The sequence below is a fragment of the Hydra viridissima genome, unplaced genomic scaffold, assembly GCF_058129835.1.
Source record: "Hydra viridissima isolate aposymbiotic clone 2 unplaced genomic scaffold, HvirCarnegie_v1 scaffold_16, whole genome shotgun sequence".
Lineage (NCBI taxonomy): Eukaryota > Metazoa > Cnidaria > Hydrozoa > Anthoathecata > Hydridae > Hydra > Hydra viridissima.
In genome coordinates this window covers 4,575,879-4,647,967 of record NW_028324315.1, presented here as the reverse complement: position 1 = coordinate 4,647,967, position 72,089 = coordinate 4,575,879, and the positions used below count along the sequence as shown (strand labels likewise).

Below are 72,089 nucleotides of genomic sequence, written 5' to 3'. Positions count from 1 at the left end.
AGTTAATTAAACGATGTCGGAAGCCCTAAAAAGTTGTAGCTTTAACATTAAATCGACTTTGAAAACCTTTAAATGTTGTTAAGACTTAATTAAAACGATGTTGAAAGCCGTAAAAAGTTATAACTTTAAGTTTAATTGACTTTGAAAACCTTTAAAAGTTGTTAAAACTTAATTGAAACGATATTGAGAGCCGCAAGATTTTGTAAAACAAAATTTTACGGTTATAAAAGTTAAATAAATTTGTTTCCATTATATTTAACGAATTTGAAAACCTTAAAATTTTCTGTATGTTAATTAACAAGATTTAAACATTGTAAAACATCAAACAAATATGCCAAAGACCAATCGCTCGCTGGTTTGGCAGTACTTCCTGAAGGAATACAGAGGAAATAAGACCTATGGTGTGTGCAATCTCTGAAAGAAGGACCTAAAATGACTTCGGGGTCAACATCGACCCTGAGTGGTCACCTGCCATCCTACCATAAGGATGAGTACATCGAAATGTGTCAGAATCAAAAAATACAGTATGAGGCAGAAACTGCCAAAGAGGACCAAGTTGAATTGGCAGAAGATGAATTGGAAACAGTTGGTAACTTAGTTATTTAATGGATTGTACGATGCGATGTAGCGAAGTTATACAAATTCATGTCAAATTTAAATGATTTTTTATTAATGTAAACAACGAAATCAGAAGTTAATTCAATGTTAACAAATGTATACGATTTTTTTTTAGGTCACAGGACACGAAAAAGGGTTCTAAAAGCCAGATAAAATCTATGCTATCCAACACAGAGCACAACTCAACTTCGTGTTGACATGAAGATTTACCTTGCAACTGACAATCTGCTTTTCTCCATATGTGACTCTATCCAGTTCAAAAGACTGCTTGCCCACTTTGACTCGAGGCTTAAGGTTAAAAGTGGTGCCTGCATGGCTCGCTTCAAGTTACCTCTCCGCTATAGGATTCTGCAGATTGCCATGAAGAGCATGTTTGACAAGGTGCTTCCTCATTGCGACAGAGTTGCAATCAGCACTGGCATCTGGACCTCAAGCAATAACGACATATTGATGGTGGTGACTCTTCATTACATCACCAAAGAGTTTGTTCTACGAAAGGTAACTGTTGGAGTTGTTCCACTCCCAGGTAAGCACACTGATCAGAACATTGCTTCTGTTATTTAAATGGAGAAAAGCAACATTTTATATAATATTATATATAACTGTTATTTAAATGGAGAAAAGCAACATTTTAATAGATTAAAATTAAAAACGTAAAAAACTGTTCAAAAAACGAATCAAATTTACGGTAGAACGAAATATGACGTAATGAACAAAAGACGCAATTGTTCAGTATCAAAAGAGGATAGAAGGAACTTATGGACAACTTTGTTAAAAGTTTTAAGTCACTCAAAATGGTCAAAAAGCGGGTTGTTGTGTGTGATCAAGCTTCAGATAAAAAAGCTGCACTGAGGAAGTTAGAGACTATTGCTGATCTTGAAAGTGGTTCAATCACATTCATTGACCTGGAAACATGGGCCTGGAAAGGACTGTCAACAAACAGCCTGATATCAAGGCTGCTATCGATGCATGCAGGACAATATCCATCAGAGTCAATCACTCTCCTCTTGTTGAATGGGTGTTGAAAAAGAAGTGCCTCGAGATGAATGGTAATATTTTTAACTTTTTAAGTAGATGAAGCACCTAGACGATGATGCACCTAGACATCGACCATCTTCAAAGTGTGCAATGTGCTCTACGGGCTGACAAAATAGAATGGACTACACCCATTCCCACAGATGAACAGTTTGAGCTGGTTGCAACCATTCTGCCTCTCCTGACCACATGCCTAGTCATCTCTGAGTCAATGTCGAGTGGTAAGAAAATTACAATGGATAGAGCACTGACAGCCATTGTCCATCTTGTGGATAGATGTGCTTCTCTGAGGGTCAAAGAAATAGGAAAGAACAGTGCCACTGGAGTTGTTCCAAACGATTCCCAAGAGGAGGATGTTACATCATGCTTTATGCTATAGGCTGCCTGCTACACCCTTTCTTGAATGGCCAACAGCTGCACGCTTATGCTGTCAGGGATGAGAATTTTGACAAGTTGAAAGTCAGTCATCCTAAAACAGAAGACTGGATGTCAAACCAGCAAGGTGCAATCAATGTCTCAGATGAGATCACCCATGAGCTTCTTGAAGATTATTGTGAGACTGATTTCTCCACGGGAGTAATTTTGGCGGCCTGCCTTGAGTGCCTCTAGTGAGTGGGCCTTTAGTGAAGCTGGACAGGTGGTCCACGAAAAGAGATGCAGGTTGTCTCCAAAAACCTACGATAGAATCTTATTTATTTTGCGATAAACCTTTTAATTTCATATCTTTTTTTTAGAATCACTTGAAAAGCAGATAGGTATTTATTATTTCTTTTCTGATAAATAACTATCTATAGTGACACGGATTTCATAACTGCTAACAGGTCCCGGTGCATAGGGAGTGTAACACCTATCACAGAATACCAAATCACTGTATTCTGTGTCAGTCCAAGTAACAGTTATGAATTTCGTATTTAAATTACTTAAGTAAAATGACTTCAGTAAACCGAATTACTTAAGTAAAATGACTTAACTTACAGTTATGTTGCAGCATTTTTTTAAATTTTTAGTTATTTGATTGCAGTAAGCTGGAGTTATTTTTTTTTTTTTTTTTTTAGCAAAAAGAAAAGCAATACTTGGTAAATAAAATTGTTAATAAGTATATTTAAAGTTTAATATTTTTTTGATACGTAATATTTTTCAACTTTCCAGCGTTATAATGAGCAACCTTTTTATTTCTCTCTGCAAGTCTCAGATTGTCGGTACGCACTCTTGTCAAATCTTTATTCCAACGTCAGGCGTCTTTCGTGTCTGATAATCCGAAATTGTGCTTAAAAAAATGCACTTTTAGGGAGAACATGCAGCAGAGTGTGCACACATCGACTGAGGGTTTGGGTATAGTAGGTTCGCTTGTAAAACAAAAATTAGTTTTTTCACATTTTCGGACCTTAAGGACAGCATCGGAAAAAGGGACAAGAGAGCCTACCTAGATTGTTGACCAACCTAACCTAAAGTAATTCATTTAACTTACAAAATTTACTTCAAATATTTTTGGATTTAGAAGTTGCCGAGAATAACATTGTTACACGTATTTCATATTTTAAAACTAGTTTCTATTTAATTTTTTTTTCTAATTACTTCTTGACTCTATTCGTTAGTCGAGATGCAAGTGGCCCTATGTCCACATTTTGTGTTTTTCAGGTTTATTATCAATAAATGATCCACAGTTAATGGGTTGGGTGTCCACTAAATATGGTCACAAGAATAATAAAATTTTAGGAAATATTTGAATAATTAGTCGGACTTTCTCGCAGAAAGTCATTATAACTTAGAACTTTAAAAAATATACATGCGGACTCTCAGATCTCGGCTGACTTTTTTTTAATGTTTTTTTCCATAACTTGGCGTAATTTGGCGAAACAATCTACTTTATAATATATAGACCACTTATTGTATAGATGTAAAATTCGTATGTTTTCTTTAGGACCTTCAAAAGAGACAAAAAGTATATTTTTCGTTGATCACAGCGTTTCAAATCATTTGCCTTTTTAACACGCAATAATTTTATTGGATATCTTATAGATTTAACTCGTCAAGATTTTGACGTTTATCGTCAAAGCCACCCTGGGCCCAAATCGAGGGCTGCTTTTAGAGTTTGGCGGAAAAATGGCGCGGACCGGCCAGGATTTAAGCCCTATCTGCACCGTGGTCGTGATCGTCGTCGTGGTGGAAGCACCGTTGTAAATTACTTTACATATGCCTTTTAGGTATTTAATATTTAAGAAAATAATATTTGTTAATGATTCCGTTTTTTTTCTTCAAGGGTGGTACATATTAAAGAGTCTAAACAGCTTAAAAATACAATACATGATAAATTATAAGTTTATACAAAATAAATAAGTTGCCTATGCCTTTATTATATTGGTTTCCAATTTGACTCCCCTGCAATATTTTTTAGTGGGTAAGTTTAAAAAAACGTCTTAAAATATAGTAATACAAAACCCAACTTTACACATCCATGACAAGTAAATTGTTATCGACATTTTTCTTTAAAGAATGCTCGATTCCATAAATATTTATAACAACTTCCTGTAACTTTTTATGTAACTTCCTGTGACTAAATATTTATAACAACTTCCTGTTCCTTTTTTAATTAAAAAAAAAAAAAAAAAAATGCGAGGAGTGAAATAACAGCCTACAAAAATTTTAGGTGATTGTTAGTCACAGCGTAAGTAAACTTAACCTTAAATTGCCAACTATCAAAAAAATTGAATCTATGACAATGTATTGTGACAAATAATTCTGGTTTCGAAATACATTTGTCGTATTGCTCTATGTTACAAGGGTATTATTATTACTTTTTTTTTTAACGATTTAAACAAAAACTTATATTGATTATAGTCATTTTGTTTAAATTCAATTTGTAATCAAGTTTTTGTACTTAAAACGCAATTTTGTTAATTTTAACACATTGCCGTATACGACACTGGTATTCCGAGCACGCGATATATATATATATATATATATATATATATATATATATATATATATATATATATATATATATATATATACACACACACCTATGGATAACGAGTCCAATGCTCTAACCACTGCGCCAACAGCTGCTTAAAACTAATTTGTGTGCGTATATATATATATATATATATATATATATATATATATTAGGGCTCTACGAATCGAGTGTCGCTTCGATTCGAATTATATTTTTATTTGCGATTGTTTTTTTAGAATTTCAACGCTAAAATGCTATTAAAATGTTTTTTTAAGATGGGCGTTAAGTAACCGAAAATAGTTGTAATACTGTTTTTAAAACAAACGTTGAATAGTTATTCCTGGCAATAGAATTTTTTTTCTTTTTTCGAGAAAAATATTTAATTTGATTTTCCTCAGATTGCTAAAAATCAAGACCTGCTTCAATTCGGTACAAAAGAAATCCCGATTCGCAGGGCCCTATTATATATATATATCTATATATCATATAATGCTTAACTAAAGATGGTGTTCTATCTATCTATCTATCTATCTATCTATCTATCTATCTATCTATCTATCTATCTATCTATCTATCTATCTATCTATCTATATATTTGGGTATGGGGTCTCTTGGAGTCAAAAATTCTACTTCAAATGTTTCAAGCAAAGGTTATAGAGATAAATACAGTATTATAGGTTTTTTTATTTATTTATTACGTTTCTAAACTAAAATATAAATTTTTTAATATAAAACTCACTGGAAAAAATTTTACAATTTTCTATTGCGTTTATGTGTCGCATTTTGTTTTAAAAAAAAGGAAATAAGTTTACATTTTGATATTTCAATCATTGCAAAACCATTTTACCGTCATTTTTATTAACAATAGTAGAGTATATGCTATGATATATTTTAGCTATAAACCCCTAACGGCTTACACCACAAAAAGGCTATACATAATTAGTATGCCGATATCAAATAAGGTGTAAGCAGTTCAATGTCAATATATAAAGCACCATGACACAAACATATCAATTAGGGGAGTTTATACCAGTATCAAAGTGGCAGTATATATGAGCTTAATTAAAAAAATACCTGCCACTTAAATGGTATAAACGTCTATACCTATAGTTAAGACATAAACACTATAAAATCATAGGTACCACTATACGTAAAATAAAAAACGAATGAAATAGGTTATTGCAATAACACTGTGTAAAAAAGGTACGTAAGAAAACCTTGGATGATTGCAACACGCTAGCCGAGAACCAAGAGGCCAAATGTCCATCTTTTGTGTTTTTGAGAAAATCGAGTTAAAAATTTTAATTTATAGAATCTATATACACCCTGGAATTTTTTTTTTATTCTTGTGACTAGATTCAGTAGACACACACCCCATTTAATATTGAATATTTATTGATAATAAATCGGAAAAGCATAAAAACGTGGACATAACGCTATGCGGTTCTTGGCTGACAATAAAGTTAAATAATTAAAGCAATATCTAAAATGGTGTTACAAGCAAATTCTGTTAATGTATTGAGATTGGAAGTTGAAGATGGCGTAGCTACAACATAGCAAACGTATGCAATGCCAAAATATTTAAATAGCAGGTCTCAGTTCTATGAAAAACACGGTGTTCCGGGTTCCGGGTGTCGTTCTCACAGGCATGTCATGTAATTCTTTGGCGAGGATACCGTTTTATGCAAGCAGCATGTACCTTTAAAAACAATTTTTTTTAAAAATAGTAACATTTAATGTATAAACAATTTCAAAGGTGAACATGGAGGCCATCCAAACTTTCAAATGATATCTGTTGTACCTTCTTTATCTATAATATCTATGTGATATCTAAAATATCACATTATTGAAGAAACTTAGTTAAAAAGGAGTAATTTTACAATTTTTTTCCTAATAAAAACATAAAAAAAAGTATTCTAACTTACCTGCTATAGAATTTTTGAATGGATTTTCAAATTTTACGTTTTCCAGTAAAACCGGTTACTTTGCAATGCTATTGGTGGTATTACTTAATTAGCAAAGCATTTAAAGAATTGCAATTTGTAGATGTGGTATAGCAGGCTCTTTTTGTGGAGTATGGAGTGCATTAAAAATAAATTAAAATCTATATAACACAAACTCTTATGTCAGGGGTTAATCATAGTTTATAACCTCACTATCCCTTGTCTCAGTGATTTTTTTTTTAATTGATTTTGTTATATACTGGTTAAATTAAATATTTTCACGTAAAAATTTATGCTAACTTCGTAATATTGAAGAATTGATATGCAAAAGATACTTAAAAGTACAGCATTTGTAGTTATTAATAGAAAAAGTGCTGTATACAAAATATTATTATTAAAAAATTGATCTTTTATCTTACTATTATTTTGATTGGTTCTTGCAACCTTGACAAATCCAAATTTCATCTTCCTTTTCATAGACACTTAGTGGGATTTGTTCACAATCACGATGAAACCATTTACTACAAGCACAGCATTGTGCCATTTGCCTTAAAAAATAAATAAACTTCCATCAAAATATAAAAGCGTGATAAAATCAAGATATCAATTAAAGCATTGCATTTGTAATTGTTTTTATTAACAACTAAAATAATTAGTAATTGTAAAAATATACCTGTTAAATATGTCTTCGTCTCCAGCTACCCAAAACATGCGACATGAGCAATGCAGCGGAACACAAAAAGTCTTAGCAAAACATCTTCTAAACAATAAAGGTTTTGCAGTGGCTGGAAATATATCCATCCTGTTGTTTGATATACATTTTAGGAGATGACTTCTCATTTCACTTTGTTCAAACATTATATTTGTTGATGGTACACCTTTTGTTTCAAGAATCTGACGAGCCCATGCAACAGCATAAATTCCACAATCCACATCATTTGTTTGCTGTTGAACTGGCAAAACTTTTAAAACAAGATTTTTTTGTTGACAATGTAAAATGGAGCATATTTGCCTTTTTGTCTGCATGCTGACTGAACCGTGGAAAAGGCTGTCAAATATATATATCTCCCCTGGTTTGCAATCATATGTGGTCACACATATCCAGTGAAGATTTTCATCATGAAGAATTTGGACAAATGGTGTGCTGGTGTAGATATGGAAAGATAAGACTTGTCCTTTAATAGGATCTTGCAGACCAACATCAATATTTAATAGAAGCGACATTAGTCGCTGACAAAAATGAATCACCTTATCATTTAGCATCTGCCCATTAGAAATGTCATACTGTTCTCTACTACCAATCAATAAAGATTTAAGACTTTGAATGCGTCTAAAAATCTTTTCAAGTTGTTTTTCATCTTCAATTATGTTAGCGTCATACGAGTGATTGCTATCATCGGTTGAAAGATGGTTTTTTTCAATTGCGTCATTAGAAACAGTAAATGTGTCACAATTGTCAAAATCAATCAAATTATTTGTGACCTCAGAAACCGTCAGGGTATCTTTATGATTTTTTTCAGGCATTACACTGATATCTGTGGCTGCCTTACATATGTCATATTTATTACCAAATCTTTTAGTCAATTTTCTTTTGCATCGCTTAGGAATATGGCAAAGTTTTGGTGAATTTGTTAGCGACTTACTCCAAGTATCAGGTTGAAGCTCTGGGTGCAGCAGAATTCCTTTTTCTGCTGGAAGACTGTCAGCTAAATTTTTTTTAAGTTAACGTAACCCTTCAAACAAATTATCAATGGCTTGTTGTGATTGACATAAATAACTCATTTGCCTAATTTCACTTAAAATCTCACGACAAGTTGCAGATGTATGGTCCTCAGCTATCAGACCATGACTATTATTTACTTGTGTGCAATGAATACTTTTTAATTCCATTACATCCTCTTTAGTAAGCGGAGATAAAGGCGATTTAGCTAGTGATGCTGTATGTTGGAAATGTGCTGTATGTTCGAAATCAATATTTTGTAAGAAAATTTCATTGGATTGTGCTGAACTTATTTCCTGTGAAAATAAATCCAGCTTGAAATAAGGAGAGTTTGCATATGAGGTGCCAAATGCAGACCATGTGAGATTTTCTTTAATAAAAATGGCAAAGAAATGCTTACAAGGATAGAAGCTACGAAACCAATTAGGACATGAACAAGTCGGCAAGTGTTCTGAATCCCCAAGGTAACATTGGTATATTTCTCTGTTCGAATTAAAAGAAGCAACATTTTACAGCTTGTCTGTCACGGCACTAATGCCACGCAAATCCACACCTTGTAATTTATCTATCAACTTCATACAATGCTTAACTAAAGATGGTGGCCGATTAATCAAATAGGCTGGAATTTTGTCATGGTATTTCCTATATGAGGAATGTGCTTTTCTATTTTCATCACAATAACTAAAAAAAAGGAAGAGAAATTCTTTCAATAATTCAAAACTTTCAAAAATTTTCAACAAAAAATTTCAACAAAAATTTTCAAAATTTTTCAACAAAAAATTTCAATCTTTTAAAAATTCATCACAATAACTAAAAAAAAGGAAGACAAATTCTTTTAACAGTGGAATTTAGGAAACCTTCAGATTTTTTTTTTTAAATTTACTTGTTTTTAAAGTTTCATTTACCTGGTAACTAGACAAAAATACAAAACCTAAGTTGGATTCTACTTGCCATAATGGTTTTAAATTTTGTAGTATGTATGACAATATTACTGCTTAAGTGTAACTAGACTTAAAAAATTATGAATAGAAAAATTATGTAGTTGAAGCGATGAACATCTAAATAAATTTATCTCAGTTACTAAATTTAAGTTCACTAATGAACTAATCTTATATTGCTAGAAAGTTATGACTATGTCTTATTCATAAGTTTCAAAAATTTAAAGATTTTTTTGTTTGTTCAATTTACAAATCTGGAATGAAATGAGTTTTAAATACTTTTAAAGATAAAGAAAATCATAAAATAATTGATAACTATCAAAAGAACTAGTGAAGTTAGAATAAAAAGAGTGTTCTTAATTATCTATAAAGGACATTTATGAAACCAAAAAAAGAAGCAGTTTTAGTAAATGTATCAACTAACTTATCAAATTTGTGCAGAAGAAATTCTTCTATGCAAATGCTGAGCATGGATGTTAGTGAAGAATTCTTTCGTTTTTCCAAAAAACTGTATTTGAAAGATTGGTTCTGCCTTTCAGTTCCATTATTGGTGTTGACATTCAGCAAAATTCGATCTAGCCTATAAGCAAATACCCATCTCTAAAAGTGAACTAAAGTTTATAAACACTTCAGTAATATAAGTACTAAATGAAGGCAAAGCTATACTCAAAAATTAAGATAAAACTTTTTTCAATAAAAACATATCAACTTTTATGAGAGTATAAAATTTTTTGTTTTAATTATATAGAAACAACCTTTTGAATACATAACCAAGTGCTTTTCAAATATTCTACAAGTTTTGGGTTATTTCGCCATTCTAGTGATTCCTCTAAGTTCTGAATAGCTTTTTTGCAATCATCTATTGTTTTAGCATGTGCAATTTCACGAAGCTTAACTTTAACGTCATATTTTATATTGCTACAGCCATTAGTAGTTTTAGACAGCCATCGTTCCCAAGCTTGTTCTCGATGAAAATCACAAATGGACACTTTACATCCTAAGTCAAATTACTATATTAAACTATATTTGCAATTATGAATTACAAAAAATCGTCAGCTGAGAACCAAGAGGTCGTATCTCCAATTTTTGTGTTTCTGAGAAAATCGAGTTTTAAATTTTAATTTGTGAAGACTTCCTGTTAAAATTTCCAACTAACTGTTTAAATAGTTCCTAAATGCTTATCATTTTTTGACTAGATTTTTTGGTGGACACACACCCCATCCCATTACAAAATGTGGAAATACAGCCTCTTGGTTCTCAGCTGACGCAATGACAATAAATCATATAAAAATACATATAAAAAGAAGAGTATATTGTAATAGAGAAACTCCCACTATATTTATTTTATGGAGAAAAGGTTCTCTAAGAATCTAAGCGTATGTATGCATATTGTTGAGACTCGACTTACTTTAAAATACATAATTAATGTATATATATATGTATATATATACATATACATATATATATATATATACATATATATAATATATATATATATATATATATATATATATATATATATATATATATATATATATATGTATATATATATATATACATATATATAAATATATATATATATGTATATATATATATATATATGTATATATATATATACATATATATACATATATATACATATATATAAAATATAATGTAGCAATACATATTTTTATTTAAATAGTTTGCTAATTTTGTTTTCTCTGATCTTTATTGCTAGTAACATTTTAAGTTCTTTAGACAGCATTTTATTTTGTTGTGTATTTGTGTATTATATGGCATATTTATCGACTATTTATACTTTTCTTTAGTCAAACACTATGAAAAATTTGTTTAACCAAAATTACTATCGAAAACCTTCATAAATAAGTATGGAATTTTAAATTCATGCATGCATTGTTAACAAAGCACAACAAGGAACTGAATAATCGATTAAATGCAGATTTTAAGTAATTAGTTTATTATGAAGTTACCAAAATCCTTTTAAGTTTTATCTATAAAATATCTACATAAAAACACAAACAAAAAATGTTCAATGACTTTGAAGCGCTAACGTTCAAATAACCCTAACCGCCAAAAATCACGAAGAAAATATCTAAAATTGAGATCAAAAATCTATCTGAAGTTTTTTTTCGAAAAAACGCATTTTTTATCTGAAAAGGCGATTCCCTTGTTCGTTTATAGCATTGGATTTAATAGCGAAGTTTTTATCTTAAAAACGGTGTTTTTTGAATGTTTATAGGAATTGACTTTTTTTTTCTTCGCTTTTTACGGTAAAAAACTTCGTGTTTTACGGAAAAAACTTCGTTTTTTATGTTTATAGCATTGGCCCCTGATAATGAAAGCAAGATCGATGAAAACAAGCTGAGTCCGAAAGTTCTCTATAACAGAAATCAATTTTGAAGCAAAAGGCTACGTAGATCTATATGATTGGAAAAAATGTAAACTAAATGAACCTCCGATTACCAATCTAATTTCAGATGAAAATCTAATTGAAATGTTAACAAATGTTTATCTTCCAGATGTGGAGCATTTTCCAATACCATACTCAAGAAGTATAGAGATGCATCAAACTTGTAACCGAAGCTTCAGATTAAGTTTGCGGTTTGGCTAAAAGAAACGGCTTCATTCGAGCAAGACTTAAAGGTAATAGCAAAAAATATTTCCTTTATTCAACACAAAAAGACAGTTTGAGACAGATCCAAATAGATCAGATAGTTGAACTTTATTACAGCTAAACTTTAAACATTTTTAAAAAATATTTTCCGCATAACTTTAATTGTCCATTAAACTGCAGACTGCAGAGCTTGTTCGCCAGAAGCTCATTAAACAGTGTTTTTTCTTAAAAACTCAGCCCTCTAGCGGCAACTGAAGACATTAAAATATTTTCTTGAAAGTTGTAACCATTTCTAACCTGATCATTGTGTAATATTTAAACTCTAATACAACTCTAGTATATGCATAGAATTTCTTATTTTTATTTTATAAAAAAGGTCAGAAAACGCGTTTTTGTAAGAAAAATATAACCCTAACGCGAACTGAAGACATAAAAAACATACAAAAAAGTTTGGCACAATCACTTTATAGCATTATGCACGTTTTCCGCTTTATTACGATTTCAAATTCAAAAGAAGTAGTTTTTCGATACACCCGAGTTTTTATACACAAATTTGACTGGCGGGGACCTCTAAAGTCACGTGAACTAAAAGTTTTTGGGCTTAAAATTTTTTTTTATATTGGTGGTCAACTATTCCAGGTAGGAACAACTTGATTTTTGAAAATTCGTTAAATATGAATCACCCTAATACTCGTCTTTTTAAACCGTCATTACTAAGTGTTAAATTACGCAACTTTAAGACGTTTGAAATAAGACGACCTACTGTGTTTCGTTTAAGACCAGTTTAAGCCGTCTTTAATACATGTTAAATAAGGCAGCTTTAAGACGTTTTAGTTAAGACTACTTACTGTGTTTCATTTGAGACCAATTGAAGACATCTTTAAGACCAATTTCAAGACATCTTTAATTTGTCTTTAAGACGACTTGTTGTTGGATGGGTTAATATTTTCATTTTTAAAAAGTACGTCTTTGAAATCGTACAGTACTGGTTGTTAAAACAGTACAGGTAAAGGTTTGATGAAAAGACAAGTTTACACCCAAAATACACCCGTCATAAATTTATTTTTTAATCTAATTTTTAAATATTGCAACATACTAAAATATACAGCACGGGTATTTTACGGGTAGACGGGACAGAAAAACTAATGGACTCCAAAAGCCACACGCTCAGATTAACCTGTAAATCATAGATCAAGCCTTATCAAGCAGCAAAATAGATTTTTTTATTTGCTAAGATATTTTTTTGAAAAGAAACTGTTAAAAATAACCAAATTAGCATAAAGTTTTGAAAATTACACTAAAAACAATAGAATTTTTTTTTTTTTTTCCACTTTTTAACATTTTGACATTATAGTCCATAAATAATTGAAATTTTCAATTTAAGTTTACAAATTAGTGTTTTATAAAGATTTAAGTCATACTTCTACAAAAAAATCAAAAGAAACTAAATGAAAAAGACAGTTGCTAAAATATTTAACCTTAACCAAAGAAGTGTTTCTGTGTGGCATTTGGGGTCCCTTACCAAAAAATATATATACATGGATCAAAAACTCAATATTAAAATGGAGTTTAGCTTTTTTCTATTAACATTTATTTTTCTATTAACAATCAAATAAAATCACTTTTATACTAGTTATATGCATAAAAAAAATTTAAATGTTGCTCTATTAGTCTTTAAGACAATTTAAAAGTGTTTTTACACATCTTTGAAACTTTTGAGTCTTTAATAAGTTAATCAACTAATTGACTAAGAATAATGGAATTATCTCCTTATCACTGTAAGGTTACTTTTTTGATGTATCCTACTAACTTCTAGCATCTTCATCACTTTCATGCTGAATAACCTTACGTTTGAGTGAGTTGTTGATTGCTGCAGCAGCTAAAAACATTTTTGATTTCTTTCCATCCAGTTTACAAGATAACTTTCCACAGACAGATTTTTGTACATTGTGGCAAGAAGAGCATTGCTGTAGCTTTATGTCATGACACACACCTTGTCCACAGTTGCATTCACTTTTACACCGTAAAAATGCTTCTTTTTGTTTTTCTTTTTTCCATCTTTTTTCTTCCTTATCTTTTATTTCTTGATTTTTTTAATCATGAATTACCTTCACTGAGTCCAACACATTTTTTCCTTTAATTAATCCGTGAACCTGCGTAACCCTCGTAGTAAGTTTGGAAAATTTCGGCGTAACTTTCTGTACTGTCAGTGAGCCAGGAATTTTTTCAGGTTGAATGCTTTTTTTCCTTAGCTCTTGAATTAGCTCGTACGAACGCTTAAATTTTTTTTTCCAATACGGAGCTGAACTTTTTCTTTTACCAAGAGATTTAATAGTATATCTTTCAGGAGTTGTTAAATAAAAATACCAAATTACTTCTAAACCCCTGGGAAGAACTTTTACCATATAAAAGCATATAAAAATCGTGTGGTATTTGGGGTCCGTCTACCAGTAAACCTAAATGAAACTAGGTTGACAGGGGTGGCAGTTGCATCTTCTAAACTGCCCTATGTTTATCTGCCTTGTTCTTTTACTTGAAGCTGTTTGTTTCCTTTAGGTCAACATAGCCTCACTTTTCAGCTTTTTCCAATTTGTTATAGGAATAACAAATTGGAAAAAGTTTTTACAAGTACGGCAAACCGTACTTGTAAAAACTTTCCTAACTGTGTTTGTTATACAGTGCTGCGCTTAAGAAAGAGATACCTTCAAAGTTTCTACAAAATGTAACTTAAAATAAGTCCACATATATGCTATATGCTATATGAAAACATACTTTTTTATTTATGTATATAACATCCGAGTCTAGGTTTTATTAAATATCTTCTGACTGCTTAAGGATCTACTACAGAACCTACTGCCCTCTCTAGGTCTTTGACTAATTCTGCACTAAATATTTAACCGTGGGGCAAAGAAGTGACTTTTAAAAATTCTTTATCACATCTTCTAAGCTTTCTTGTTCAACCAGACTTTTTTTATCCACCACTTTGCCGGTTTCTTGCTGCATAAAAAAGCCCAAAACATTAGAAATTATTATTTAAAAAAGAATAATACAACTTGATGTTTCTAAGTATTGCTGAGTTTTCTTTTTAAATTAGGTTTATTATATTCAGTAAGTTAAATGTTTTTGAGTAGCTGAATATAAAAACTTTCTATTATCAGAAATGACATCTTTTTATCAGAATTTGGTGATATTGTAGTTGTTGTTGTAAAATAATGACTATTTCTATTTAATAACGAAATTCTCAGCATTTCATTTACATTATTATTACTTTTTTAAAGAAATTGAGAACTAAGTTTAAAATATTAAACAAATAAGCTAAAACAAATACTTTCGATAAACTATTCTTAAGTTTCGATAAAGGCTATATGATATTACACGAATGTCTGTTAATTTCAGAAATTACACAATAGAATAATATTCATCCTCTTTAATGATTAAATTAAGTAATTCTTTAACTCTCTGTGTGTAATTCGATAATCTTTCATAACACAAATATTGCTCTAAAATCCTTACCAAATCAAAACTAAAATTGAATTGTTTACAATTAGTATATTTGATATTTTTGTCATAACTTGAAATATTGAGCGTAAAACATTCTATAAGACCTGAAAATGTAATTTTGGTGAAAGTTATAATGGGTGCCGCTTTCTTTTTTTGAATTCAATATGTGGTGAGTTAGTGATAAAAAGATATACTTTTACCGGAATAAACATTAAGCTGTTTTTGTTTTTAAATGGTTTTTACAATAAATTTTTTATTGGCATTAGTAATCAATTGTATTTGGAATAGGCGCTCTAAAACAACACTACTCTAAAAAGATCTAGACGCATGAGTTGAATATTAAAAAATTTCGCTAAAAGAACTAAAATATAAAGTTTATTGATTTTTCTTATAATTTTTTTCATTTTACTAAGAAAATGGTTACGATCGAATCTTACGAGTTTCCCGTTTGATTTCCAAAAAAACACGTTGAATAAGAAGTTAATACAATATTTGTTTTGCAAAAACCTTCGACAACTATAACCTTACTTTTCTAATTTTTTACGAATGACAGTGTTTGTAAAGTTTTATTTTTAAGATCATATTTGAAAATCATCTCATTGACTTCTGCTTTTAGCAAAAAATTTTACTTGTAAGAAACTCAATTCAAGATGATCGGAAAACTGAAATCGATAATCATATTGATTTCTTTGAAGTTCGAGTATTCTTTTGAGCCAGCTACAATATTAGCTTTTGGTTTATTTGCTACTGGTACTGCTTATGCAGGTAGTATGCAGCTTGATTTAAATTGTTCATTTAGTTGTCAATTGCAATAGTGAAATAGTTGTGTAGCTACTAATTTATTAATTTATTATGATGTTTTTTTATATAAAGCTTGGGAACAAAACCTACCCATTGATTAGGTAGTTGGATTGCAAAATCACCTTTTTCTTTGTCTAGCGCAAAACTCTAATGGTAGTGCAATTATCTCGTTTCCTTAAACTTACTGAGACTACTAAAGGACATCAGAAAAAAATTTAAAAAAAAAAAAAAATTATTTTAAACCGTAAAATAATATTGCAGGCTACCAAAACCTGGCTTAATACCAAAACCTGGCTTAATGCACCATGTTTAGTCTGGCGCTGGTTTAAGTTTTGTAATAAGTATAAAACGTTAAGCTAAGAATAAATAAAAATCAAAATAGTCTTAACGTGTCAAAAATAAGGTAATATCTCTTATAAAATCTTGTGTGACAATACTTAGAAAAGGTTTGCACAGGCTTTATTTGAGTAGAGAACTATGACAGGGTATCAAAGCCTGAAGTGAAGGATGCTATTCCGAATTATCAAGAAAAAGTTCAAGATGTAGAAAGGCAGTTACTAATTTGCCACCAACTTGAATGATTGCAGAACGAATTTTTTTTTCAGATCTGCAATTAATTTCATCCCATCTGCGCTCTAATTATAAAGGGAACATAATTAAAATTATTATTTTCTTAAAAACAATTTTTCAACACCCTTAATAAATTTAAAAATCATTTTAATTTAATGCTTATTATATAGTATTTACTATCCTAATTGAATTAATATCGGGGTATCGAGAATCAGTGCTTTATATTTTCTTAAAAGTTTTTTACTTTTCATAAGTTTAAAAAACTATTTTGATTTATATCAGAAGAGTTTTTTAAAGTTATAAAAAGCAAAGCTATATAGGCTACAATTAGTTCACATATGAAATGTAGAGTAAAGCGAACAGGCAAATGCAAGATAAAGTGTTATGCAGTTATATTTGCCATCAACCTCCTAAGTTTAAAATTTAGATTTAGGCACGGCCGGCTCATACAGTACTACTGGTATAATCAACATTGAACAAAATTTGGCTCATGAAGCTAACTCAATTCAATGCATGTTACATTTTTTACTCTTTACAAATTTAAGTGAACAAAAAAATGTTTCAAAAGAGGATAAAAAAACAACCATCATTCGTTTGGAAAGAAAAAATTATCAGGAGCTCAAAACTTAAAAAGAAAAGAAGAAAAAGATGTTTCCCTGTCAAAGTATAAGGGAAGTTTGGAGGAGTATTTAAAAAATTGCTCAGAAGCTATGTCAGTACCATCTATTAATTCCAAAAGTATTTAAAACATTCAGGTAAGAAAATCAAACATTTAACAATTCATCATACATTAAATTTGACTAGAATATTATTAAAAATTTGAGTAATATTTAAAAATTTGATTACAGTGTGAACCATGAACTAGCCAAAATGGTCTAAACTGTTATCATTCTGAAGCAAGCAACGAAATGGATGCCGTCATTGAATCTCTGATAATTAATTGGAAGCAGGCCTAAAAAAATTTTCTGTTGAGCTAGATATTGAACCCAATTTTGAAAAAAACCGTGGTCGTACCAAAAAAAGAATGTTTGCTTACGAAAGTCAAGAGGAATCAATGACTGAAGAAGACAATTTTAAGATTAACTTCTTCAACAGCTTTTTAGATCACGCTTTTGGATCTTTGCAGGATCGGTTTGAAATGCTTATGCAGCATAATAATCAGTTCAACTTTCTTTACAGTTTAAATGCCAAGGACATTACTGAATATGAATTACTCAAAAGATGCATGGATTTAGAAAAATTATTATCTTGCAATGAGTTGAAAGATGTTTCTGGAACTTACTTGTTTGAAGAGGTGAAATGTTTGCGAAATCATAAGGGAAACTACTCTGCAAGAAATATTTTAGACTTTATTTGTTCAAACAATTTAAATGCAGCTTTGGGAAACTTACTTGCCTCTCTCAGAATACTTTTAACTCTACCTGTGTCTGTTGCAACAGCAGAGAGAAGCTTTTCTAAGATGAAGTTAATCAAAACGTATATTCGCTCAACAATGACACAGGATAGAATGGATGGTCTGGCAATGTTATCAATAGAACAAGCAATTGCAAAAGAGTGGGATTTAGAAGATATGATTAAACCATTTGCTATTGTAAAAGAAAGAAAGGTTAAATTGTAAATAAATATTGAAAGTTCACCACGAATGTCCATAATACGATTAATTTTTTTTTACGGTGGAGGGGGGGGGGGGGGGAGAGGAGGGGGGTGGTAGTGCCTATTGAAAAATGGCCACAGGCGCCATATACCCTTGAGCCGGCCCTGGATTTAGGGAAATCTTATACACAGTTACAAGCTTTTGATGATATGAAACCAAATAAACTTTTGTTTTAAAAACCTAGTCTTATAAATCATAACTAAGTTTGATGCTGCCTACAAGTCGTTCATTAGCCTTGCAAGCAATCAAGCATTCGGTTATCTTTTTTTTGGTTAAATTTTTGAGGGCGTTAAGGAGGGTTGAGGTTCTTTCATACGATTTCCATATATCTATAATTTAAAGCCAATTTATTTTCTCTAACTAGTCATTTTCTAGTAGGCTAGAAACCAATACCACAGACCTCTCTATCGTATATTACCGAGCAGGCAAAAAGATATCTAAAATGCATCTAATATGCATGTGAAAACTAGTCTAATAGATGTCTGAAATCGCGTCGTAAATGAACGCTAAGTAGATGTCTTTCTTATAGATGTCTTTTAGATGCATTTTATTTGATAAAAAAATGAATAAAATAGACGTATATTGCATATCTTTTATGCATCTAAAAAGATGCACCTTTATCAAACAAAATGCATCTAAAAGACATCTATAAGATAGATATCTATTTAGCGTTCATTCAAGACATGAATTTAGACATCTTTTAGACAAGTTTTCAGATGCATATTAGATGCAGTTTAGATGTCTTTTTGCCGACTGACATAAGATTAAAAAGCCTTAAAACAATTGCACAATTAAAGAAACAATTAGGTTCAAGTTGTTGAAATTTAGTTACCAAGATTAATAAAACAAATATTTACAATGAAACAAACTATTGTTCTGTATTGAGTCCGCCAACTCGCTGTTCCTCGGCATCGCTATCTAAAGTATAATGTAATGGCATGTAAATAAATGAATAAATTTTCAAACTATCGAGCTAAAATTAACATAATAAAAACTAATATATTCAATTTCTTTTTTTATACAAAATATAGAGTTAATCCTGAGCTACCTGCAAATAGCCCAAATAAAAACAAGATAATTAGATAATACCAATTTATTATATTCCGATTCGTCATTTAGTTTATTATTAAGTGCAACAAATTGGTCAATTGAATTTTAGCAACTTCATCCCAGTTGCATGAAACTTTACTTCTACAAGGTCCTTTAAAATGAATTTTATTTCAGCCAGCTCTTTAAGAATAAGATATTTGAGTAATAAATAATAACTTTGAGGTAACTACTGACCTTTGAGAAAAAGGTCTGTAGTTACCTCAAAGTTATTATTTGGCTCATGAAATCGAAAAGCAAAATTATCCTTCTAGTTGTTTATTAATTGATCCTAACAATGTTTGGGTACATACCGCCTAGTGACATATCCAGGCTAATTTTGACACTGGTATAGCGGTTTGGGCACCCAAAATATTCTGCTGTAACTCCAGATTAAATTAGCTAAAATAATCATAATTCATATTTAAGTTCAGAAATCAAGGACCTTTTTTTTCTGCAAATATTGTTTTTTTTTGAAAAATAATTTTTCCATTACAAATATCCACACAGCTGTGAGACATACGGACAAAATTTTCTTCAAAGTTGAGTTTTGTTTGTACTAATTAAGCTCGTGGATATCAGAGTATTCATTGTCAGAAAACAAATATTCTAATGGTCAGAATATTCCTAAAATGTCCTTTCATTCTCATAAGATGAACTACTATCTCCTCCTAATATTCCAACATAAAGTATACTGTGTAAAGATACAGATTCCAGTAATTTCTTGTATTCGTTTTAAATATATCTACGACGTCGTTGTTGTTATGAACATTTTGTTGAGGGCATAATTGTATCTAGATAAAAGTTTTCCTATTTCAAGACAAAAAAATGGCAAATAACTCACACCAGGCATACTTCTGAAAACTCCTTCCTCTCACTGTTGTTTTTAACTACTTTTCTCAATGGAAACGTTGTGCACAACCAACCACTAAAGCAGTTTTTGGTGTTATTAAAAACACCATATATTATACTATAAAAATACACATTTATGTTTAAATTAAGAATAACGTTCTTATCTTTCAGATCATGAAGCGATTTTAGTAAAATGTTATGCACTGAAACCATTAAAATATTTCGTCGTTATATTAGTAGGTAATTTATAATAGCATGTAATTTTATTTTTTAAAACTCATTAAAAAGTTTTATTATTATGATTTATGCCGTTCCACAGTGGGCCAGAACGGCCAATTTTAAGACAAAATTAGTAACTAATTTAATATTAGTTTTTAATTTTGTCTTAAAATTGCATTCACTATTTTTGGAATGAGTACCAATATAAGGTTTGAGCTTCTTATGAAGGTGTTATATTTTATTTAGTTGCAATGGATACCTATTTTTTTGCATTGCAACAACCTACATTTTGTAGTTGCAGACTTGTTATGTGTGCTATACATACTAAGTTTGCCACAGGCACCTGTGCAAGGTCTGCGCTTCTTATGAAGGTGTTATTTTTTATTTGGTTGCTATGGCTACCTATTTTGGCGTAGCATTAACCTACTTGTGTCATATGCACTAAATTTGGTAAGAGTACTAATACGAGAATGGCGTTTTATATTATGATATTAAGTTTGGTTGCTATAAAAACCTTATTACGCATAGTAACAAGCTTTTTATAGCGACAGTCAATTTTATATAAATTCTTGACTTATATACAGGTAGAGGGATCTCAAAATGTTAGGTGTTTTTAAAGATTTAGCTAAGCCCCAATATTTGAGCATATACTTTGTTTTTACTTTTGAGAGTTGAAAAAGTACTCCTGCTAGATTGCAAAAAAAGTTTAGTAGTTTTTAATATAATTTTCATACTACTGTGATCAAAAAGTAAGGTGAATTTTTAATTTAAACTTCCCGCCTTATTCGAATTGTCCAATCTTTTTTATTTTTAAGTTGGTAGGAATGTCATTAACATTTGCGCCAAATTGCATGTCAAACTCATAATTTTTTTTTTTGTTTACGCTTGTTTCTGAAGTACCAAAAGTGTATTCGCCGATTTTCACGATGTCTAATTTTGTTGAGCAAAGAAGTGCTATTAAATTTTGTTTGCGAAATGATATTTCTGCTGCTGAAACGTATCGAATGTTGCAAAAGGCCTTCGGTGAAGAGACTATGTCTCAAAAAAATGTTTACAAGTGGTGCAAAGACTTCAAAGAAAGCCGAGAACGTGTTGATGACTTGGAACGCTCCGGACAACCATCGACTTCGATTGATGATCGCCACATCAACAAAATCAAAGAATTGGTGCTTGCAAATCGTCGGTTAACCATTCGAGACCTTGTTGACATGGTTGGAATATCATTTGGGTCGGTACAAGCGATTTTGAAGAATCATTTGGGCCTCAGAAGACTCAAATCACATTTGGTGCCGAAATTTCTCAATTTCTTTGAAAAAGAGCGTCGCGTTAAAACGTGTGAAGCAATGCTTTCTGACTATCAAGACGTCTACAAACAAATTATTACTGGCGATGAGACTTGGGTCTACGCATACGACCCTGAAACAACCGACCAATCGAGTGAATACCGTGAAAAAGGCGAGCCGAGACCGAAGCAACCACGTCAAAGTCGCTCAAAAATCAAGGTCATGTTGACTGTTTTCTTTAATTATTGTGGTGTCGTGCACTACGAATTCCTTCCAACTGGCCAAACTGTCAACAAGGAATATTATTTAAGCGTTATGCGACGTTTGCGTGAAGCTATTCGCAAAAAGATACCGGAATTATGGGCCAATAACTCTTGGATTTTGCACCACGATAATGCGCCTTCGCACACAGCACTGGTTCTTCGTGAGTTTTTCGCCAAAAACTCTACTCATGTTGCTCCACAACCACCGTATTCGCCCGACTTAGCAACGTTTGACTTCTGGCTGTTCCCAAAGCTCAAGAGACCACTCCGGGGAAATCGTTTTGAGTCCATTGAAGAGATCCAACGTGAATCGGCACGCGCATTGAAGGCTATCCCTACCGAGGACTTTTCGGCATGCTTCGAAGACTGGAAAAAACGTTGGCAAAAGTGCATTGGGGCCGGGGGGGGATTATTTTGAGGGGGACGATACAGATTTGGAAGAATAAATAAAGATTTTTCATTTTATAAAAAAATTCACCTTACTTTTTGATCACAGTAGTATGCCTTTAGATAAATATTTAGGACATGCTTTTTTCGTTAGGGATCTCAGAATGTCAGGTTTAATAATAGGTAGTATTGTTGCCAATATTGCTTAGTTAATCATGAATTTCTGCATATATTATTTATTTTCAATGCTGAATATATTTTTAAATGTTTCGTTCACTTATCTTTTATACTTTTTGCATTCCACTACACAATGCTAGGTTAAGGGATCTCCAAACGCTTGGTTAATGAAAGCTAATTAACATATAAAAAAAAAGTTGTTTGAATATTCTGCTTATAGTTTCGTCACGAAACCTGATTCAAAACACACTTTAGTGTGTTTTCTTTGTTTGCTTTTGAAAAAATAAATAAATTAAACTAAAGTGCGTTTACTAAAGTAAAGTGCAAGTACAAATTGTGTTTTGATATTCCTTTCAGTAAAGAATAAATAAGAAATGGGAAAGTCCTTTAGAATTAAACCAACATGCAAATCAAGATGCAGTGTTCTAAGAGATGTCATAATGATGAAAAGTAAGCAGTTAGAGGAAGCAGTTGAGTGGTGCCGAATCAACAATAAACGTGGTTGGGCCGCAATCAATTTAGGAAAATTTCCACTAATTAAAGATCTTAGAACAATTAAAAAACGAATTAATGGTGTCATTGTAACTGGAAACGAGAAGGAATATTGTTCAAGTTTTACAAACGATGAAGAAGAGTCATTAGTCTCTTATATAAGAAACAAGAAAAGGTAATATCTACACATAATTGAGAAATGAAACAATTTTTTTATAAACTGTAATAAAATCCTGGTTTTTTAATATTGTTTATTAAGAAAACTAAACTTATACTATTTAGTTTTCTTGTATTATTATTTCAGTAATATATTTAGATGCCTCCAAGGTTTGAACAAGTCGGAGTTGACAAGGATAATGTTGAATGTTTTGGAAGTAAGAAAGCAAGCCTGTAGAGACCTTCGTGGACGTCAGATCACTAAGCTATCAACCAATGCTGAACGAGCACTTTGAACAAAGAAGCTTAGCAAGTCTCTTTGGAAGCGTTGGGATGCAAAATATCAAAAGTACATAACCAAAAAGAGACAAGGAACTGTATCCATAAATCGTGCCCTTAATTGCACAAAGGTATTGGCATGTAAACACCTCAACGAATTAGCTAAAGAACTTATAGAATGTAATATCTTCATTGATGCAAATCAATTAGAAACAGGTGTATGGCAGGGATATATAGATACCACTAGAAATTACAATCATGATGAAACTCCCCAGTTTGTAAACAATGGAGTTGATGGTACTCCAAATGGTTTAGTGTATGCTGAAAGAGGGAAAAGTTGTCAAAAGATGATAAGAGAAAATAGAGAATGCGTAACTATACATCCTTTTGTTTCCTTTGGAGGAGATATAGCAATGTGCCAAATCATATTCAAGGGAAAAGGGATTAGTGCCCACATGGCTTCAAAAGAAACAGTTATACGTATTCCAAATCTTCTAATCTCCACAAATGAGAGTGGAAGTCAGGATCACAGAACACTTTTAAGTGCATATCAAATGTTTGACCAATTTTTAGAAAAAAACAATATAAAACGGCCTGTTGTTGTCCTATCAGATGATCACTCTTCAGGATTTGACAGTGATATATTGACATTCATAAGAAGCAAAAATATTAGACTTTTCATCACTCCACCTGATACAACTGGCGTTACCCAGCTCCTTGATCAAATCAATCAGAAATTGCACTCTGAGTACAGAAGTACTAAATCTTCACTTTATTCTCCGTTTACGACAATCAACAGAGAAAGTTTTATGAATATACTTGCAGAGTTATGGCCAGCGTGGGCATCAAAACAAACAATCATAAATGCAGGTAAAAAAGTTGGCGTTTCAAGCGGAGGACCTAGTGTTAAGTGGATGCAGGAAGATAAGTTTTTACGAGCTGAGCTGTGTATTCATGGAAATACCGAAAAAGATCATATATCAACAGCAGTAACAGTTTCATCTCCAAAAGATGTTCGCTGTGGCTCAGCAAGATATTGGAAACATAAATACGAAAGTGCCATGGAAGCTTTTCAAACAATATCTGATAAATCAATATCACTAGAAGAACTACCTAACTTGTTGCCTGTAACCAGAGTAACACCTAAATTGAAAAAAGAAAATGTTAGAGTTACCCAGGTTCACGGCTCAATGGAGGGGAAAAAAATATTGGAAACGGTTTCTTTAATCAAGGAAGACAAAGCCAAAAAGGAGAAAGCAAATAAAGAAAGGAAATCCAAGCTACAACAGCAAATTGAGGCATTCTATAAATGTAAGGAAGAGTGTACATGTGGAAAGAATGTTTGCGCAGCAAATAAACTTCGAGAATGCTCGTGTTGCCATAATGTTTTGAAATCTACATGTAGTAAAGCATCATGCCGAGGTAAAACAGGCTTAAAACCGAATATGATCAAACCCTTTTGTGAAATAGGACCCAAAAAATGCCTTCACTTTGAGTCTGATGAAGATAACATTGAATTTTATCTGGAATACAACCTAGCGTTCTCTATTCGCCTCTTTTTGAATTAAAGTTTACCTGGATCTTATTTTTATATTTTTTGTTCATTACATTTTTTTTAAGTTGAATAATGTTATAAAAAAAAAATGATAAAAAGTAATAACTTAAGTTTGTTATATAGTTTTTGATTTGGTACCTCAAAACGTTAGGTGCAGCACCTCAAAATGCTAGGTATTTAAAAAAGCGGTTTTAAGAAAATTGGATTTATTCTGTGCACGCATCTTGTTAGCACTGTTTTTGGAGTCTTAAGGCAACATTTCTGATAAGGTTCTGCAAACTTATTTTCAGAAGGGATTGAAATATTTAAAATTATTTAAGAAAAATAAGTTTATTGCTTATAGACTATTTTCAACGTTTTCGTACCTTAGATTACTTTGTAAGGATTTTATGTAATATTTTTTTATTTATGATTTAACATTATATTCTTTAATCAGATTATTCAACGATTTTAGAATTTAATTAAAAAATTTAAGTTCTATGTTGGTTTAGTTCAAACCTGACATTCTGACGTCCCACTGCATTCTGAGGTCCTTTTACCTGTACCGCAAATTATTTTAAAAAATAGGATTTTTTTTCTCTGGTGTTCCAAATAAATGTATATGGGAAATTTTTAATTTATCTTAATTATAGAATACTGACAATATCACCGAATCGGGTTTTGATGAAAATTGGCTCACATGTTGGGGATATGGACAGAAGAAAAACATGTAAACTTTTTTGACTTAGGTCAACTATTTCCTGAGATATGACCTTTCAAAGTTTTGACCTTTTCACTTGACCTTGATTATTTAAAACGTCATAACTTTTTTCTATTATGCTTAAGAAGTTGATTTTGGTGACAAACAGAAGCTCTTGCATAGACAAATAGCTTTGTGTCTATACAGAAAAGTGATAATATCAAAAAAAAAAAAGTTGTTGGTCATTTGGTCATTTGACCATTGACCATGGTTGATGGCAAAGGTCAAAGGTGAAAATTTTTTGGGACTCTCATAAATAGCTTTGTGATAAACGTTAAAGCATAAGTAGATTCTAAAAGTTTAATATTTATAGGTTTTACAAATGTAATACTTTGAGGTCATTTTCTTTAAATAATCTATTGTAGATATATATTATTATTTATTTCCTTTTTTCCTTTTATTTTCTAGGTTGTAATTTAATTAGTAGCGCTTTAAATACATACTAAGTCAATATTAAATGATATGAGGCTTGAGGCTATATATATTTATATTAAAAAAATCAATTCATTTCCATTGAATTAGTCATCAAAAGACAAATTAGGAAGAAGTTTTTAGCAACTTTCAAATTAAATTTAGATTAAAAATGGCATTTCAAGCGCAAATGATTGGCAAATCGAATCCACAATACTGAAGGAAAGATTTTCGAGTACTAAAACGATTCCTGGTACCCAAAAACTTCAGTGCTTTCAACCATTATCCACGAATGAACTTCAAGTACAAGATTATAGTTCCAGTTCTTTGTGTAGAATTGGAACTATAATCTTGTACTTGAAAATATATATATATATATATATATATATATATATATATATATATATGTATGTATGTAACGTTGAAAAGTAACAAAAATGCATTATTTAGCAGTTTCAACTACATGGCAGCACAGTTTCTAATCAGTATGATATTTACACTATAACCATTGCAATACATATTTGCTAATAATAAGTTGAAAAAAGCTATAATAGTTAACGATGTTGAAAGTTAAGTGCTTTGGTTGCTCTTTCAGACTCTTTAGAAGTAAAGAAGTATGACCAACAAGTTGTAGTTTTAGGTTCGACTGCTAGCAAAAGATCATTCAATTCAACAGTAAAAATATCAGGAGGATCTCTGAAGTAGAAAAGTTGATTTGGACCATGAGGGTGAAGAAAGTTCATGGTTACTTCTCTTTTTTCTGGATTGCTCTCTAACACACAACCTATCCACCAATGTTCATCATACTCTACAACCATGTAACCAGTAATTGAATTGAAGTTGAGCTGGCTAACTTTCTGTGACGTAATTTTTCCAATTCTACACAAAGAACTGGAACTATAATCTTGTACTTGAAGTTCATTCGTGGATAATGGTTGAAAGCACTGAAGTTTTTGGGTACCAGGAATCGTTTTAGTACTCGAAAATCTTTCCTTCAGTATTGTGGATTCGATTTGCCAATCATTTGCGCTTGAAATGCCATTTTTAATCTAAATTTAATTTGAAAGTTGCTAAAAACTTCTTCCTAATTTGTCTTTTGATGACTAATTCAATGGAAATGAATTGATTTTTTTAATATAAATATATATAGCCTCAAGCCTCATATCATTTAATATTGACTTAGTATGTATTTAAAGCGCTACTAATTAAATTACAACCTAGAAAATAAAAGGAAAAAAGGAAATAAATAATAATATATATCTACAATAGATTATTTAAAGAAAATGACCTCAAAGTATTACATTTGTAAAACCTATAAATATTAAACTTTTAGAATCTACTTATGCTTTAACGTTTATCACAAAGCTATTTATGAGAGTCCCAAAAAATTTTCACCTTTGACCTTTGCCATCGACCATGGTCAATGGTCAAATGACCAAATGACCAATAATGTCCTATCTCTCTAATGAGCAGCGTTATAGGTGTCATAAAGAATGTTGCATTTGTATTTTTTTTGCATCTCATTTGACTTTTGTGATATTGGTCAGTTTTGTATATAGATTTGTCACCCCTTTATCTTCGAAAAGCTTCACTTAGATTAATGTAAATAGTTTTCATTTAGACCGATCCAGTTTAATACCTATCCTTTGAGCAACATTAAAACAACCTTTAAAGCATTATCAACTTTCTAGAGCATTATGCGAAATGCACTTGATATATTTTTTAATATCCGATAGGATTTCATGCTTCAGGTTTTTACATCAAAAATTAAAAAATAAAGAGCTAAGAAATAAATATAAAAACAAGAAATAATAAAAAACAAGAAAAAGTTATAAACACGCTAAAAACAGGGTTCTTATAAGTACTTTATAATTGCTAATTTCACTTTATGAAGGACCGCAATGCATTTGCAATATTTTACCAGTTTGTGAGATTGATTCTAAACTTCAGTTTGAACAAACTAAATTTGGTTTAGACTAAACATTTCTGGAGGAAATTGTTGCTTTAATGGACAACAAAGATCAAGCACTTATTGAAAAGTTTAATAACATTGATGCATATTTGACCAAACACAACATAATAAAGTAACATGACTTTTTACATCTATTTAAATCTGTTTCTAATAATATGATGACAGATAAAAGTGACTAACTGCATATGCATACTTGTCTAATATATATCAAGCAATATAGTTTAGACTGTTTTACTTATATTGCAACTGCAACTGCTCTCAAATCCAGCAGTAAAACAAAAGAACTTAACTATAGCATTACATTATTAAAATGTTTTTGAAGTTCAGAAGAATTGCAAATGCATAAGGACCATAAACTCATATAACGGCTGAAAATATATATACTTACTTAGCATTGATACTATACCTAAGCTTGATAATGCCTTAGCTAGAAAAGTGCACAAATAGATACAAAAGCAGAATAAGTATATTTAGCTGGAAATAAAAATGAAGAGGAATAAAAAGCAAACATTTATTATGAAAAACTCGGCGATTATACTACAGTAATAAGTTGTTTGAAAATACGAGAAAAATAAAAGCTTTGAAAATCTTACAAAACTGTTGTTACATATACTTAAACTGAATAAGTTCAAACAATGGTTTTGTAAAAACAGATGTATTTTAAAATATGTTTAGGAAAAGCTTTTTTTTCTTGGCTAACTTGTTATGTTTCTTTTAATTTCTCTGCATATGTTGAATCTATTAGTGTGTGATTTTGTAAAAGTTTTGCCTCCTTCTGGCTCTGAAATGTTTTTCTTAGCACTATACATTATTTTTTGGGGACCATGTACAAACACTAAATAGCTTTTTTAAAAACTTTCTCGCATTTATTTTTGTTGATTTTAACCAAAATAATGTTACAAAGAAATTATTTACAAGTTTCGAATTTTTAAGCTCTGGTTTTTCATTCAATTCGTGATAATAAAAGAACATAGTGCAATTGCAATTGGTGCACTTACAATAGTGAGGCGCTGCTTTTTCTAGGCTTAGTTTTTATAAACAAACTGAATAGCCGAGGAAAGGTTTTTTTATAATTGTGACAAGCTTGCTATGCAATAACAAGTTTTATTTATTTAGTAATAATAAATTCAATAATTCATGCTACCCTTAATTTTTCTTTAGTTGTTGATTTTCAACGACCCTAAGCTCCTGGCCTCCACATACAATTTTGCGAGGCCTTTTAGCACAGACGGCCATGCCTTAAGACATTCGGTAAGTAGTGGTTCTGTCCTTTTCTTGTATGACCAAAAGTGCAGGATAACGATACGTATTTAGTAAATCAAATTCGTTGAAGTTGAAATCACTCCGGCTAAAGGTCTGAGATACATCACTTTCTTCCAACTTAACCCGGTTTTCCCTTTGCGAACTTTCGTTTTTATACGCACTGTCCGTGGTTGATCTAGAAGGGCGACACAAGTTAGTGGCACCATTTTTCTTGTTCGATTGTTGCATCTTTACCAAAAGTAACACATTTCTCTTCGCAATTTTATTGGACAGTGCAAAGAGTTAAATAACAGTTAAATCACTAAACCTAAACAATTAAATCACTGGAAATCTTCGATAATCTGTTACCGTTTTTGGTACTTAGAAAGTACTGCACTTAGTAAGTCAATACTCTTCAGAACTTAAATACAATTATTTTTTAAAATCAAAACAGCTATTTAAATCAAAGATGCGCCTTGTATAGATAGAAAAATGAAAGAATTTGGTCAGAATTAACTTTTAAAAATCTATATTTCTACTTGTTGCATTTAACGGAGCTTTATTTTTTCAAATTGTTCAATATTATAAGCATCAAAATCTCGGTACGAAAAGTATCGTGTATTGGTCATTTTTTACTATACCCATCTATTCATACCGGTACCGATACCGAAACCGAATCGCCATCGGTCTCTGATGGGCTGATTTTTCCGATACCAACTTCGAAGTATCATTGATGATGGTATGGTTCATACAAGACTTCCGAGACTCTGATATATAAGCATCAGTGTCTAGGTACGGTAAGTATCGTGTGGTCACTGAATCGATCATTTTTTACAACATCCGTCCTAAATACCGGTAACAAAATGGCATCGATCTTGGTAGATTGTTTCGATAAACAACACTGATTTATTGTTGGTGGTAGTATCGCATATAAGAGACTTCCGACACTCGGAAAGTTACTGTTTTTGCAAAAATGTGAAATTTTTTTTAGAGAATGTGGTCTCTCAATACTTTCCTAAGTGGTTTAGTTTAAATACTGCTTTCATTGCAATTATTGTTAACTATCATTGTTCAGTTTTGTTTAACAAAAGGATTGCATTAAATATACCAAAAAACGTTTAAATAATTCTAGCGGGGAAACGCGCTATCAATAAAAAAAATTTTCATTTTAATAGTGACGGAAAATCTCTTGTAACAGAACCTATTAACCTTGCAAACCTTTAAAATCGAAAATGCTTTCTTGAATAAAATTTAGTGCATTTTTTCGTTTAGCCAATCCTCCCTCTCCAGATGAAGAACTTTGCAATGGAAATTGGTTAATGCAAAATATAAATGGCATTCAAACTAGTTTAAATGAAGAACTATTTGGGCAGCATTTAGTTAGTAAAATTATTGCGAAAGCTGTAGAATCCCACACTAAAGATAAAAATCCACAAAAACCATTGGTTATGTCATTTCATGGATGGACGGGTACCGGTAAAACTTTTGTATCCAATATTATTGCAAAACATTTGTTCAAGAAAGGGGTTAATAGTAAATTTGTTCATAAAAAAATTGCAACATTACATTATCGACATAAAGGAAATTTGGCAACATACCAAGCAGACTTAAAAGAATTAATTGAATCATCTACAAAGAATTGTGAACGCTCATTATTCATATTTGATGAAGTAGATAAAATGCCAGAGGGCCTTGCAGATGTTTTAAAGCCCTACCTTGATTACCACCCTTCAATCGAAGGTACAGATTATCGCAAGAATATATTCATTTTTCTGAGTAACGCTGCTGGTGACAAAATAAATAATTTCACTTTAAATCATTTAGCAAAGGGAAAACTAAGAGAAGATATTACTAGTGTTGAGGTGGGACTACTTTCATCCATTGTTGCATTTAACACGCCAGGCGGTTTGAAAAATTCTGATATTGTTTTTTCAGCCTTGATAGACTTTTATGTGCCATTTTTACCACTCGAACGTAAACATATAAAACAATGTGCAGTAGCAGAACTTAAAAGACGTAGTATTTCATATGATGACAGTATCCTTGAGGCTATTGCTTCTGAAATGCAGTATTTTCCTATCGAAGAAGAACTTTTTTCTTCAACAGGCTGCAAACATGTTTCAAAAAATGTGGACTTGTTTACATAAAAGAAAGACTAATTACAAAGTTCTTTACAAAAATACTATTAGTTATTATGAATATATTACGAAATATATTGTATTAATAAAAGCAAAAATGTTGATACACGTTTGTAGTGGATATTGGGCGCATTCTTAATTCGAGCCTATGAATGTAGTGTGCTCATGGCTACCATCATTATTGCCAAGAGTGATATAACGGATCTTTCCGGTTGCCTTTTTTAACCTGTTTTCAACTTGGCTCTTTATTTCATCATCCGCTTTTTCTTTTCAATAGTCTACTTCTATAAGGGAATTTAGGAATATTTTATTACCAACCTTAATCTCGTTTGTTTTAAATGAATTACATACCTTCAGATATATCATTTTTAAAATAGTTTTAACCAACTTTGTAGCTTATCTAGTTTCACAGATATTAACTACAAGAAAAAACATCAGCAATCCAAAAGAATTAACGAATTTATAAACAAAGTTTTCCGGTGATTACAAACACGGACCATCAATTTTTTAACTAACAGTAAAATGTGATTTAAAAAAAAGTTTAAAACATTTTAAAACATTTAACATTTTTCCGTTTTTTTTATTTTAAATGTCCCTTAAAAAATAGCGCTATTAGATAAAATCAGATAAAATATCAGATAATTCAGATAAAACCTTAACCCAGGCTAACATTTTAAAAAACATGTACAAGTTGTCTAAAAAGGAATGAAATAATCTATCAACAAGTGCCGTAGCATTGTCATACAAAAAGCCCGTCCAAAAATAAAAGACCAAGTAAATATGGAAAGTAAAAGAACTTAAAATAACCACGACGTTTTTAACAGAATTGAAACAAATGGAACATCTAACTGTTTTTTTACTCTGAATGATCAAAAGGAGAACTTTGTAAACAACCCAACAGTCCGATAACTAAACCCTGCGAAAAAAGAAACTGGAAGAATCAATAAAAGTATACAATCAAAAATAAACTCTGATTTAAAACATATACTTGCTCTCAACCGATGGAAATGCGCTCAAAATGTCAAATATTGGTTAAAGGAAATTACTAAAAAACACCTTTAAACATTTCTTTTTTTTGACATCAATGATTTCTACCTATCAATTAATGAAAAACTTCTAAAAGTTGCAATTTGCTTCGCAGAGTAACACATAGCAATTAGTTACGAGCAAAGAAATAATTACAAAACACACAAGAAAATGTTTGCTTTTTAATCATGAACAAATTTGGGTAAAAAAGAAATGTGGTTTGATGATATTACCATGGTTGATTTTGACGGCGCGGAGGTTTCTGAACTTTTTGGTATTTACCTACTTTTCCAACTAAGTTAAAACAAGGCTGATTTTGAAGAATATCAAGACCACGGTCTGTAAAGTTAGGTTGACAGGGGAGGTAAGTGGCTTTTTTTACGCAGCCCTTAATTTTTCCTTCCTTGTTCATCTTCTTTGCTTAGAGCTGTTTGTTTTCTTTTGGTTACCGAAACCTCCCTTTTCACCATTTTACCAATATGGTCTAAATATGACTAATTGTGCTTGTAAAGTTTTTGCGAACTTAGGATTTTATTAATTCTATTATAGGCGCAAAGACTAAAACATTTATTGATATTGATTTACATCACATTAATATATTGTATGACCGGCTTTAGTTTTAAAAACGTCTTTTATTCTTTTTTCAATACTTTTATTGAGTCTTTAAATAAAAAGTAGATGCGAGTTCTTCAAATTCGGCGAGTTTGAATTTTTCGAGTTTAAAATTTTTGTTCAACTTTTTGAATAAAGTTTTTAAAATAACAAAAGTTTTTAAAAATAATTTCAGCTCAAATTGTCAAGTTTCATTTTGACTCAAATAATTTAATCGAATTACACAAATTTATCAAGTTTCACAAATTTACCAAGTTTATAAATATTAACAAAGTTATCTAACAAATACAATAGTTTTTCGAGAATCTTATATGAATAAACGAACTAGCCCGGATCGCTATCCGGGCCAGCTCGTTTATTCATTAAAACGCAAAATAAAATTAAGTTAAAATATTGATGACGTCGATATCTCGGCAAACGGGATGGCTCGTTTGCCGAGCCAGCCCGCTTTCTATATAAACAGGCCCTTACTTAAATTTCATCAGAAGAAAAATATCCCTATACTTCTTTACCTCTTCTTTGAAAATCTCTTTTCTCTATCTCCCATTAATCAATTTTTCAAAATTTCCAAAAATTCTCCGATCAGTTTTTCCATAAAATATTCTCTAAAAAATACTTATTGATTTCCTCATAAAATCTTCTCAACAGTTCTCTCAAAAATATAATTAAGTTCTACTCCTTCAATCTCTCGCAAAAATTTTCCTAATATCCCCCAAAAAATATCTGCTAGATTTTCTAAACCGTAATTTTTCGGTGGTCACAGATATTATTAAATCAGGTGTTGTAGTACAACACATTTTACTTCAAAGTTCGCTTACTGCTTAGGGAATGTCCGGGTCCCAATAGGAACCGAACGAGTCCCGAACGGAACCGGTATCGGACACCGATAAAAGCAAATAATGGTTTTATCGGACTCCGATTAACCGATAAAATCGGGTAATCGAAATTTTCCATACCTGACCCGACTCAATCTTTCGGGTTATTAAGTAATCGGTTCTCAATTGTTATTGATCCTATTGGTTCCCGAACCCGATTACCCGAACCGAACCCGATTAATCAAAGAGTTCTGTCGGGTGTTCTGTGAAAAAGGTCCATTTTGTTCAAAAATAATTGATATGTCTAAAAAAGTTACCAAAGTGGAATATAACCGTATTAATCGCAATAATTATATTTAACTTGGCCCTTTGGCAGTTAAACAAAGTTCAATATATTTCCTTATGCTTTTCACGCCATCCGTTTGCCAAAATTAATTTATCTCACCCTTTATTTGAAATGCTTGACTCTGATTGGTTATTACAAAAGACCCAAGGTAAGCCAAAAACGGCAAAAGCGATCGAAAAGCATCATTGTGTGTCAGAATTGTTACCTTTTCTGTTCCTTGAAATGATTTTAAAAGGTTGTGATTTTAAAATTTTAGGTTTAAAATTGGACGTATGTAAGAGAGAAAAACATTTGAAAAATGTTTGCTAGTTAGTCAAGTGCTCTGTCATCATAAAGTATAGTCGATGTTGATTCTGAAAACGAAGAGGGAAGTGAATGTGAAAAAGTAAATACAAAACTACAGTACAATCTCTCTAATTCGAATCTCCTTAATTCAAAAACCTCTAAAATTCGACTAAATGTAAAGTCATCGTGAAATGCGCTTCAGAAACTTTTTTGTTTAACTTTCTATAATTCGAATCTCTATAATTCGAAAACCTCCCACAATTCGAAGGGATTTTTGAGACCTCTCATTAAGATTCTCTCTGTAAATCAAGCTTTTTAAATTTTTGTCGTATAAAAATCTTGTTAACCATCTAACTCTTTTTTCAAATTTCGAATGTTTTGATTTTTGTTAAACAATTAGCGTGAATTATTTTCTTCTGTTTAAAATAAATCATGACATCAAAGAGACTGCATAAAGAAAACAATTTAAAGCTGAAATACGAAACTCTACTGGAATCGGAGAAAGGAAAAACAAACAAAGAGGTTTCGAAAATCTTTGATACTCCACCAAACACTCTTTCAACCTGGAAAAAGAATAAAGATAAAATCTTTGACGTTTTTCGTCAAGGAAACTTGGCTAAACGGGTGAAAGTTGCTACGCATTATAAAGTCAACAAAGCTGTACTTAAATGGTTCAAACGAATAAGAGCTGATAATGTCCCAATCAGTGGTTTGTTGTGAAAAGAAAAAGCTTTATATTTTGCGAAAGTGTTAAGCTTCGAAAATTTTCAAACTTCGGATGGATTTCTTATTATTCTCTCTAACTTTTATGATTAATGACTTAACAATATATGATTATTCTATAGCTTTTTCTTTAACTGCTTTAAAAAAATAAAGTAATTATTTTCCAGAACTTGATATTCTGGAAACTTGCTAAGACCTCGAAGTAAAATTCAAACGTTACGTATCGCACGTATAAATTATGTCAAAACAATTATATATATATTTTTTTTGTATATATGGTATATCTTTCAAAACCATTTCTGGAGAGGCAAAGTCTGTTAACGATCAGATAATCGCTACATGGCTCAAAACCACACTGCCTACAATTTTCTCTCGATACCCACTTGAAAATATATTTAATACCAATGAATTCGGTCTTTTCTACCAATGTTTGTCTGAAAAAAGTTAAAATTTAAAAAATGAAAAGTGCGTAAGACGCAAGCAGAGTAAAGTTTGCCTGATTGGGATGGCCGCAGGTAATGTTAAAGGAGAAAGACTTTGAATGTTTGTAATTGTAATATCGAAGTTTCCTTGATGTTTTAAAGGTGCGAAAAATATTCCTTGTTGCTATCGGGCCCAACCAAATAGTTGGATGTCGGCAGAATTATTTGAGGAGTGGGTAAAAGAAATTTACCTAAAGTTTAGTTTTCAGAAAAGGAAGATTGTTTTAATTATAGATAATTGTTCGGCCTAACGTGCAGAACCTTGATTGGATGGAGTTTATCTTTCTTCCACCAAATACTTCGATCACTCAACCTATGGATCAAGGAGTCATATGATCTCTTAAAGCCAAATATTGCTAACTTGCAGTGAAAAAGCTAATTGCTGCCTTAGAAAAAGTGAACAAGATGCTTAAGTTTTCTATCTTAACTGCTATGTTTATGCTAAGAAAAACATGGAATTCCCTTCAAGATCAAATCTTCATAAATTACTTCAAAAAATCAGGAATATCATTAGAAGCAGTCGAAAAGCATTCAAATGATGATAACGACCCTTTCTGTGGCTCAGATGTAGACGAGACTGTAATGGAAAACTTAAGAAATGATCTCGAAATGTTAAAAACAAAATTCGAAGCAGATTTTAACCTCACGGCCGATGTATGCATTGCCAACAAATCATCAGGTGTTTGCATTGCCAACAAATCATCAGATCATCATATGAGGACATCATTGCAGAAGTTTCTGAGCATGATGCTATTGAAACTGAAGAGGAATCCAATTATGAGTGCGTTGGTGTTTCTGACAATGCAACAAAAACAAGTCTGAACGAAGCGATGCATGGTATCACTGTACTTGAGAATTACAGTCTTTATTCTAACTTTGGAGATGATTTGACGAAGGCTCAACTCTTTCCCTACCACAAGCCGCTGAGAGCGGCTTTTGCTTTTCAATTATTTTGACCACAAGCCGCTGGTAGCGGCTTTCTGATGTGCTTCATTATTTATCGTGTTCTGAACATCAGTACTAGTTTATGACTCATTTTACTGATTTCTTCAAAAAGTGTACTTAATTCTCTGCATTATTAAAAAAAGTAAAAGCCTTATAGTATAAATTATAGCAAGATATTTTATTACAAAGTTTTTGGTTTTTTTAAACCGCTATCAAAATGAAGTCGTCGAAAGTAACGCATAGTGCCAACGAAGCTTCTAAAATAATGCTTGAATGTTTAAATGAAGATCATGGTGAGTCTGAAAGTAGTTCTAGCTCAGAAGATTTAGAAAAGTCAATTATGGAAGAAACCGTCTCGTCCCCTTTGATTATCAAACGCTAGACTTCTTCCACAGAAGCTGCTCCTATAAATAAAAGAAAAAGAAAGTTTAACGCTGGTATATCTGCTAATTGTGAAAATGTTGATTCATGGGTATTTCTTGGAGAAGATTACAACGATATTCCAACACATTCGTTTAGATTTTGTCCTAATAATAAACCTGGAGTCAATGCAAATCTCAATAAGAACTCAACTATTTTAGACTGTTTTAAAGAACTTTTTAGTGACAAAATTCAAGATGAATTAGTTGGATTTATTAATTCTTTTGCCTCTTACAAAATGCAGATAAATAGTCCGTGTTTAAGTTCATCAATATTTTGTTCATGGACCCCAATTAACAAATATGATTTTGTTAAGTTTGTTGGCGTTATGATTGGAATGGGATTAGATAAAAGACCCTCAATTAAAGACTATTTGGTCCTTGATGGATATATATCACAGTCCTTGGTAAAACTCAATTTTTTCAAGAAATAGATTTGAAGCAATATACCATACAATGCTTCATGTTGCTCCATCTCAAGAAAGCCATGCAAAAGAAAAAATTGAACTATTTATGAAAAATCTTATTGCAAATTATCAAAAAACATTTTATCCATACGAAGATGTTTCTTTTGATGAAATGGTCATTAAATATAAGGGTAGATGAAAAAATAAACAATATAACCCCAGCAAACCAAGCAAATATCATATTAAAACATTTGGTTTGTGTTACAGTGCTACTGGGTATGCCTTTAACATCCTTACCTACTTTGGAAGTGACACATCTTATAACTCTGATACATATTGAATGGGACAATCGGAAAAAATTTTTGAATACTTACTTAAACCTATTGGAAAGGGTCACCATATTTTTGCTGATAGATATTACGCAACACACTCTTTGATCTCCTATCTAACGTCAAAATCATTTCACTACACTGGAACCTTACAAACAAATCGCAAGAATTTTCCAGATAATATTAAGTTCCAAAAAGGTTGTAGAATGAAATATCTACAAACAAATTACTATCGCAGTGAATCTGGAATTCTACTTGTTCAGTGGCAAGATAAGAAAGCTAAAAAACCAGTTGTAGCTGTTTCTACTAAGTTTGCAAAAAATGCTGTTGCAGTATCTTCTCGTCGCAATGGAGTCAGGGAAATACCAGAAACTATTCACCGGTACAATCTATCAATGAATGGTTGTGATGGTTTAGACCAATCTGTTTCATATTACAGTAATCTAGATAGAAAGACAGTTTAGTGGTGGAAAGGAATTTTTAATTGGCTGATAGAAGTAACTCAAGCTAACTCTTACATATTATATTTGTTAACTCGTCCACATAATTCAAAAAGAATTACTCTAAAATAACTTAAGGAGAATCTTATTGAAGAACTAGTTAATTCTTGTATTACCATGATGCCTGATAATTCTACACTTTTAAAAAGAGTTCGACAAGTTTCAAATCCAGTCTTAGAAAGATTCAATAATACTAGACATTTGATTAAATATGTTGAAAGCGATAGATATTGTGTAGTCTGTAGTACTCCTGTCAATAGAAACCGCACAAATTTTATATGTTCTGGCTGCAGTAATGAACCTCATTTGCATCCTAAAGATTGTTTTTTGATTTACCATTCCAGATAACTTTTTTATCATTGGAAGTACTTAAGAATTTTTTTTTTTTAAGCGCATCTCACAAACTAATTGATTTTTTTCTTTTTTAATTTTCTAAACTCAGTTCTAAAAAAAACTGGTTTCAGCTTTTTTCTGTTCTCAAAAGAAAAGTAAAACAATTTTTTATTACTTATGATAGATTCCATTGTCTATTTAAGTTGTTAGAAATGTCTTTTAAAATATTTTATTCTTAAAATATATAAAAGAATTTTGTTTTTGATTTAATTTTTCTTTCTTTCAATAAAAAAACAACGTTTTTGAACTCCTTGCATTTTCCAGTATGAAATGCTGTGTATTTAACTTTGATATATTTAAAAAGATCTTTTCTTTAGCTTTCTTTATATATATAGTTTGTTATAGTTTCAAAGAGATTTATTTCTTGGATTTCTATTAGTTTTGAATAATATGTGATCTTTATTTTTTATTTTTTAAATTAGTGCGGTCACGGCGAAAAGTTTTTTTAAAAAAACCGCGATAGTGAAAGAGTTAAAGACATAAATCGTGTCACTGAAATGGATTTAAAAGCCTCAAAAAGACAATCTACAACTATTGACTTTTTTTTGAAAATGTAAAAGTTGAAATCACATATATTGTATACAGGCCAAAGAATCACTATTTGTTTTTTATTTCATTTTTATTCGTTACTTAGACCAGAATATTTGAAAAAAAATCAACTTTCTGTAATTCAAAAATCTCTCCAATGCGAACTTTTTTTTTGCCCGTTATATTCGAATTAGATTCCACTGTATCTTCAGATCCAGATGACCTGCTTCACTATGAAAGCGAAGCTGAAAAACAGGGAATACATTTTTTAATATTTTTAGTTTAATTTCTTTACTTAGTGCTTGTAAATTTTCTCAAAGGGTGCTAATTACCTTCAAACTTTACTTAAAATTGCAAAGAATCAAAAGACGATGGGAAGCATTCAAGGTTTTGTTTAAAATTAATTTTAATGGTATTGTTAATTATTTGTCTAATTTCTAATAAATTTGTCATCTTAGATATCCGCCCAAAACTGAAGCGTTCCCATACTCAAGGAAAAGAAGAGGGGCACAACAGACCCGCTCCCTAAGTAATTCCGGAAACCAACTAATTCTGAAAAAGGAACTCATCAATTGTTGGGAAATTCATCTGCTGCAAGCTTTGTCCATGCAGTCGTTTGAATTTCTTGACGGCAAACAAATCATTAACATCGACTGGTCGGCACTACCTTTAGTCTCATCATCCGAAGAAACGCTTGGTTTGTTGAAAACTAAGGAATCCATTAAAGGAACCGTAGGGTCATATTTTAAAAAAACGAAATTAGGTATTATTTATTTGTACTGTCAATAATAGGCAACTGCCGATAATTGCTGATTGATATTCGCTTATAACGATTGCTGCAAATAGTTTTGATAAATGATGTTTGCTAAAAATTGTTGATTATTACTTAAAATTTTTGTAAATCGCTAGTAGTTACTTAAAACCTCGCTGTAAATTAGTGAAATATTTTCATCAGTCATCAGACAAGAAGATGGTTGAGCCCAAATTTTATACCAACTTTCAAATGTCTGGTTAACAACTGAAGGAGTTTTTTACTTTTACAGACTTAAAAACCACAGATTCCGGTTCTTGTCAAGATTGTTTGGCAAAAGTTGGGAAGAAGGCTCCGAGATTGAATCATTCCTCGTCGACAACAGCCTTCGGCACTCAAAATTTGGAAGCTTCTATTTGAGCTTTATTCTGCCAAAGAAGCAGAAGAAAAGCGTGACTGGATTGAAACAAGAACTTTTTTCCTATTAAAATGATGCTGAGGTAGTCTCTGCATTTACGGGAAAGCCAATGCACTTCTGGATGACAAAACGGAACACCTATGCAATTCTTTCCGAGGCTGCCTTTGCTATCCTGAGCATTCCTGCAAGTTTAGCATCCTCAGAGCGTTTGTTCAGAGCTGCCAGCCTGGCAGTCACGAAGAGAAGATCCTATGAAAGCCTAAAAAACTGCTCTTCATCAAGAACAACAACTCTCAGTTTGAGAGAAAAATGTTGCTCAAATTCTGCTCAGAAACCAAAAGCTCTTCATCAATTCCTAAAGAGGACCCGAATGATGGCATCGAGGAAGCCCCTGTTGACACAATTAACGTTATGGACATGTATAACATTGCAGAAGACAAAGAATTTTTCGAAAATGATTTTTTAAAATTTGGCTCAGAATTCTTCCAATTTTTTTGCTTGCTAAGAAACTCATCAAAACAGTCTCCGAATCAGTACCTCTTCTGTGTTTAGAAAGTTAATTTTTTTCCGAAAAAATTGAGAAAAAGGTAAAGCGTTTGTTGCTAAACAGTTTATGAAATGGGGTTTACCCAGATCAGCTGCTTACGATAAAATTGTAAAATTGGAGAATGGATCTCTAAAAAGAAAAGTTGGAAGTGGTCGAATCGCTAAGGTAACTACAAAAGAAATTATTCCAAAGATTGCTGCATTTTTTGAAAATAAGTCAGGGTGCTCCCAAAAGAAAGTAGCTCAAGTTTTTAACTGTAGTCAAACTCGAATTTTCCAAGTATAAAAAAAAATGACTAACATTCGAACTTTCAAAAAAACAAATTGTCCAGATCGTTGCCATCAGCAGAAGGAAGCTATGCGTCCTAAATGTCGTTAATTGTACGAAAATTATAAAAACTTGGATGATGAAAGCTATTTTACCTTAAACAATAGCACATTAGCTGGTAATGATAGGTTTTATGCCGCTGATTCTTATCAATGTTCTGACCAAGTAAGATACAATTTGCGTAAAAAGTACAAGGACAAGCTCTTAGTTTCTTGTTGCATCAGCCCCCGTGGAATAAGCCCTCTTTATATTCATCACAGTAAGAAATCAACCAGTACACTTATAAAAAACTTTTTTTCCTCTAGTATCAGAATATTATAAAAAAGACAATAAGTTTATCTTCTGGCCCGATCTAGCTCGATCACATTACGCAAAGTCGGTCATTGACTTTTTAAACCTGAAAAAGATCAAAGTTGTACCCAAAGATATAAACCCAGCTAACGTTCCAGAAGCAAGACCAATTAAAAACGTTTGGGGTGATTTAAAACGGCAAGTACACGAGAATAATTAGAGAGCTGGGAATTAGGAAGAGCTTGAAGCAAGAATTTTTATTCAAAAGCTTGAAGCAAGAAATTTTATTCGAATTGTTATTCAAAGATGAATAAAGAAATTTTCCATACTCAAATAAAACATCTTTCAAAAAAACTTTATAGTATTGCTAAATATGGTATTTGAAATAATTATATTAATATATTTATAAACTATGTATACTAATATATTACCGGTTGAAATATTGAATAATAAAACATATTAGTTCTTAAAATATTATTTTTTAAATTTTTTCCAAAATTTTATTTATGAGGTGTTAAGTTTAATTTAGTGCATTTTTAAAGTTTTACATTATTCATTTCAAAGAATCTTCCAATGATGCTAAAATTATTGTAAGCGATAACTCCTAGTAAAAATTTATTGAATTTAAGCGATTTTCGCAATTTTTAAAAATCTTTTACTAAGTTTCGGGACCCGAACGGTGATAAAGCGAAAGACTGTACGGGTTCTGATTTTAAGTTAAAAAATAAAGTTCAATACCCGAACAGGTACTCCATAATTTATCGGTTTCAGTTCCTTAGCTGTCGGTGCTAGATAACCCGTTCGATCATTGTTTCGGGTTATCGAATTATCGGTTTTTTAACTAGTTTATACCCAAACGGGTTTGGGGCCCGAAAAATTTGTTGAAATTACCCGTTCGGCGGCGGAACGGGACCCGAAAACATTCCCTATTACTGCTTTTGTTTTGACTTCTGAGTCATGGCTCTTTACTCGATTTTAATTCATCTATTAGATGAATTAAAATCAAATAAACAAAATAAAACGGAAATTACAAACACAAAGTAAAGAAAAAAAAAAAACAAATGGGCTTTATATATCATTCTTCACAACAATTAAAGCAAAAAAATAACAAAAAATTTAATAAATAGAAAACAGTGGCGTAGATAGGTAGGGGCAGATGGGGCAGCTAACCCTTTTTTGGAGTGGCAAATTTATAAAACATTTTCGCATCCTTAACTGAGTACCATAACACATTAATTAATATTTTGTTTTAAAAAGCATAAATGGTAACTGGAAAAAGAAAACATATTAATGAAGTATTTTTATAAACAGTAAACTAAGAGTTAAGTTTGTGTGATTTAGTAAATTAGGTTAAATGTTCAGATATTTTGGTTGAGTTAAAAAAGCCGCAATGAAAAATTTTCTTTCGCATGGCTCAATCCTAATAAAAAAGTTTATTTACCGTTTAACTTCTTATAAATATATCTCTTTACTAATTAGTCAGCATCATAACAGTATTAAAGATTAATAAAACTAAATCAAGTGAAAAAATAGAAATAATTACCCGACTAATTCAACTTTAAGTCGATTAGTACTATCCGTTAGAAATGACCCTTGGAGCTCCCAGTAAAGTTTTTTTTACTTTTGGTTCACAGAGTTTTACGAAAAATCAAAAACTCTTTACTTATATATGTCGGGTAAAACCTGGCAAAAAAATCAGGTCTGTAACACTTGTGGTTTGTGTAAAGAAACCAAAAATATGGGGTATGGCACTTAAAGGCATTATGAAAGAAGACAATGGATACTTTGGGTTTTTATCCTAATCTTATTATCAATTGTGTTTCAAAGTTTGTTAGAACAAAGAGAATTTAAACGCATAAAAACCACTCAATCGCCATCCAATTCTGTAACGTTTTTGCATTTGATAAAGTAGTTTTTATAAACAGCATTTCTTTTTTAATTTTGATATCCATAAGCAAGCACATGTTTGCAACTATCCAAAACTACACGTTTATCATCATCTATATTCAAAGCCCACTTATTTACTTCTTCTTTATATACTTTATGCATATTACTGCGAATAGCATTTATGGGTAAAACGTTATCAAACAATTTTTATTATCCGCAAGTGTAATTCGGTGTATCACTATTGGGTTTTTAAAGCTTTACATTTCCTGTCTACTTTTCCATCAAAAATTTTGAATGAATGCACTTTAAATTTTATGCAAACAATTTCTTCAATAATCTCACCGCTTTTTTAGGTTTAAACATTCCATTTACCTTTTTATTACACTTAGTCCTAATATCAATTAGATGATTTGGTTAAATCTTACTAGTGTCAAATCTTGCTTTAACATCTGTGGAATTGTCTATTTCATAAATTAAACTGTTAGTGTTAGTGTACAATAGTTTTTCGTTTTCTCCATATTTAATCTTCATATAATTAGAAAGGAAATCAAACATTATCGTCTTGTTCAAATCAAGAATGCAAGAACCTAGGTGTACTGCTTTGTTAAATACTAACTTTGTCTTTTTCAGATGTATACCTATTAGATCTTCACCCTTATAGCTTTGTTTAATAAATATCTACTTTACTTTGAATTTATCATTTGCTAATAGGAAGTCTACCCTACTTCGTGTATCCTTCATAGTTTTTCCGAAAAAATGATTACTTATGAAAAAATGATTGAAGAAACCCTAATCATAATTGTTTTTAGCCTTGGTCTTTACACTAGCATTCAAATCTATATTTTCTACAGCCATGGACTTTCCTCAAACTTTCTCCCAATCTTACAAATTGTCCTTACGTCTCATAATTAACAGTATATTTATCACTATCTTTACAATTCGATACTAGTATATCAGCATTACCTATTTTAATTCTCTCTGGCACTAAAGGATAACCGTTGTGTAAATTCAGCAACTCTTTTGAACATCTAAGTATAACAACTGAAATTCCGGCACATTCTTTCCATAAATTATCATCTTCATAAATCATTTTAAAACCATGCGAGGGCAAAAAATTACAAAAAGTGTGTGACTAAAGCTTTATGCCTTACTATATAAGGAGTTCACTTTTAAAAAAAAAAGTACAATAGATGCAATTTCATCTTTTTTCTCACTTTCTAAACAAGTGACTTTCTGCCAAATTTAGGACTAAAGTGTTTGTGTACAGCAGTTCTTCTTTTTCTCCATACTTAATCTTATTATTACAACTCATGTTAACTTAAAAAGTGTGTAAAAATATTTTTTTAAAAGATGGTGAACATTTTTAGGAATTTCTTCAATAGACAATTTTTTCTTTTTAGTTTGTTAATTAAAATTACCTAAAAAACTTACCTAGGTAAAACTACCTAGAATATATATCAAAAGTATAAAGTTAGAGAAGTTTTTAGCTAAAATAAATTTTTTCTTTTCGTTTCATATAACACTAAGAAACGTAAAAAATATTTGGAAAAAATCAGTGCTTTTTTAATTATCATTTACAATTTAAACGTTTTTAAAGTGTTTAATTTTAAACGTTTTTAATTAAAAAAAGTTTTGCTTAATTTTTACTAGTGACTCAAAACTGCTGTGCTATTTTTAATATTGGCTGTCTGCAAACAACTATGTTTAAATTTTATATATTAATTTAAAATAATTTAAATACCAAAAATTATGACTTGATTTGAATTTTTGTAATGTTTAAATCATTCAATCTTTAGAAATTTATTGTGCTGTAGATTCCATCTCATTGTGTTATAATTTAAATTTAAGAATTAGGGAAAATATCTAACCGATTCGGTAGTAATTTTGGAGGATTAACTAGTTGATAAGAGCATTTTGCATTTTATTATGTATAATTACGAGTTATGAACAAAAATTTATAATGGATCAAAATGACTCTAGCAAGAAACCATGACAGAATCCGAAACGTCGTCTGTATTATTTGTTTTAAAAAGGCTTAACGATTGTTTACTGAATTTGTTTAGCAAATAGCACTTTAAGTTTTGAAAAAGAATATTGGTTTTGAAGATGCCAGTGTTCAAAATGGTGTTTGTAAAAGTTGCAGATCACTCACCAGAAGGCTAAGTGATGGGGCATTCTGGTCCACTACCATAGCTTTTTGATTTTGAGTCTATGAAACGCAAGCAACTACCATTTATGAGTGTTTAATTTGTGACTTAGCAAAAATCAAAGGAAAAACTGTTCATCTAATCATTTCAACAAGCAATTCAGACAAAAAGAAAACTGTCAAAGGTAATAAAAAGTTGTTCAAGCTGTCTAACTGGGTAAACCTCATTCCTGAAAAAAATCAACACTTCAGCTAGGGTAAACCTCACTCCTGAAAAAAATCAACACTTCAGCAAAATCTATTTGAGTTAGCATCAAAACACCAGGTGGCTAATGAAAATATTCCCGAACATCTTATTTGTACAGGTCTAGCTTCTCCAAAGGGAACAATATTTTCCGTCAAGCTTCTGGTGGAAACTGTTTTCCAGTCGAAATCAGGCACAAATGATATTTAAAACATCTTATAAAAAACATCTTATATCACCTTAAACTGCTTTAAATTTTTGCTGCTTTGATTATTTTTTAATTTTTAGGATTGTCACAAACAGCTGAAAGTGGCAGTGCAAGTTCAAGCATTACAGCTGAAAATATGGTGTAAGTTCAGGTCAATACTGATTTGTCAAACAAAAAAATGTTTAAGCTGACATCCCAAGTCTTTGTTCATTGCAAAATGTTTAAGCTGATATCCAAGTCTTTGTTCACTGCAAATTTATCAAAGCGGTCTATGAGAAAATTCTGAGCAAAAGAGACATTACTTTGAATCATAAGCTCAAACACTTCTGAATTAGAAACATCAATATCTTTAGAAAATCTTCTTTACCAAAACTGTTCCAAAGCTTAAGGTGTCAATCAACAGTTGCTGGTTGCATTTAGCAAGGATCAACCTAAAAATTATGTAAAAATTTTGATGGATTTTGTGCATGCATGTAGGAAACAATTTCTTTTATCATGCGACATGAAACTTGCAATAACTATCTGTGGTTTTCGAGCTCGTTCAAACATGCATCCGTACTGCTGGTGCAACATCTTTTCCAGAGTTTTGCATGAAACAGTATCCCCAAGAACAATTGGATCAATCAAAAGAGCTGACAATGACTATGCCAATTATTTACGAGAACTAATGTTATGATATAAAGAACTTTAACTTAAAAACTATTGCTGCTAGTTTCTCAAAATGTGATATTTTTAACCCTTTAAAGCTAAAAAGAATTTTATGGCTAAAATCAATATTGAAAAGGACTTCTTCAAGCTAATGAACAATAATGCTTTTGGAAAATCAATGGAAAATATACGAAGTAGAGTTGATATTAGACTAGCTAACAATTAAGTTAATGAATGGAAACAAGCAGTAGACCTTACCATAACACTGCAGTATCATTCATAGGAGTCTACAAAGTATACATATAAAAACAAATAGTATTTCATAAAGCAGTATTTTTGGGTGAATTCATTCCTTATTAGAGTAAGACAACAAAATTTATATATGATTACATCATGAAGAATAAATATGGAGAAAAAGTAGAACTAATGAATAAAGAAACAAACAGTGTAACTAAGGAAATAGAGCGATTATTTTTATGAAGGTATTTTTCCAGATGTTGAAAAAATATTTGATTCCAGTGAGTTTGAACCAAATCACAAAGGCGGTGTCAAAAACTGGACCTAATAAAAAGGTTACTGATAAGTTCAAATCTGAAGGAAAAGATAAGATTAGTAAAAAGATTGTTTGTTTCAAGCTTTAAGTGTATTTAATTCAAATGTTGATGAAAGAGTAGACAAGAAATGTAAACCTCTAAAAAAAAAACAGTTGTTAAAAGTAGTATTATATTTGAAGACTTTAAAAATAGCTAGTTAAATGAGCTACATATAATGAGATTTATGAATGCAATTTTGAAACGCAAACATTAACTGTATACTGAAGTAAATAAATTGGATTTGAGTTTCAATGATGATAAATGTGTAGTTTTGGATGATTGCATAAATATGTTTATTTATGGATACTAGCAAAAAGCAACCCGTAATACGGGTAATGGTCGGCCTGTTATTTTATAGTGGCTGTTTTCCATAATTTAAAGTTGCGAAACTTTAACTAATACTCTTTTAGAAAAACGCCTTCAAATTAAAAATTTTAAACCATCTGTAAAATTAAAATAAAAAGTATGCGGAGGTAACATTTTTTACCTATTATTAAACATTATTTCAGTAATTTACAACTGACATAGGTCATATCAGTGTAAGGCAGAACCATTTTCCTCGACATTACTAAGTTCAAAACAATACGTTTTTAGTTACTGACACAAAATAATAACAATTCATCATGCTTTAAACTGACGAAAAAGTCAAGCTAAATTCTCGTTATATTTTTTATAACATGAACTTTAATTAATAAGATTAATATAAAGCGAATGTAAATTATACATGAGTTATTAATTTTTTCGTATCCGCTTGATACATGTTTCTTTAAAAAAAAGAAATAATCTTTAAAACGTTAAATGCACACAACTAAATAAATTTAATAAAAAAATAAAAATAATAAAAAAAATAAAAAACACCACATAAAAACTGAAAATCGATTTACCTATTTATAGTAACCTATTTTTTAATGGCAGTTAATATAAACATTTATCGAAAATGTAACTATAAAATCTGTTTCGAAGTACAAAAGAATTAACAATACTAATAAAGAATTAACCATACTAATATATATATATTAGGGCTGTCCAAAAAAAAATTTTTTTTCAGATTTGATTGCATAGTTGTTTATTTTGTGCCACTTGACATAGTAATTAACTGTGCAAAAAATCTTTCCAATCAGATAATGTTTAGGGGGTGCTCAATGACCATAAAGTTTTACGAAAAATGTGAAAAACATGGAAAAAGTAACAAAGTTCCACAAATTTCTAAAACCCGGTTAATTAGATTTTTCAGATTTGATCAGTTTTAATTATCTCTAAATATTAAATTCTGAATACAAATTACAATCCACATCCACTTTAGACTGGTTTATTAGCAGAGAAATTAATGAAATAAAATACTGCAATACGACTAAAGTTCTGCGGTTTTTGTTATATCAGAATTTTTCCAAAATAAAACACTAGGATTTTTGACTCTTTGTCATTGATTAAAATACGAATTATAAACAAAAAAACATATGAGCAATTAACATTTAATTATCGTAATGTTATAGTTCGTGCAATGTTAATGCTAGCGAGGACTATAACTCTTCAGAGTACACTTTCTGGCATCTGGCACTCGCTTTCTGTGATCCTCAACCACCTGAATTAACCTCTGCATTTCAGATTCATTCCTTGTAATCGATTCATTAAACATCGACATTAAAGCCACAGATCGTTCGGCAGCATCATTTACTACTTTCAATGAATATACTAAATTTTTTCCTTCTTGGTATTCTGGGGAATCATTCCAGGTAGCTGGATCGTTGTTGAACAGAAAATCAATATCAACCTTCATTGACCGCAACGTACTTGCTGAAACTGATGTCACCAGCATGTCCAGAGATTTCTTCTCTAGACTTTCAATGTTCTTTAATTTGATCAACCTTTCAGACCAGTTCTCACCGTGAAATTTCATGTTGGAAATCATTTTTCGCTTCTCTTCCGTTTGAAGTTTGTTTGAAAACAAAGCTAGTGGGACCAATTCTGGTGAAAGGTACCACAAATGGTTTTGAAAGTTCTTGACTGCTGCTTCGGAAATCGTTTTATTCACAACTGCAAACTGCTTAAGTTGCTGAAACAGAAACAAGTCATTAACTGGAGCATCGCTGGCATTTGTGCATGATATCCAAGATTTTACATAAACCAGACTAGCAAATAAGCAAAATTCACAGAGATTTTTTTCCTCTTTTGTGGTCAACTTGAACTCTTCACGAAATAAATAAATCTTAAAACAATAAATAACCTTGGCCATCCAGCGAGCCATGTGATAAGCACCAGGGATCATGAAATGATAATTTTTCTCTTCTTGATCAGGCAGTTTTCCAAGTATTAACAGACAGAGATCCATGATTTCTTTGTAGTCATCCCTTGGCATTTTAACATGCAGGTTTTCTTTGAGGAATGCAATCACTTCATTTTGTAGTTCTTGCACCAGGGGTATTTTCATTCGAATGTCATCCAGAGGTTTAAAATTTCCTTGATTAACTTTGGGCCAATATTGCTGAAATCTCTGGAAAAGAGGTATGTTGGGACCAGATGATAGTCCAAATAGTGATCCAAACACTCCTGCTACTATGATCTCATGAACATGGTGTCTGCAAGCGAAATATAACAAATTTCTACCTATATGTTTCTCTAGAACTACACATGCACCATTTTTGGAGCCAGTGTTAGAGGCTGTAGTATCAAAACTCATTCCAATAACATCACCAATTATGTCCCAGAAATTAAGCAGATGAATAACTGCTTTTGCTTGGGCTTCTCCAGTTCCAGCTGACAGTTTTGCTATTCCAAGTATTTTGTCAACATTGTGACCTGTCACACCTACAGATAGCTGGTCAACATTTGCTTTAGGGGCTGCAGAATTTGTACGATCTATCATCAGTTTGCCATCCCAGTGGACGATTAATGGCGGTTTGTCCAAATCGCAGAATTCAGTTCGAACAGTGGCTTCAATATTTGATCGATGATAGGTTCGTTTTCTACGGACTGTAGAACGTGACAATGATCCATCATCGAGGTTCTGTCCACCAGCCCTTGCAATTGCTGCTGCTAGTATAGTAAATTTTGTGTCAGATAGATTAATTCTGTCTAATGCTGATGAAACATCAGGCGAGTCAAGAATTGTATCTAAGATACATTGTCGTTTTGGAGTGCTTGCTAAACTTGAGTCAGCTGACCCTGAAGAACTTGCTTTACTGACTTGTTGTCTGTAATAAACAGGGATTTCTATCTCAAAATCTCTATCAACCATTTTGTCATTATCAACAGCATCGTTATCGTTGTCATCACTATAACTTTCGTCATGTAAAGGTTCAATAACAGGAACTATTGCACTCGCACCAGATTGTCTTTGCTCTTCTTTTAGCTTTCGTTCTCTCTCTGCTTGTTTCCTTGCTTCATTTCTTTCTTCTAATTTTGAAAGTTCTTTGTCCTCTCCAAACATCACCATTTTTCTCTGACATCTCTGATCCAATAAAAATTCTTTATCTTCTTCAATTCTGATCATGGTTTCAGCATCCTTGTGGGCAATGTCAAAAAGTAGGCCAATGGTGTCTGTAAATGATTTCTCTCTCGATTTCTGAGAATCTGACAATCTGGATTTATTTTTTTTTATTAATTTAAATTCCTGGACTAAAGTTTTCAACTTTAAGACTACATTCGGATGAAATGCTGTCGGAATACGGACTTTATTCCAAATAATAATCAGTTCATCAACAGTTGTTTTAAGACTTTCAGGCACTGACTTTTTGGTTGAATAAAGATGATAAAAAAATGTTTTTAAAACATCAGATGTTAAGGGAAGAACTTTATCTGGAAGATTTGGCTCTGGTTGTCCAATTAAAAAGATTTTGGTTTGAAGTCGTGTAGAGATAGCAACACGAGATGATGCTGCCATTTCAATGATAACTGAAATATTATGAGAAAATCAAAACTCAATACCATATTATACAAACTTATCATTCAGTTGTTGGTTTATGCAGCTGCAGCAATATATTATAATAATTATTACTAAAGAAATTAAATAAATATTTTCAAATTAGAAATTATTATTATCTGCACTTAATAACAAACAATACACTACCAGACTACCATGCTAGTTTTCTGTAATAGGTTACTAAGGTTAGGTACTATCAAAATATTAATACATTTGTTGTCAAACTGAAATTCCTAATAAAAATAATATTTATACTTGTAAACCTTTTTATTCTGTTTGAACAAATTCTAAATTGAGTTAAATAATAGTATTAAAATTATGAATACAAATTTTAACAAAATGATATAAACACAGTTGTTTTAAACACTAGCAGACATTTTTTAGTCTGGTGCCCTGATGACAGTTAATCTGCTGCACTTTAATTAATCTATATAGCACGCAATCAGACAATATTTCAGTGGAAAAAATCTAACTAACCAGGTTCTAGAAATTTTTGGAACTTTGGAACTTTTTACACGTTTTTGACGTTTTTCGTAAAACTTTATGGTCATTGAGCACCCCCTAAACATTATCTGATTGGAAAGATTTTTTCCACAGTCAATTACTATGTCAAATGGCACAAAATAAACAACTATGCATTCAAATCCGAGAAAAAAATTTTTTTCCTGTGTTCACATGAACAGCCCTAATATATATATATATATATATATATATATATATATATATATATATATATATATATATATATATATATAAATCAAATTAAAATATTAATTGCATTTTTAGCATAATGCTGTCTTGGCTTTTAGTAAATAAATAAAAGCAATAAGTTCCAATAATGAAAATACCTATTATACATTTTTAACAATAGTCACTAACGTGAAGGTGTCTATTGTTAAAAATGAATATCAACACAAAACATCAAAACAATAACACATAACAATAAAACATTTACACCCTTGATCCTAAAATCCAGCGAAAATAGCAAACCAAATTAAAATATGAAAGGCAAAATTCGAAAACTAATTTAAAGTTAACTATATTTATCTTTTTACTAAACATATAAATACATAAAAGTATATTTGTCTTTATATTCAATATTAGTTATTCAATTACTTCAAATTTAGGACATTAAAACACCCTAGATTTAAAGATCAAGGTTGCATACTCTTTTATACACATTAAGCTAAACATTAACAGACATTATTATGTGTTTCCAGAATAATTAAAAAAGGCTAGACAACACAACCTAGCTCTAAAGCAATAACATTGCCTGGCACTAAATGCTGCCAAGTCACGCCTCTGCTATAAGTACATCGCTTGACTGGCAAGGTTATCAATCTTGCACAACATAATGCCAAGTCACACCACTTTGAAAACATGGAAACAACATAATTTAAACATATATACAACTATACACAAATATGGTTTTAAATAACACATATAAACACATTTTATAACAATATTAAATGACAGATATATTTATCAAAAACTATGAAAAAAAATTAAAATAAAAAATAAATTTATACATACAAAATGTACTCACAACCTACAAACAGTAAATTTTCAAAATGAAAATCTAAAGACTATAAATTAAGAACATTAGAAAATATAACATTTATGTTTGAGATGTTTATCAATTTTGAAAAACAAACTATTATATGCTCTAGTTCTTGAACATGCAACATATAGTTGACCATGAGAGAAACACGGTTTTTTGAGATATTCCCCAACTCTATTAAATGTTTGACCTTGACTTTTATTAATTGTCATTAAATGAGCCAATCTGACAGGAAACTCTCGATGCTTCAGAACAAAAGGTAAATTAGAACCTGATGGTCCCAACTGAATTCGAGGAACAAAAACCCGCTTACCATCAGAAACAAACCCTCTGCATCGTGAAAACCTCTGCAACCCTGGCAAAACCTCTGCATCAATATAATTATTTTGAAGAGCACAAACTTTCATTCGAGTACCATTGCATAACCCAGCTTTGAGATCTAAATTTCTAAGTAGGAAATTACACAACCAATTTTTAATTTTAAATGAGGTGGCATACCTGAAGGAGTTAAGCTGTTCAAAAACTCAACAGGAAAGTTCTTTCTTTCATTAAGGTCATCAGTATCAATTTGATCAGCACTTAAATAATTTTTGACCTCACCTGGCAGACATTCAAGCATTTCTTCATTGATTGATAATGAATAAACATTAGTTGACGTTAAAATCACGATTCAGAATAATCATTTTGATCAGCATCTCCAAAAATCTTTTCAACAACTGATTCATTTTCTCTAATAATGCACTGATTTGGTATTTCAATGCATCATTTAAAAGGATCCTCCTCTTTGACAGGTATTGTTCCATTCCCAAGTTTTAGTAGCCATTGGGAAAATTCACCTTCCCCATCTTGTACTCTCATATTTTCAGTTGATGCAAACTTCTCATTTTATACACGATTCTAGTATTTCAGCTGGTTTTCCTCTTTTCACAACAGGCAGAATTTGCCTAAGGTCACCACCAAAAAGAATGATTTTTCCTCCGAACGGAGAGTTGTTGTTGCAAATATCTTTTAACAACCTATCAATGGCATTTATTTGTTTACATGTTCATGTAAGACATTATACTGCTCGCTACTCAGTTTGTTTTGGTTATTTCTGATGAAAGCAAGGCGGTTGCCTTCAATTTTAACAAACGCATCAATAGCATATTGAAACAGTTTTTTTGCCATAAAAGAGTGAAGAAAAAAATTGTCTAACTAAAAGTTTATAATTGTAATACTGAGATAATGTAACATGATATCTAACCTACGTAGCACATTTAGGGTTGCAAACCAATTGATTATGCCAACCAGCATCACCCCTCTGAAAAAATAGAGGATAAACCATAGGATCTAAGTTGGCAGACATACTTGATATAGTTTTAAGAGGATGACCTCTTGGGTAAATAAGAACTTCCCTGGAAGCAGGTGGTGCACCATCTTCACCAACAAATACAACTGCAACTTCGTTATGTGAAGGGAGATTATAGCGACTTATAGCGATTATAGCAATTTATGCTGGAACATCATGATTCCAAAATATTTATAGCAAAATGTAGTAAACTACGCTAAAAACAAAAAATCAAATTGAGATAAAATAATATTTATATATGGCAAAATAATTTGTATTGGCTTTTAGTGAATGATTAAAAGCAGTGATTTTTAATAAAAATACCTATTTACCATTTTTAACAATAGACACCAACATGAAGATAAGCCAAATGTCTATTAACTCAAAAGATAACAAAAAAACATCACAACAACAACACACAACTTTAGCACACACCATAAGTTAATATAATATGTATATAATATAACTTAAGTAAGATAACATTCATATATAACAAAACAAAAGTAACATTACGCAAAATGTTATTAAAATACATTTTGTATTTTTTGAATAATTTTTAATAATAAAGGCTTGAAAACAGCAATACCTAAAGCAGTAACAGTTTGACACTAAACACTATTAAGTAACCATCTGTTAAAAGTACATCATTTGGCTTGCAAAGTTGATAAATCTTGCTCTACATGTTTACCAAGTCACAGCACTTTGAAAAAAATACTTTACATTATAATAAAAACACATTGATAAAACAACTATACAGCACTTATTACCACATACACATACATATCAAAAAAGCATATATGCAAACAATAAACGTGTGCAAACAAAAATTTTAAAAATGATGCAAGAAAATTTAAAAAAATTCAAAGTAAACAAATTATATATTTACAAACAATACTCTTTACCTTCTTTTTTTTCTTCATAAGAACTGTAATCCTCATAACAAAATTTAACCTTTACACACAATAACATGTGACATACCATGTCAGTGTTGGCACATAATTTTAATTTAATTTAAAAGTAGTTAATAGCATCACAGAAATTTCAAAGTAGTAATAACCATTTTATGGAAATAGCATTAGTATAACTTTAAATAACATCCATACCCCTATTTTCCTTCTAAAAAATAAAATAACAAAAATAAAACTGCTAAAAGAAAAACTAAAACAAACAAAATATAAACCATTTAAAAAATTAAAATCCTTTCTTCTTTAAATCCTTTCTACTTCATCTAATAAAAATTTAAATCCTTTCTACTTTATCTAATAAAAATGTATATATAACTATTTCATATACTTACTTCAATAATAATATGATTTTAACAATGAATATTTATCTTAACATGATTCTTTATGTAATATATCTAAACAAATATTTAAATTCCAAAAGGAAAAAAGTTTAAACTCGCTCAACAGTTCTTTCTAAAATGACCGCGTGCATTTAAAGAACGCGCTTTATCGAAGCCTAGTAACTAATTCAAAGCCTAGTAACTTATGACGAAACGACGTTAAACATTAAACGTTAAACGTTAAACATTAAGCATTTCTGTACTAATTATATTAAGATTATAAAAATTGAAAATATATTTTATATAAAACCTAGAGTATGATTTACAAAAATGTTATTGAGTCAGATGTTGAAAATTTCACCCTTTACGAATTTGGTCATAACATGAAACGAGAAAAATGTAAGGTATGTTGTACTACAAACACTGATTTGCTGAAAGAGTAAAGATCGAAAGGCTGAAGGTGAATCAATATAAAACTCTATTATTAACAAGTTACCGTTTGAGATGCATTTACGAGGTCCACACTTAACTGTTCCTGATATAAAAGCAAATGAAAGACTGAATGAACTTTATACCAAAGAATGAAATAAAGCTATAAATAGAGTTTACTGCGCTACATTAGGGATGTCCACTATGCAAAAAATCACCCAAATTGAATTTTTTTCCCATTCTAGTGTTTGTGTATAATGTATAAATTTTTTTTATCAAACTTTAGTTACTTTTCTAAAGCCTCCTCAGAGCCCCTAAAGACAAGCCCTAATTTCCTGTTTAAAACAGTATTTTTTTTAAGTTAAAACACAGAGAAATAATTATTGTGAATCTCATTTTTCAAGTATTTAGAAATTAAATCACAGAAATCAAGCCAAACAAAAGCAGCTTGCATAATATATGTTAAATTATCTAGTTTAACCAAGCTAGTTCTGCATTTTTGGTAAACAGTTATAGTCAAAGTATCAGACGGGAACCCCAAAACTAAAATTAAGACTGTCTTTCTGAATGTTATTAATGTTGCTTCATTGTCCAAGAGTTTTTTTGCCAAAATCAGGATATTTGCTGCCTGTGATTTTCAGCGCCTTGCGGCAACCATTCTCTTTGTTCTGGATCACTGGTTATGATTGTGGCAAATTCTGAAATCAGTTTAACTCCTCTTTCTGCGGTATCATTTACAACTTTTACCGTACGAACAAATTTTTCAGCTTCTTTGTATTCTGGTTTGCTCTGTCCACTGTTCAATTGGTTTTGCAAGCCTTTCTGTATTGATGCCAAGATTGCTGAACAATGAGTGAAATTCAGGTCCCAGAAGATTTGACAAACCTGTTTGACGAGTTATTTGACGAAAAACTGGCTTAACAAGACGAAAATTTTCGGGTACTGGAATTTCCAAGAGTTTGGCTGCCATATCTTTTTTCACAGTGGAACTAACATGTTTGCTGAAGAAAGCAAATGGAACTACCTCTTCTGTCAAATAACATCGGTGATTGGTTATTTTAGAAAGAATGACATCAGCAACTTCCTTGTCTAGTTCCTTGTAGTCCATCATGTTGTGGATGAATTGCAGGTCATTCATAGGTGCATCAGCACCAATGCTAGCTTTTGTCCAAGCTGGCGTGTGGAAAAGAGAAAGATATCTGTTCATTCTAAAAAGTTTGGTCGTCATCCTCTGATCATAAGGCAATTGTTTAGAAAACATGAACATTTGGTTCGCATAAATGTTACATGCCATCCACCGAGCTTGGTGGATAGCTCCTGGTTTAAGAAAGTGTACACCCCGTGGTGGAGTCTGCCCAAAGATGATCAGTGTGTTCTCAGCACGTTCACGATAGTCATCTCTTGGAAATGTTGTAGCATCTTCCTTAGCAAGTAGATGTGTCAAATGCTGTATGGTCTGTTCTTTGAGTTTTTGCAACCAGGTGCCTTCAACAGCTAATGTTTTGATTGGCAACTGTTTATCCAATGCTGGCTAAGCAGTTTTAAGCAAATTCAGCAAAAAATCTATTCTCTGGACCAACAATGTTTCCAAATAATTTCTTCCAAACTGCTCCGACAAAGATTTCAAAAGTATGATGTCGACAGGCAAGATAGAGAAGTTTTTGACCTAAGTTTTCTTCAATCAATTTAGAAGCACCATTGTGGATGCCACTATTACTGGCAGTGGTATCAAATATCAATGCCACAACATTGTCGCTTAGATCCCAAGCTTCTAATAGATCCAATGTTGCATTTGCTTGAGTCTCTCCTTTCGAATCAACGAGAACGGGAACACCAAGCAATTATCCCTCACTGTATTCTGGAGCACCCGACACAAGCACAGCGAACTGTTCATGTTGCACGACTAGAATGTCTTTTATCAATTTTCCGTCCCAATGAAAGGCACCAAACTGAGGTGGGTTGAGCCTTACGTTATCTATAACACTCTCAGCAACCCTCTGTCGATTTAACATTCTACTTCGACGAGATGTCGATTTGGAAATATCAAAATCGTCCAAGTTTCCACCAGCAGCTTTAATTACAGCAGACACAATCAAAGTTGTTTTAAAATCAGACAATTTCAGCCTGTCTGCTGCAGAAGTGATTTCCTCGCATTGCAAAATTCTTTTGGGGAGGTGAAGAGTAACAAATTCTGATCGTCTGTTCATTGGAGGTTCATAATTCAAGTCCCACCCTAAACCGATATCTACTTCAGCAACAACAATATTTTCATTAATATTCTGTTCTTCGTTATTAACTTCCAGGTTCTCATCATCATGATCCATGTCCTTATCATCCTGATCCATGTCCTCATCATCCTGATCATCCTGTCTACCTTCTTTTTCTACTCTTTCTTTTTCTTCATATCTAAGTATGATTTTCCGATTATATCTGACTTCTTTCATTTTTTTTTAATCTCAAAGATTTTGTCATGACCGTCCATGGTCGCCTTTCTGTCTTTTTTTTTTTTTTATCTAAATAGAATGCAACATCATAATCTTTCTTTTGGGCAGTCAGTAGCCTGGATTTCATGATTTCCTGTATGACATCAGGTGATCCAATATCAAAAAGACTATCAAACTTGGCCAAGAAGTTAACACGTTTTCCGCCAGCATCACTTTCGCGATTCTTGTTCTTCAACAAGTGGTTCCACTCATTCCAGAGACACATAAGATCTAACACCGAATGCTGTACAAAATACAACTCAAATTACAGATAAAATTAAAGATTGTTCATCATTGTAGAACAAATAGCTGAAATATTTTACGAAGAAGTAATGCAAAAGGTTGAACAACATTTGTTTTATGATTGAAAAAGCCTTGAGAAAGACCAAATCGTAGTTTTTAGTAAGGGTTGACTGAAGTCAATCTGATCATTCGAATAGCTTTTTGAAAAACAAGAAACGGACGATGAAATATAGAGCCAAGTTTGGAAATTGGCTGAAAAATGCATCCTGAAGAGTCCTTTGTAATATGAGCTCTTTTCAAATTAGTAAAAAAGTATATCATAATAAATGCTTAGTAAATATCGCTCTTAGGAAGCAGCAAGGTAGCGCGATTATACCGCGATTAAATCATGTTACGTTGCAGCTTTAATGCTGCGACGTAGCATGTTTAAAGAGCAAGTTAGTAAAAAGAAATGGCATTATAGTTTAAATGACAGGTAATGAAAATTTAAGAAAATCTTCGACAAAAGTTCACTAAATGAATTGGAATAAACAATTAATATAAAACATACTGATTTCCTAATTTCAAACTATTACCAATATCAGCATTTTAAAAACCATCAGGTAAAAACCTGTTAAAAAATCGTGTTACTTTAAAAAATATTACGCAAATATCTTTGCTCTATTTGCAACCGTTTTACAACCTGTTGAAGAAAAAAGTTGATCAGCTGCTGGAAAATACAACATCTCAGAAGCAAAGTTTTCAAGGATACGGTCATCATATAAAATTTGAAGTCTTTTAAATTCTGCTACGGCACATTGTTTAACATGTTTACGTTCGAGTGGTAGAAATGGCACATAAAAGTCAACAAAATCTGATAAGATAGATTCAGCTTTCTTCAAATCCCCTGGGTTTTTAAATTCTGCAAAAAACTTTTCCATCTCATTACTGTTAATATCTTCTCTGCGTTTCCCTTTAGCAAGATGTTTTACAGCAAAGTCGTTTATTTTGTCACCAGCAGTATTACTCAAAAAAATGAATATATTCTTGCGATAATCTGTACCTTCAATTGAAGAATGTTTCTTTAAATAGGGCTTTAAAACATTTGCAAGGCCCTCTGGCATTTTATCTACTTCATCAAATATGAATAATGAGCGTTCACAATTCTTTGTAGATGATTCAATTAATTCTTTTAAGTCTGCTTGGTATGTTGCCAAATTTCCTTTATGTCGATAATGTAATGTTGCAATTTTTTTATGAACAAATTTACTATTAACCCCTTTCTTGAACAAATGTTTTGCAATAATATTGGATACAAAAGTTTTACCGGTACCCGTCCATCCATGAAATGACATAACCAATGGCTTTTGTGGATTTTTATCTTTAGTGTAGAATTCTACAGCTTTAGCAATTGTTTTACTAACTAAATACTGCCCAAATAGTTCTTCATTTAAACTAGTTTGAATGCCTTTTATATTTTGCATCAACCAGTTTTCATCACAAACTTCAAAACCGGTGGGCGTGGGCGTGGGCGTGGGCGTGGGCGTGGGCGTGGGCGTGGGCGTGGGCGTGGGAATAGGGTCCGGACGTACTAAATAAATTATTAAAGGCTTTCATCAATCACCATATTAGTATTTTCTTTCGACGCCCGAAAATAGCATAAATACATACATACATACATACATACATACATACATACATACATACATACATACATACATACATACATACATACATACATACATACATACATACATACATACATACATACATACATACATACATACATACATACATACATACATACATACATACATACATACATACATACATACATACATACATACATACATACATACATACATACATACATACATACATACATACATACATACATACATACATACATACATACATACATACATACATACATACATACATACATACATACATACATACATACATACATACATACATACATATAAAGCATATAGGTTTATTTGATGCGCTACCGGCATGAAATGAACTTAACGAAGGTAGTTGATAATATATGTGTTATGATAACGTCAAATAAAATGAATGGTTTTAAAAATACGTAAAAGGCTTTAGTTTTCGAAAGCGTAGCAAAATTAGAAATGAATGAGCTTTTAGGGTTTCGTATACTGAGGAAATTATTTTCGACATATAAACCCTTTTTAATGCATAAAACGAAAGAAGCTATAAATATTATTTTATGAGAAACCTATGGAAACTGTTGAGAAATAGCCCAAAAGCTAGATTTGTATTCCAGAGATTTTAATTGAATTCACATGTTGAAAAACCACGTAACTATACGTAAGAAGGAACAAAGAAGTTGTTCATGAGTCATAATGTTAAACCTTGGAAGGTTGGTAGCTAATTAGCTTTGACTTTTAGTTTTCAAAAGAGCTAGTTGTGCAATTTAACTGCATAACTTTGCCATCTTTAATTAACCTGTTAGCTAAGTTTCATATATAAATTAGTTGGGAAAATTAAACATTTTCGATACTGTTTTAGTGTGCCCTTTTGTTGATAATTACTTAATTATTTGAAAAAATGAGAAAAAATCCGTTCTAAACTGAGTAGCGTTGGTAGTAAATCAATAAATGCCCTGGTTGCATCTTAAACTGTTTTTGGAGACATAGGAATGACATCTTTCACTTCTAGCTCAGAGCATCTGTTAAATTTTTTAATTTGAAATAAAACTTTTAAAAATTCCTTCGGAAAAGTTATCTCTATACCTAAGTAACTTCTGTTCAAAATTTTAACACCCTATAATAATGTCTTCTATTTTGACAAGGGATTCGAAATTTAAAAAATTTAGTAAATTTCCCTTACTTTCATATTTCTTCAAAATATTTTTCAAGGTTTACAGCACTTTGTGGTATTGTGCAAAGATGCACCTATATATGGTTAATTTCTTGGCAAAATTTGACGCCGCACGGACAAATTGTTCTGTACTGGCAAAGAGTCTGAAATTACCGCAATATCGACAAATCCACTGTTTTTTTATTATTTAACTAAAATTTATAAAACATAACTTTAAACTGTCATACACTTGCATACTATTATAAGAATTAAAAAATAGATATATAAAATTAAGAGTACGAAGTTGGATGTTTCGTAAGGCCTTTAGGTTTTATATTGTCTCTTGTAACTAAATTAAAGCATGTTCTTTCTCGATTTTAGAGTGGAGCGAATAAATCCGTCTCGTTTGTTATGATTGCACACTTTCTATGAGGTCTCCGTAACCAATTTTTACTGTTTTTTCCGCAGCTTGTGTGTGGCATGGGACCTTTGTAAAAGTGAATTCAATTTGAATTGGTTCTACCAGCATTTTTTTTTCAAATCTTCTGTAGTCTTACTATTTAGTATTGATGGTGGAGTAATTTTGCTGGACGAACAGTCGATTAAATCAATGTAGTTATTCGCTTTAAAGTTTATTTTCGGAATAAAGAACTTTCTAATCCCATCTTTTCCAACCTTATCATTTGATTCTCGTGCTTTTATGACTTTTCGAATGCCGAGGGCTCGGATATGTGTTTTCTTATCAGTTATCATTGCCAGCAGAATGTTTTCTGGAGATGCAATGTAAGCATTTCGAGAAATTACTAAGTCAATGACGTAGCGGTTAACTTGATCCAAGTATCTGGATGATTGAATGAAAGGTAAAGATGCCACACTCCATCCTTAATTGAATGATGGATTTTGATGTGGAACCAAAATGGTAAATACACCCTGGGAACGAACTCTGCTATAGTACATAAGTTATCTGATGGTTCTGTGGCGGTAATATACATAGTTAGTATCTTGTTGGTTGTTGTCAACCAGCGGGACATGTTTAGGGGGCCTGAATCTCGGTTAGCAAGACCTGGAGGACATATTCCTAAGCTAACAGCGAGACCAATATCCCTCAAAAACCTCTGGTCCTTATTCAAGTTTGATATATCAACTGATGTCAAGGTGTTGTTAACTGGGTCAAATATTACCACTGAAAGCAGCTCATAGGTCTTCAAAGATTATCTAATGCAAACAATGTAGGAAGTAGGTCCGAGGAAGGACCCTCAAGGAACTCAAATAAGTGGCAAAGAGGCAGTTCGTTGAAATGCAATTGACCAATAGCCCATTGCAGCCATCTCCCGATCTTCAGTTCAAGATAAAGCAGTACCCATAGTTAACTCAAATATTTACAACCGTTTCGTCACACCCTGGAACATGGTTTACACCTTCAAGAATTTCTCCAGTTATATAGTTGTAAATCCTTTAAGCAATGGCTTGATTCGTTTCTGAAGCTAGTGTAACATGGCCAACGTAGCTAGATTCTGGTTCTTTCACAATTTCTCTTTGGTAGTATTTATCCTCCTCTTTTTCTATTCACAATGTTTTGTCACGTCGGCCCTCAAAGTAAAGACCTACTAAATTATCATTATTAATGTTCGAACTTTCACTTTTAAGCTCTTGCGTGTTTCAATACCTCTCTCTAGCAATTTTGTTTTTATTAATCACTAAAGTTGTATCTAATTTAGTGACCAGACCTGCGTCGTGTAAAACGCTAGAAGCTATGGTAGCCGTGGTTTCAAGTTATACCCCAAATCTTTGACTTATTAAGGCGGTATTAGTAAGTTTTATACGCATTTGCGAAGAGGATGAAGCTGACGGTCTGGGATTGCCTTTTCCTTAAAGGGGAACTTGGATTTCTTTGAGCAATTGCAGTCTGTAAATGTAGAGCACTTACAAGCTGCTATATCAAAATGAAAGCGTGATTCCTCTTTAAACTTCTCTGCTCGTGCTTTTGATACCATGCTTTCTCTATTCTTTTATAAACAGAGTTGATATTGATATAACTTTTGTGATATGCATAAATCATATCAATAACACGATTCTTTGAATCTGTCAAGATGGAAGCATCAGAATACAGCATTTGCAGCTTTTCATAAACAAAATGTGATATGGAAGAAAATGTGGGTTCCTTATTACCAGTTTTTTCAGATCCAAGACGCCACCTTTCATAAATTAAACATTTAATAACATCTTCTTTTGTTGGAGGCATTGAAGCAAATTCTGTCGGCGATCCAAAATTGGACAGTCTTATATGCTCTTCGCTTTGAAAATTTTTAAAATTTTACCATGTTTTATTTCTTACAGCCCTTTTCCTTCTTACTCACGACCTGAAACAAAAGCTTACAATAATTTATTAGTTGTAAATAATTATTCTCAATTAATTAATTAATTAATAATGATACTCTGGAAAATAATATGCTAAAATAATAGTTAATACCGTATATGCTTGCGTATAAGTCGAGATATTTTCTCGTGTAAGGATAATAAAAAATACAAATTAATTTTTCAACTTTAGTTTTATAATGTTAACGTACTGCATATACTTGCTTATAAGTCAAAAAGTCTCAAGAGATAAACAATATTAGAACAAAAGAAATCAAAAATAGAGTTGAAACAGCTGCTCTTATTCCAATTGTTTCTGGTTTTGAAATCACGTTAAAAAAGTTAACTTTAAAAAAATTAATAGTATAATATAAAAAAACAGGGTATTAGACGATTTTGTGGTAATTTTACGCTCTTTGCCAGAACAGAACATATTGTCCGTGCGGCGTCAAATTTTGCACAGAAATTAACCGTACATAAGTGCAACTTTAGCACACTATCGAAAATACTGTGACGTTTAAAAAATATTTCAAAAACAATACGAAAATGTGGCAAATTTAGTAAAATTTTTGAAATTTCAAGTCCCTTGCCAGAACAGAAGACATTATTATAGGGTGTTGAAATTTTGAACAGAAGTTAGTTATTTACAGAGATTACTTTTCCGCTCTATTCGAAAAGTATTATAAAAATTTTGCTTTTTTCGAGCGCCCCTGATATGGGAACATGTCTATTATTACTGTTTATAGTTGGCGCTCTCTGATCAACTACTTTAACACTATTCCAATTGAAACTTTTCTTATCATCAGTGACTGGACATTAATTTCCTCGTGTAAACATTTATCTTTAAAAATAAAATTGGTTTGCCATGCACCATTTTCTTTAATTTTTTTATCTCCCTAATCCTGCAAAACAATTGTTCTTTTACTGTCTTTTTAAAGACAATTCTAACTTTAATGCCTTTTCTCCATTTAATTCAATCATATCTGGTGATAAAAATAAAGAAAAAGCAATTTTGTTTTAAACAACTAAATTGATGAGGTGTTTTCTGAATACTTTTGTTGTTTAAGAAAACATTGTGCTAAAAAATGTTGATCAAAATATTTTGATGTTGTAGCTTACAGAATTGCTTAGTATGATTTTTTTTAGAATATTAGGATAACTATTTACCAATTGGCGCTTTTAATTTGAACTTCTGCATCATTATGGTCAACGCTTTCGTCAATACTTTTCCGATATCTGCACAAAGATTGAATCAGTTACAACAAAACGCTCGAATTGATACTGTTCTCTCAAACATAAAAGAAATCCATAACTTTTGTACCGCTTCACTAACACCAGAAGCTGATTTGTGAAGAATATCAAAAACTATACTTAATGATGTATATAAAGCCGAAGAAGTAATTCCGAAAAAAAATTATAAACCTTGGAACTCAAAATGAGAAAGCCAGAGTAAGACATCTTGTTGATTAATCAATTACAAGAACTGCCTTTAACACTATATTAATAGTAAAAAGAAGCAAGTTATTCTAAGCCTCTACGGAATATAGTTGGTCCAGGAATATCAGTTTTCAATCAGGCCTACTCTTTTTTTTTTTTCTATTTACTGTTAACTACTAATTTGTTTTATTTCATTTTTAGCTGGCGTTCCTTAGTAGTCTCCGTCATTTTAAGAATCATTTTCTTTAACATACGTTCCTACACTAGCTTTGCTCCTTTGTTTGGGCTAAAAAAATTTGATCAAGCAAAGTAACTGACTAATCAATGAATAGGTCTTGTTCCTTAGAAAAGTATAAAAAATATCAAAATTAGTGGATGAACTCTTCAGTTACATAACTCTGCTTAACTTTAACAAAAAATAGTCAAGGCGACCTACTTACACAAGTTACTTACTTCTTGAATAAACAATTGCAGCAACAAGTACACCAATAGCTATCAATGCAGCTTGCTCAATAGAATCCAATAACACTGAATTCCCGGATGATGTTTGATTGAAGTAACCAAAAAAATAGTTCGAAATTCGATTTTGTTGGAGGATTTTTTTTTTCCGCTCCTCTAAAAATAATATATACTATATGCATTAATCAAGATGAAGTTTCTTATGAAAAAAAATTCCAGAACTTATATAAAAAAAAAGTAAAGCTATATTACAAAAACTGAATGGTGCGTAAAAAATAAAAAAAGCAGCATTCTTTTTGCGGAAATATTACATTTTGCCATTCGTCAATTGTTCAGCTATTGTATGGCTTACAAAAAAAAAATCTGTTATTGACATACTTCTTTAACAAAGCTGTCCTTTTCACTGGTAGTACTTCAAATTTAACTTATTGGCCAGCAACCTACAGTTGATGTATGTGAATTAAGAACTACATCAGAGTAACTAGCTCTTATCTCCTTTGAAGTTGTAAATTAAACTTTTGCAATTGTGCAATTGCACTGCATATAAATTAGCAGCATAACTGTCAAAAAAGTAAAAATTGAAATAATTACTAATTTTTTGTTGTTTTCCTTACTGAAACCTAGGCACTAAAAATCTGAAATATTAATAACAAAAAAAGAGATAAAGCGGCCTTATTAAAGCAATAAAGAAATGCATTTGCTAATCACAGCTCTAAATAGAGCATCTTCAGTTATTCATGCAACACGAAGAGTGCCAACATATCAAAACTAAAGAGCACACTTTAATGCCTAGAGAATGCTACAGTTATTTTACAAATATCTAAACCAACATTATTGGAATATTCCATGATTGTAATGGAAAAAAAGGATAGTTGCATTTTTGTATTGATCTTTAGGAAATAAAAAAGTCCAACTTAAAACAATATAATACAAGGATGGCTGGTCTGAACAAAAGTAATGATCTCTTGACCCACAGGTTTATGTTTTAAAAACAAAACTGTGAGTCAAGAGTTCATTACTTAAACCGCAAAACTCCTGACTAGAAACGAAATAGACAATACCTTACTTTTGGCATTAGGTTTAACACAGTTTTAATAATATGCAAAAAAAATTAAAGATTTTCAAAAATAGTTGATTCTCTATGAAACCATGTTCGCAAAACTGCTAGGTAGTGCTGTATATCTACATAAAGGTGATTAAACAGTGGAACTATCTAATCAATGTGTAGGTTTTGCTCCTTAGAGTTGTATGAAAAACATCAAATATGGATGAACTCTTCAGCTGCAAAAATCTGTTTTCTCATAACAATTTGTGATCAACCCAACAACATAAAACAGTATACTTACTGCTTGTATAAACAACAACAGCAACAAGCATACAATTTGGTATCAATAAATAGGGCTGAACAGAATACACCACGATCAAAGAAACCGTTATAAATATCCATTTTAACATCTTAAGTTGATTTATTGATTTTTAAAAACAAAGAGTCAACAAAAAAGTTTTTCAAAAATTATCTTTAAACGAAAACTTTTACTTTTGTCGAATGAGGCATGTTATTAAAGAGCAAATAATCTATGAGAAATTACACCGGAATTACGTCACATGCAATTGTTACACTTTTTTTTTTCAATATACGCTAAATTTTAATTCCTCTTGAATTGTTTTCTTTATTTTAAACTTATAATTCAGTGTTTTCGTTGAGCTGCGTTACATTAAAACTTTAAAATAGACTATAAACTATATAATAGAAGTATAAGCAAAGAACCGAGTTTTATTTTCAATTTAATTGCGATTTTAGTAAGAACTTTATTTTAAGTAAGAGTATCAAATTACGCAGTAAATTTAAAAACTTGTTTTTTTAATAAGTTTAGACACTGCATATTTCTCAGCTGTTTTAATTCTGAGATTAAGAGATGTATGTTGAACACCGTGGAGCATTAATTTAACATTAATAATTGTTCATAGAAGATATTTCTTTAGCTTCTTTTTCCTTTCTTCGTTGAACGACCTAAGGTGGTATATCCCCATTAAATCTGACTTTTAATCAGTATTGGTTCAAACCTTGTGATCAATTTTTTTATTTATGGAAATTCTATTAAAACTTTAACTTTTTAAAAGAAAAACGAAGTTTGCATTTTTGATTCTGAGTCAGCAAAAGAGTTGTTCTTGGGCACAAACTAAAGTATTTTTTAAATCTTGGGTAAATCAAATAAGGCTGCATTAAACCTACAGATATTGATGTATTGCCTGTGTTAAAAGTGACATTTATAATTTAATTTTTGTTAATGGTTTAGTTTATTGGTGCGTTGCTCTTAACAGACCTCTTTTATTATGCATTCTGTTGGTTGAGCAGCTTGTGCTCTCTTCTTTTTTGTACCGGTTAAATAAAAAGTCTCTCCAAAGTAAAAGGATGATTTTTCAGTCCTCGGGATTTTACATGGCGCCCAAGGTAAAACGTTTAAGAGATAGCAACTTAAAAGATAAAAGAAAGAAGCTAATCAAGAGTTAAGAAAAGTTTGAGTTGCTAAACATTGAAGTAAGTTGAGTATGTTGTTTGTGATTTGATTAGAGAGATTTGATAGGATTAGAAATTAATTGTTGAAGATAGATGGTCACAAAAGTTCGATTTTAACGGGTGATTACTAAAAATCTGGACAAAATTGCTTACATCATATTTCTATATGCAACTAATACTTATTTTTTCAAACAAATTTTAAAGTGTTGTAAATTTATTCTTCTTTTGAAATATATATTAACTTTTATATAAGTATTTTATATTTAGTATTAAAAATGACGTCAAAAGAAGAGCTCCAGAGAAAACGTGTGTACCAGTTTTATCAAGAAAAATCAGATAAACCTAAATCATTCACTGTTTCTCATTTTGAAGCAGAAAACTTTTCAAGATCGACTATATATGGAATTATTAAACGTGTAGAAGAAGATAAACCATTTGAAAAGCAAACTGGTAGTGGTAGAAAGCCGAAAATAATGACTAAGCGCGCCATCAGTCAACTTACCAAGCTTTTTGACCATAAATGTGGCATTTCTCAGCGTATAGCTTCAAAAAAGTTCAAATGTTCTCAGTCACTTATTTCTAAGACAATGAAAACCAAAACATCAATAAAAAAAAGAAAACAAATGAAGATTCCAAGTCGAACTGAGAGCCAGAGAGCAAAAAAACGGCGTGTTTTGTCGTCAACATTATAAAAGTTATAAAGATTTTATTTGGGTTCTTGATGACGAGTCTTATTTTACTCTCTCCAACAGCCAAATTAATGGTAATAATAGTTTCTATTCAAGTAACATCAAGTTAACACCAAACAATGTTAAATTCAAAGAAAAAAAGAAATTTGAAGAAAAATTATTGGTTTACGTGGTCATTTCGCCTTTTGGCCTATAAACTCCATACATTGTACAGTCTGGAACAGCTATTAACCAGCATATTTATGTTGATGAATGTTTGACTAAAAAACTATTACCACACATCAAACAGCTTCCAAAAAATACCAAATACATGTTCTGGCCTGATCTAGCAAGTGCCCATTACTCAAACAAAGCTGTTAAGTTTTTGAATGAAAATGGTATAAAGTTTGTAACAAAAAGTGAAAACCCTCCAAATATGCCTGAATGTCGTTGTATTGAGGGTTTTTGGTCTTGTATCAAAGGAGATGTTTACAAAAATGGTTGGCAGGCAGAGAATTCGGATCAATTACGCTCTAGAATAATTTATTTTTGAATTGATAGGTTTAAAACTACTTTAATCGAGAGTATCGAGAGATTAAACATTGTTAATAAGTAAATAATAAATAATTTAGATCAAGAGGAAATTGAAAATAGCGTTTTGGAGAGTGCAAGAGTAGTTGAGTTTTATTATGTTTTGATGGCTGGAGTGACACTAAAATGAAAAAGTATAAAAATAGATAAATCAGATAAAGACTCTGATAAAAGTTTCAGTCAATCTAAGTGTATTTTACTTAAGTTATAATAGCCAGTTTTTAATGGGAACCCTGTAGATTAGCAGGGTTTCTGGGAATAAATTAATTTATCAATTCATTGGCATGAAGGTTTGAGTGATATAGATCTAAAAAAATACTTGTCTAGCCAAGGCTACTATTTCAGGACTTTTACTTTGTTCAGAATATTATAAAGAGGCAATAGAAATCTTGATTATCTTATATGGAAATACAAAAGTTTTAGTTTCAGTAGACATGGATTCTTTGTTAAAAATAAATAAAATTAAAGATTTCAATGATCTAGAAGAATTCAGAAAACTTAATAATGATATAGAAAACTGTGTAGGTAATCTTAGATCACTAAAAATAAAAACAACAATTTGTTGCTGTTTGTTAATTTCTATTAGGATTTGCAATCCGGGTATCCGAATTTCTGATTATCCGGATTATCCGGCCAATTTTGACTAATCGAAAATCCGGATTATTTAGGATTAAAAATCCAATAATCCGGAGGTATAAAAAAAGAATTACTTTTGCGCAATTGGCGCGAATCAATAAATACAGTCAACAAAATTCAAAGTTTGGTATTTTTGTTTAAAATTATAAACTTTCAAAATTTTTCTTAATCGTTACATATCATAATGGTATTTAAATATAAAATTTAACGTTTTAACGATACAAAACTTTCATAGCAATACCATTTATATTATATTTATATTTAAAATTAAATCAAAAAAAACTTTATAAAAAATGTAGGAGATGTTAGTTAACATGATATATATTTGTGCTGATGCGCTCAATGGTCAAAAATATAATTGTTAGTGTAATTTTAAGCTTTTGTTAAAACATTACCCATTTAAACTTTTTGATTGTCGTTGATTTTTCTCAGATGATCAATAACTTTTTTACTTCAAAATGCAAACCTAACCATTCTAAAAGGTTTTTCGGAAATTTTATTCTAACGATACACCATCTTTTTCATCGGTTTCTCCTCAATTTTATAGACCAGATTCTCTCGCTTTACTCATAGAAAAGGCCGCAGAGTGACTTAAAACAACAAAAAAATTGCAATAAACCCCTTACAAAATATGGTGGCCTTTTTTAATGATAATTAATTACTACTATTATTTATTTAAAAAGTAAAAACACTTTTTTCTGAAAACTTATATTTTACTTTTTATGGTAAAAAGAAGTTAAAAATTTTAATATTATTTTGAAAGAAATCTGAAAAATGAAAGATTTTTGGTTAGTAAAATAGAGACTTTTTAGTTTAAGTAAAAGTCTATATATACTTTTACGATAATCTTTTAACTTTATATATTTCAATATATATTGAAAAAAAATTGCAATCTGATTTTTTTGTTCAAATAAGAAGAATTTTCTAAAATTCTATAGAATTTATGAATACTTTTTTGTTTTAAATATCAGCTAAAAAAATATTCCACCGAGTTCCAAGGAGATATTTTTTTCGAAGTGTCTTCGTAGAGCGCAATTCGCTCTACATTGCCATAAGCTACTCAGAGAGCAATATTTTACACGCATGCGCAATTATTTTATTATAACAAAGCGATTTATATTTCACAATAACGCTGGTTGGATAGGAAGTTAGGGTAAGGGTAAGGGTAAGGGTTAGGGTTAGGGTTAGGGTTAACATCAACAAGATTTATCGCATGCGTACAAAGTGTTGCGTTCCGAGTAGCATATGGCTGCATAGAGCGCATTGCGTTTCAAGTAGTAACGGTCTTTTTTTTTTTTCAGTTAACTTAGACTTTTACTTTTAGAATATAAAGGGGCTGCTGCGGTCACCTGCGGTATAGGGAGTTATTAAAGAAATGCAAATATTAGTGAATCCATAAAAACCCTGTTTTTCGCCATTTTTTAACAGAAGTTTATTATATCAATACGTGTCTTATAAGGTTTCCAACACGTATTAATTGAGGTTTCAGTATGGAATTTAAATCTTTAGCAAAAGCTGTTATTTTGTTTTTAAAAAAATGCAACCTACTTTTCCCGAAGAAACCCTTTGGTAGGATGAAAGTATATACGAAAGTATATACCTTCCTCATTAAAATACAGTAAAAATTGAAATGATCCATTTTTATCCAAGAAAAAAATTAAAGTTGAATTTTTATTCAATGAATACACAAAGAAAAATGATAGCGGTCAGATTTTTTTGCATTTTTACAGTTAAGATAAATAGCAATATTCAGATTTTCCGGAAGAGGGCACTCAGACTAATGTAGGGTTGCGCAATAAGTTTTTCTAATTCAATTTTCCGGGAAAAGGCATATACTTTTTACATCTTTGTTTATACATTTTTGTAATCGTTGTTTTGTGTCATTTATGATTCAAAATGAAC

The 72,089-nt window shown here is 31.2% G+C and overlaps 3 protein-coding genes, 1 long non-coding RNA gene and 3 pseudogenes across 6 annotated transcripts; 2 read left to right on the top strand and 5 right to left on the bottom strand.

The window, feature by feature from the left end:
- Positions 1 to 7,630: 7,630 nt before the first annotated feature.
- Positions 7,631 to 10,214, bottom strand: LOC149877640 (uncharacterized; annotated as a pseudogene). The gene is made up of 3 exons (XR_016447815.1): positions 9,963 to 10,214; positions 9,632 to 9,807; positions 7,631 to 8,950 (listed from the first exon to the last, which is right to left on the bottom strand). The product of XR_016447815.1 is annotated as an uncharacterized LOC149877640 (transcript).
- A 3,415-nt stretch (positions 10,215 to 13,629) lies between these two features.
- LOC149877639 (uncharacterized) lies at positions 13,630 to 14,229 on the bottom strand (annotated as a pseudogene).
- A 3,491-nt stretch (positions 14,230 to 17,720) lies between these two features.
- LOC149877638 (uncharacterized) lies at positions 17,721 to 18,314 on the top strand. Its single transcript, XM_090073587.1, has one exon. The coding sequence runs from the start codon at positions 17,721 to 17,723 to the stop codon at positions 18,312 to 18,314; it is 594 nt and encodes a 197-aa protein (XP_089929713.1).
- An 11,641-nt stretch (positions 18,315 to 29,955) lies between these two features.
- On the top strand, positions 29,956 to 31,681 carry LOC149877637 (torsin-1A pseudogene; annotated as a pseudogene).
- Positions 31,682 to 48,566: 16,885 nt separating this feature from the next.
- On the bottom strand, positions 48,567 to 51,615 carry LOC149877636 (uncharacterized). The gene has a single exon (XM_090074278.1). It carries the CDS (start codon positions 51,349 to 51,351, stop codon positions 48,982 to 48,984), a length of 2,370 nt encoding a protein of 789 aa, XP_089930404.1. The 5' UTR covers positions 51,352 to 51,615; the 3' UTR covers positions 48,567 to 48,981.
- Positions 51,616 to 58,381: 6,766 nt separating this feature from the next.
- Positions 58,382 to 67,329, bottom strand: LOC149877634 (torsin-1A-like). 2 transcript variants are annotated; one of them, XM_090073815.1, is made up of 4 exons: positions 67,121 to 67,322; positions 65,769 to 65,930; positions 65,046 to 65,114; positions 58,409 to 60,288 (listed from the first exon to the last, which is right to left on the bottom strand). In XM_090073815.1, the coding sequence occupies exons 1-4, from the start codon at positions 67,227 to 67,229 to the stop codon at positions 59,360 to 59,362; spliced, it is 1,269 nt and encodes a 422-aa protein (XP_089929941.1). In that variant the 5' UTR covers positions 67,230 to 67,322; the 3' UTR covers positions 58,409 to 59,359. The 2 variants fall into 2 exon arrangements, with proteins under 2 accessions (XP_089929940.1, XP_089929941.1); XM_090073814.1 differs by lacking the exon at positions 65,046 to 65,114 and having other exon boundaries at positions 58,382 to 60,288; positions 67,121 to 67,329.
- LOC149877635 (uncharacterized) lies at positions 63,059 to 64,101 on the bottom strand. Its single transcript, XR_016447909.1, has 2 exons — positions 63,994 to 64,101; positions 63,059 to 63,883 (listed from the first exon to the last, which is right to left on the bottom strand). It is a non-coding gene; the product is annotated as an uncharacterized LOC149877635 (long non-coding RNA).
- Positions 67,330 to 72,089: the final 4,760 nt, after the last annotated feature.

Excerpts from the sequence above, each read along its gene's own strand:
- LOC149877638 (XM_090073587.1), top strand. The coding sequence starts at position 17,721 with ATGTTTGCTTACGAAAGTCAAGAGGAATCAATGACTGAAGAAGACAAT.
- LOC149877636 (XM_090074278.1), bottom strand. The coding sequence starts at position 51,351 with ATGGCAGCATCATCTCGTGTTGCTATCTCTACACGACTTCAAACCAAA.
- LOC149877634 (XM_090073815.1), bottom strand. The coding sequence starts at position 67,229 with ATGTTAAAATGGATATTTATAACGGTTTCTTTGATCGTGGTGTATTCT. Across the intron at positions 65,931-67,120 it reads TGTTGTTGTTTATACAAGCA|AGGAGCGGAAAAAAAAAATC; the intron begins GTAAGTATACTG and ends TATTATTTTTAG. Across the intron at positions 65,115-65,768 it reads TGCAATTGTTTATTCAAGAA|ATATCGGAAAAGTATTGACG; the intron begins GTAAGTAACTTG and ends ATCTTTGTGCAG.